Source organism: Netta rufina (assembly GCF_964035555.1).
Source record: "Netta rufina genome assembly, chromosome: 1".
NCBI classification, from domain to species: Eukaryota; Metazoa; Chordata; class Aves; order Anseriformes; family Anatidae; genus Netta; species Netta rufina.
Window position 1 is genome coordinate 89,940,773 of NC_140123.1, and position 54,762 is coordinate 89,995,534.

Below are 54,762 nucleotides of genomic sequence, written 5' to 3' on the forward strand. Positions count from 1 at the left end.
TAACCCAGAAAAGCCCTCAGCGTGCCACTTCTGGGGCCTTTCCCCTCCCCACGCCGCGGTCGGGGCGGGCGGGGCGGGCCCGCTGCGCCTCCATTAGGAGCTGCGCCACAGCGCCGGCTGAGGCGCACAAGATGGCGGCGGGCGCCGGCCGGGCCGCCCACGTGACTCGGGCTCCTGCTCCTTCTAGAGGCATCGCGGCGCGGGGCCGGCGGGCTGCTCTCGCGAGAGCACCGAACAAAGCGCTGGGTAAAGAATAGGGGGGGAGCGCTGTAATCTCGCGAGAACTCGAGGCCGCCAGGCTGGAGAGGAGAGCGGGCCGCCGGCGCGAAACCTCGCGGTGCTCGCCGGGCGCGCCAAGTCTCGCGATACTTCCGGAGCGCCCTTCATCATTGAGCTGCTATGCTGGTGGTGGGGCGGAAATCTCGCGAGATCTCCGCGCCGCGGTTCGGTTTCACTCGCGAGAGCTAAGCGGAGGAGGGGGAGAAAAGGAGGGGGGGGAGCGCAGCGTGCGTGCTGACGTCAGCGCGCGGCGGCGGGCGGGCGGGGACTATAAAAGGGCCGGGCCCGCGGCGGGGGGGGCTCAGTCAGGAAAGCGTGTGGTGGAGGGCGTGCGCGCGAGCCAGCAGCAGCGGCGGCGGCAGCGAAGCTCCTCGGCCCGGCGGATCTGTGTTTCTCGAGGCGGAGCGGGGCACCCCGAGGACGATCTCTCGTTATGAGTCATGTGGCGGTGGAAAATGCCCTCAGTCTAGACCAGCAGGTGGGGTGGGGGGGCACGGGGCCTGGAACGTGACGTGATGGGGGGGGAGGGGCGCTCCGTTAACCGGAGCCGGGCCTACTTATGGGGGGGGGGGGTGTCTGTGTGTGTGTGTGGGGTCCGCTTTTCCCCTCGCTCCCTCCATCCGCGCTGCTTGCGTCGTGATTTTATCCCTTCCTTTTCTTTACTTTTTATTTCTTTAAATCTGTTTTTGTCGTGGTTTTTATTCCCGGTAGGCCCAGCTTCGTCATATCTTTACCCCTCTCCCCCCCCCCCCCCCCCCCCCCCCCCCCCGCACCGGGTTTTGTGGCGCATTCGGTTGTTGCGCAGTTACCGGCGTGCGGCGCCTCCCCTCCTCCGTCCTGCCTCGGGGGGGGGCCGCCCCGGGGGCTGGGGGAGGGAAGGGAAAGGAAGGGGGGAGGGAAGGGAAAGGGAAAAAATAATAATAATAAAAAAGAAAAATTAAAAAAAAGGGGGAGGGGGGCGGCCCCGCCGGGCTCCACGAGTTGCCCCTTGCGGCCTCCTCCTCCTCCTTCTGCTGGCCACGCTCCGGGCCCGGCTTTTGTGTGGCGGGGGAAGCGACGATGGTAAAGTACAGGCTGGGCGCCGGGACCCCTGGCGGCGGCGGCGGGGAGCGGCCGGGAGTTTAACGCGGGGGGGGGGGAGGGAGGGAGGGAGAAGGGAGAGGAGGAGGAGGAGGGAGAGGGAGGGAGGAAGGCCCCGATAAATGGCGGCCATTGTGCGCCTGACGAGCGGAGGGGAGCGGGGCGGGGGGCGGGCGCCGCTGCTTTGTGTCGGCAGCCCCCCCCCCTTCCTCCCCCCTCCTTCTCCTCCTCCTCCCCCGAGCCGAGGGGCGGGGGCGCTGGCGGCCGCCTTTGTTCGCGCTGCGGCAGCGGCCGCCTCGCCGTGCCCGATTTTCTCCCCCCCCCCCCCACCAACCCCAACCACAACCCCACGGCCAGCTGGGCTCTGAGCAGCCCCTCGGTGTTGTTGTTCCCTCATCCCTTTTTTTTTTTTTTAATTATTTTTTTATCCCCACTTCTTCCTCCTCCCCTCCCCCCCCCCGCGGGGGCGGAGCTAGGAGCTCCAACGTGGGGGGGGCTGTTATCTAATCTCTTTCCTTTTTTTTTTTTTTTTTTTTTTTTAATTTGTGGGGGAGCGGCGGCCCGCAGGCTTCGTGCAGCCTTGGGCGAAGTAGGTCAGGGGGAGCCGGTGCCCTGCGTTCCCCCCCCAACCCCAAAATCTCATCGTGTGCCCCCCACCCCCCCCCACCCCGGCGGCACGTGACGGGTGCCGGCTGCAGGATTAGCTGGGCGGCTGCGGCTGCTCCCTGCTGCGCCCAAATCCCAGCCCGCAGTGCCGGCTGCTCCGCCGCACTGAGATGGCGGCTGAGCCGAGGCGCCATCTCCGACAGGAGCGCTTGGCGGCCCTCCTGGCCCTGCGGGGGGGGGGGGAGACACGGGCAGCATTTCTGTTCTCTGCCCAGGGACCTAACATCTGCCTCTGTTAACTCTCCAAACCCTTTTTTTTAACCTCTTTTTGATGCTCGGATGAGCTGAACAGATTGAGTTTTAACTACTACCTTTAAATTGGGTGACGCGAGTCCCCTATCAGGATTTTTCAGACGTCTTGAAGGAATAATGCATTGGGGTCTTTGGTTTGGATTGACTCAGGTCATGTTGGCAGATGCTCACTGCAATTGGCCTTGCATAAAATTCAGTTGCATGTAAACATGTTTTTGTTTTCATCCAAGTTGGTTTCTCATTGTGCTGTGTTGGTAAACAACTACACTAAGTCCATACCCAAGTTTTGTGAGTTGCCTACAGCTGTCTGCTTAAATGTGCCTGTATTGTGCTTGACCTAAAACATTTGTGTTACATACCAGGGCATGACTTTAAATACCTTTTGGTCAACTGAAGGTTGCACACAAAACTTTAGAAAAGCAAACCAAAAACAGTATTTGCTGGGGTGAATGTGGGAAGAAGTCATCTGATGTTTTGGGAACAGTAGCTGTCTCCAAACTGCAGATGCTGATCTCTAGGTGTTAATGCTGTCTAAAAAAGATTGTTGAGTCTCTGCCAATCAAGTAACTCCAATTAAGTGGAGCACCTGAGCTGCAGTCTGTATATTTGAAAAAATTGTTTAATGGATTTCAGAATGCATTTTAATGTACTGAAAGACAATTTTAGGTTGGTGCTTAGCCTAAATACAGTGCATAGAATAAAAGTCAGCAGTACTTGATTTGGCAGATGTAGGAGTCCTCTGGCCTTGAAGACAGCTGAAGATGTAGCCTTTGGTTTTACTGCTAATGTGGTATCAAAAGATAAAAAGTCTTGGTTCTTTGTCTTTACAGGAGATGCAATAGACATAAAGCAATTTCTCTGCAGCAATAACTTATCAGGAGTTCTGCTTGCCCTTGATCAGCAGAGCTTTGTTTTATCTTAGTAAAAATGCATGATACAACATGTGGATACTTAATGAACTATTTCATTCTTTCCAGTTTTCTGGTCTAGACTTGAATTCCTCAGACTCCCAGAGCGAAGGAAGCTCTACAAGCAGTAAGTATATACAAGTTCTCAAGTTTGCAATCACCTAGGCAGTTCTTAAAAACAAGTCAGGCTTTTGTAGCTGCAAAAGTAATTTCTGAAGCCAACACTCAGAGACTTACGGGAAAATCTAAGGCAATTGCTAAATACGCACCTGCTTCAAAATTACATACTTGAGGTAGGCACGCTTAATTTGCAGTGATTGTGTAAATTGAATGTTCTGGTAGTGCTTTTACTTAATTGTTATGCCAGTTTGAGAGAATCTGGTCTCCCAGGTTTTCTGTGGCCTCTGGTCAAACAACTGAGGCCAGTGTTTGTAGTAGTAATGTGATGACCTCTCTTCTCATAACATCCACCTGAAGTGGGAATGTTTGAAGGGAAAATGTTAATAGTTAACAGCAGTAGTCTTAGTATCTAACTGTATTAATCAAGATTCACTGAGCAGCAACTGTGTTCTGACATGCCAGGCTGAAGTATGTTAGAAGAGGGGATCTTCCAGGAATTCCCGTTCAGTTCGTGCCTGGTACATTCTGCTTTGTGTGCTGCTTAGCAGACAGATGCTTCTGGATTGTAACTGAAGCATGCTATTCAGAGGCAATTACATGTGGCTTCTGGTTAGATCTAAGCTGAACTGATTGGGATGATTACATTCAAGGGGAAGGAAAGATACTGGTAGTAATACCGTGAGTGCCAGTGTTGGAATGACATAGTGAAAATCTTAAGCTGCTCAAATAACCTGGCACCAGATTAAGTCTTAATCAGTTCCAGGAAGACAGGCTTTCATCACAGATACTGTAACATCCATAAAAGGCATGTGTGACTTGGTCAAAGAAATAGCACACACGAATGTCTTTTTTTAGAGGGCAGCTAAGCAAATGAATGCAAGAGCTTTGTGGTCACTGCTCCAGTCCTCTGTGAGATGTGTTAAATGTTGATGGATTTTTGTTCAAAGATGCTGTTAAAGGCCTCAAAACTTGTGGGGCAGACTTTTTCTATGCAAAAGGTGGTGTTGCAAAGGCTGGTGTCTGTGAAGGTGCCAGTGCCACAGTTTTGTAATGCTGTTTTTCTTTTGTCCTCTAGAAGGCAGATACATTCCTCCTCACTTACGGAACAGGGAAGCTTCAAAACAGGGTATGTATCAGAAATGGTGGCAAGGCATGTGACTGGTTTTTTGCCTGCTTCTGAACTGCCATGAGCAGGCTGTTAAAGGCTCCTTTGACACTGCTGTTAAAAGTGACTGTGCAGACTGCACAAAACATTGCAAATTCATCTGTTTTTAGCATGCTGTTGTTGGTTTCTTTTCCAGGTTAATTTAAGCTTGAATTCAGTATCTGATTGGCAAAGTGTCTTCCATATCTCACTAAGCAATTAACTAAGTAAAGCATGATGAAGTCTCCTTAATTTGCCTAGTTATGTAATCTTGTGTATCAGTTTGAACAGATTTTGGGAGTATCAGTTTTCCTGAGAATGACTGCAACATGGAAAGTGTAGGAACTAGCACAGTTTTGCTTTATGAACGTATGTTTTATGCAGACTTGCTCTCAACTGGGGAGCACGTCAACCAGAACAGTTACAGATGTTGCCTTCCCTGTACAAGCTGTCAGAAGCTAGGCAATCTACAGGAGTAATTGCAGAAGGCAAGATCTGATGCTGGAGCCTGAAACACAAACGTATGGCTGTACACTTGCATGGAGGGGTTGTACTGAGAAAAATCAGCTTTATATAATGTGCACTTCCTCTAGAACAAAAGATTAAAAAGTGCATGGAATGCTTCAGTGAAGTAAATGATGGTTTTTACTGCAACATCTGCTGCCTTTCAGAAATAGTTACCAGACATGATGACAACGCATTGTGTAGATAAAAGGGAAACATTTCAACTAACAGTTACTGAGCTGCTAGCACGGAAAACGAAAGGTTCAAGTTGTAGCATAGTGGTAAGGAATTAAAGCTTCATGGTATGGCATGACTCTTTTCTCATGCTTCTAAAGCAGTGCTCTGGACTTTGAAGGATTCTGTTTCAGATAGTGCAGGAGGACTCTTATTTCCATTAGCATGTATTTCGATACTCTCCTCCTATGTACACCTAATGTCTCATTTTTCTTCTGGAGCTACTTAATGACTAAAACAAGTGTTCCACTCCAGTTTTATGCCACTTGAAGAAACAGCTTAGTCTTGTCTTCACATGCTTCTGAGCCATTTTTTATATTTAACAAAGACGTGGCCTAAAGCACCAAATGAAGCCAAGCAACCTGAGACCTGAATCTACTGGGGAAAGTGCAAGGACTGTTTGGTAGCTGTGTGCTTTTCAAGTTTCCAGTAATTTTAACTTCAAAAATAAAGAGTCTTACAGGAAATCTCCTAGATAAACCCAGAAGGAATGTTTGTTTCTTAAAGCAGTGCAGGAAATCAGAATTAAAAGTTGGCTTGTAACTTGTACCACAATCCGATTTTTGGCTACAGTGGCATTTTAACCTTGCATTGAGTTTCATGCCCTGTGTATATAGGAATGTCACTCAAATTTAGCTTTGCACAGAATAGAAGAAACATTAAAATGTCTTTGTTTTAAATTGTTTTAAATGTTTTAAAACATTAAAATGTTTTTTCTGGGGACTTAAATGTTGGATGACTTCCAGCTGAAAAGTTGCCTGAGAGATGGTTTAAATGTCCATATTAAAGGCTGCCCTCCAGAAAACATACTGTTGTACTGGAGGCCATCTTGCCTTACTTGATACTTACTTGTGGTTTACCTTCAAAGTGCAAGTTACAGAGGTGTTTGAGGTGTTCCTTTGAAACACGAGGGGTGAATGTTGTCTTTTGTACTTGACCAACTTGGAGATAATACTAGGATCTACTCATGATGTCACTCAGGATTGTTCGTTTGACATTCTTTTACTAACTAATATTAGGTACTTAAATAACACCATGCAAAAAGGCAAACAAGTTATGTAATTTATTTGAACAGGCCATGTGCCAAATTTAGTTGGTTGTAGGCTGTCAGCTTCTGTTGGTTGGTACGCTTTATCACTGGATTCCTCCTGACTCCCTGTGATAAAAGTTCATGATAGCTACGTGGAGAAAGCCATCCAGTTCCGGGATGCACCCTGGATTCAAGGATTCACCTTGCAGCAAAGTGTGTATTATCATCAGCACAGTGATGTGAAATTGAGTTATTTTCTAGGATGATGTGAAGTATGTAACAGTTGTATACGTTCACAACTAAATAGTCAGTACCTTTTTGCTGGCTGCTCTGAAGCTGTTCTGTATATTGGCTGTACCTTGAAACCCTTGACAACAGATTTTTCAAGGTAAATGTGTTAGAAAGCAGCCAGCAAAATAGCCTTTGGATAGTAGTGGTTCTGTAATGGAACTCTTGAAGCAGCATTACAAGCCTAGTCACCTGATAAAATTAATGGATCTAGAAATGAAACCACATGATGACTGTATTTCAGTAATCCAGCAGGATTGTCTCACAAACTGTCCTCCTTGACTTCTGTGAATGTTAAGTATTGCTGCATTCAGATGGTAGAGGGACTTAAAAATAAACAACGTATTTCTTCTGTGTGTTGTTTCCTTAGACATACTCTGGAAACAACTAGTGTGTAGTTTCTAGCTTGGGGTTCTCAATTTCCTCTGTAGCTGATGATGGTTTAGTAACTCAGAGACGCTATTAAAGTTGCACAATGGACTTGTGGCTAAGAAATTACTTAAGGTGGTGAACTTAATCGTTTAAAAATGGTTATTTGTTTGCTGTTCTATATGAGGAGTTGAGTATCCTAATGATTACATAGGTATTGGCTGAGGAAGGGTAAAGGGTCTAGAATACTCATTTAAAACATCTAGAATATTTCTGTTTAAAAACCTTACAGTGCTTTTCTGATCCACTAGGTAAGCTTCAGCTTCTTCCATACACCTAGATATCTGCCTGTATCATAATACTAATGACAGTTTGTTACCTGGGAGCAGGACAACACAGCTGCAGGAAATAAAAATGTATTAAAAAAATCCTTTAAACTGCTGAAAAACAAAATGGCCATTAAGTAGTCCAAGCTACAGTACATGGAGCTCAGTATGCAAGGCTGCTTGCTCTGAAGTGTTTTTATTTCCCTGAGCTTCACTTGGTAATACTGAAGTGCCTTATCTTACTGCTTTCTCATTAGACTTCTGGAAGCTGCTCTCATATATTTAGTCTGAACTGATCTATAACGATCAAGCAGTAAATGTTAAGAGTTATTTTTTCTTTATTAAAACAATCTATTGCTTCTGCGTGTGCCAGCTTTTCAAGTAAGCTGACAGTGATTGGTGACAGATCATTATAAAGTGTGACCTAAGATGCTGATTGAATAGTGTGGCAACTACCACTTTGCATAGGTGCAAGAACTACGAAAATTGATTAGGAGTTCATTAACTTACTGAACTCCAAAATTACCTCCTTGGGAAGAAATATGAACAGAAAGGAATCTGTGCATGTCTTTGATAAAAATCAAACTATGCACAATGATCTGGAAGTGGAATACATGTTTCTAACTGTTAAAAATGGTACATATGTGTGTTCACAACTTGGGTCTAGACATGGCTGTGCTAACTTAAGGAAAACTATGGTGAGTTACCAGCTTACAGTGCTGCAGATTCAGAAAACTGACAAGGTAAATAAGCCTACTTGGTATGTATTTGGGAGTATAAAATGGACTCCTTTCTGAAACTTCAGACTTGGAAGGTCTCTGTATGTGCAGAGTCAGCCCAAATTTCTGGATCCAGGCACTAATGAAAAACATCTAGATCTTCCTGAAGATTGGTCTGTCAGTACCACTACTGTTAAGCTTGCTCAGCAGGAAGATACACTCCCAGATTTTAGTAAGTTTTGGAAGTAACTCATGCTAAAGCTTGCATTAATGAATGATTGTATTCCTTATCTTCGGTATCTCAGTGTGAAGTTAAGTTTTTTCTAGTCCTTAAAGGTAAACTCTTTGGAATAATTTTATGCTAGTTGCTTTTGTTTTGTCTGGCACAAAAATCTTCATTGGCTTTGTTTTGCAGAGCTTGCAGAAAGCATGCTTACTGATAAGTGATGATTACATTGAATTTCACTTATTCTCTCTGCGTCCCGCAGCTGAGACTTCAGGTCTTCTAAATTTGTGAGCATTGAACTGTTGATCAAAGTTTTGTAATGAGGTCCTTAGTCTAGTACCAAAATGTTTCTTAGTGTTCTACAGTTCCACTGATCTTGTTCCCCATGAATAAACTCCACCAGGGGCATGGTTAACTTAACAAAAAAAATGCTGTGGAGGATTTCTGTTGAAGTTGCAGATAAAATGCAGAGCTAAGGGTTCTGAATGCTTGGAAGTGTCATAACTTTTCTTGATATGCTTGAGGTCCTGGTCCTCTGTTATTTCAGTTATTGCTATCAGAGTACAGCCATGAATGTAATGGATTCAGTTTGTACCTATTTAATGTAAATAGGTAAATAGAAACATTAAATAATTAGAATGTGAAAGTGTGTGAGGCCTTACACAATTCAGAATCAATTCCCCAGCCATATTAGCAATTCGGCTAAATCAGTATGGGCAATGAGGAGTGTTTAGTGCCTAAGTTCTCTACTTCTACGTCTTCCTTTTTTAATCATATAGGTAAGTCCAGTGAAGACTTCTGGATGGACTGTTTTCTTGTAAAAGTCTGAACTGTGTAATACATCGCTAAAATATTTTTTTCCCCACTAGGTTTTGATAGTGGTGGCTGGAGTTCTAGCAGAGATAAGGATGCATACAGCAGCTTTGGTGTACGGTCTGATCGTGGAGCAAAATCAAGCTTCTTTGACCGTGGAAATGGATCAAGAGGAGGAAGGCAAGTGCTTATTTGTATGGGCTGTGCATTCTAAGGCTGTCTTGGTTCTAATAGCTCACCTGTGATCTTGCTGGAAAAAGCAAGTTCTAGCTGTCCTTCTAGGATAAGGTACAGGGAACCTGGGAGGGGGAGAGAGTGAGAGAACCTTGTTTAAAGCTGCAGGAATTCAAGGAGGGTGAGCTTGCATGTGTTGGAAGATGTGCCCTGTAGCTTACCACCAGCCACTTGCTGCAGCTGTAATGAGTGCTGACTTCCTATTTCCCCAAAAAGGGCTACATGGGTGGATACTATCAGGGAACAATTTAAGAGATGTTGGGAGCACGAGATACATCAGAACTGATATTTATTTCAATATTTTTTTTCCATGTTGAAAAGTGTAGTTAATAAAACTGGGTGAGACTCTTGCAGGTTCTCTGCCTTATTTGATCAGTCTTACACACATCATGCGTTGTATGCACAAGTGTGGTGAGTGACCTTTATCGACTAGTAAGGCTGATGCTAGTATCCAGACTTTTCTCAATCATGGTTTACCAGACCAAAAACTAAACAGTTGAGGTAAGGATGTTTTTCACCTTCTTTCCAAGCTAGTAATACAGGTGAGCTCCCTCATAAAAAATCTTCATAAAATCTGTAATGTGACTTGTAATTGTGGAATTTAGTTTGATCATGTATGTGGTGGGGGAGTAGAAGAACAAATTGAATCGCTTCAGGGTTTTGTCTGGACTTGGGAGGCAAATGTAATCTGAGGCACAGAGAAGGGGGGTGGTACCAAACAATATCTTACAAGAAGCTCCCTGCACAAAAAGACTCAAACGCCAATTGCAGCTTTATAGGCAGATAACTAATACTTTTAAATAAACAACAAAACAACCCTCAAGCCCTGGCTTCTTTTGATATGTTTCAGTGTGTTAAGCTGAAACCCAACTGCTAAACTGTAGTTGGAACAAACTTCCCTGTCTAATACAGAATGGATATGACCTAGCCTGACATTGATGCGTAGTCCTCATTTCAGTTCACAGGTCAATGTATGAGTACAGATAACTTGATTACTTAGATTGTGCTATGTCATGTATCTAATATACAGAGCATACTCCACTAGATTACAGTAGCTCTGACTCTGCTTGCATGTCAGAAAAATCCTGGTGTCCAGGAACAGTGGTCTAATACTCTTGCTGTACTTAGATATGAAGAGCGTGGAAGAGGCAGCGACTATGACAGGAGTGGCTTTGGTAGATTTGACCGTGGTGGAAACAGCCGCTGGTCTGACAAATCCGATGAAGATGACTGGTCAAAGCCTCTTCCCCCAAGTGAACGCCTGGAACAGTAAGTAGTGGGATGGTATAAATTCACGTGATAGGGGACTGGTTGATTTATCTAATAAATAAAATGCCATCTCTTCTGCTTTTAGGGAGCTCTTTTCAGGAAGCAATACTGGCATTAACTTTGAGAAGTATGATGACATTCCTGTTGAAGCAACAGGCAGCAACTGTCCTCCACATATTGAAAGTGTAAGTGTTTGTTTAATTTGATGTAATTAATCTGCACTGTTTCGAGTGTGAAACGTGTCATGCTGCGTTATGTTCAGGGAGCAAGAAAAACCTTGACTCTCTACAGCTAAGGTCTCTTGAGAATTTCAGGTTAGGTATAATGAACAAGACAAAGGAGAAGTTGTATAAGCTTGTTTGGTTAACGTGTGTAGTTCATTTAACTGTGATGTGTCTCTAAACAGTAAAGAAGGAAAAGTGCTTGGAGGTGGTAGGGTGTCGCAGCAATTTCTTAAGTGTGGGTGCTGTCATGTCTCAGGTATATAGGCTTGTGTTGCCTGTACTCAAGACTTGGCTTTTTAAGAATTACTTACATGATAACTGGACGAAGTACATAATTTGTCTGGTAACTTAACTCCTGAGTATTTGTGACCTGAAGTTCTGTAGTAAGAAATACAAACAAGCTACTTTATGGAAGACTGTGTGGATGGAATGATGACTTCATTCAGGGAAGGATCCCATACTTAAACCTTGCAAAATATCTTACAGTTCAGTGATGTTGACATGGGAGAAATTATTATGGGAAACATTGAGCTTACACGTTACACCCGTCCTACCCCAGTCCAGAAACATGCAATACCTATTATTAAAGAGAAGAGAGACTTGATGGCCTGTGCTCAGACAGGTAAGTTTGTAAATTCTTACTGCTCAGTCTCTATCAGGTTCTGTATTCCTTGAGCTGTCTGTGAGAGATCTGGTCTGTAAGGTAGTAAACTCCTTGTTCAGAATGAATGTACCTGTTGTATTGGAAACTATTAGCTTAGTCTTGCTCATGCATTAGATGTGACTTGACTGGTTTTACCTTTTATCCCTGGAGAGATGTTAATAGATTAAATCACATTCACTTCAGGGTGTTGCAATGCTGAACGAGTCTTGCAGATGTCTTCCTCTGGGTGAATAGTGCAATCCAGTAGCATGGGCAGAACATCTAATGTACTACATCTAATGCAGATATTGATGGGGATGTTAATGATGCAGGATTAGGCACAGTATATGGCAGTAGTTTTGAAAATAACTCATTAATAATACTAAATTGTATCTAATAGGGTCTGGGAAAACGGCTGCGTTTCTTCTACCAATATTGAGCCAGATCTATGCAGATGGACCTGGTGATGCTTTGAGAGCTATGAAGGCAAGTATTTTAGTAGTCCTGGAGAAGCTAAGACCAGTATAATTTTGTCATACACTGTCTTCTACACAGCAGCTAGGCTATCATCATTTTGGTTATATTAAGCAACTTTCAGTGTTCTCCTTCCCAAAGTATGGGCTGTGGGGCAACCTGTTTTTTTGCCCTACCTAAGGAGTTGATGCACATAATTGTGTAGGCAAAGTGGTTTACAAGATGCTTTGCTGCTTAAGCTTTTAGGAGCGCTTCCTTGCTGCAGATAACTGGTCATGTATCACATGTCTATGCTGTAGTGACTTCAGGATAGGAAGAAGTAGGCTTTTTGGTGTTCTGTGGCGAGGATTTCTCTTACATCAGTTATGGATGACAGTGCAGGTTGTAGAGGACAAGCTTTGGCAGCTGCGTTACTGTTAACATATTAACCAACAGTTTAATCTTGGACCCTGCAGCAGGGCAGAGTCTTGAGAAGCAGTGCTTTAAAACAGTTGACTCTCAGCCATGCACAATTCCTTGTTAAGAGAAGCTCAGTAACCTTAGGTAGCTATTACAAAAGCAGTGTTTTAATTCCACTTGTAGCTGGGGTACTAATTGCAGTTTGTTTCAGGAGAATGGAAGGTATGGACGCCGTAAACAATACCCAATCTCGCTGGTCTTGGCCCCAACTAGAGAACTGGCTGTGCAGATCTATGAGGAAGCCAGAAAGGTACGTCTAGGAGTTCAATATTAAAGAATAGCATGAAGTATAGTTTTCCTTGGAGCTAACTTACTTGTTTTTATAGTTTGCATACCGTTCCAGAGTTCGTCCCTGTGTTGTGTATGGTGGTGCAGACATCGGTCAGCAGATACGTGACTTAGAACGTGGATGTCACTTGCTTGTGGCAACTCCAGGACGACTGGTTGACATGATGGAGAGGGGAAAGATTGGACTGGATTTTTGCAAGTAAGTGAAGTGATTTTTGTCCATATCCTCATGGGTTGCTGGCAGGAAACTCTCCAAGTGAGATCTAGAGAAGATAACACTTGATACCTTGCTTTTGAACTGTAAATACCTAGTTGAGAAATACAGTCCCATGTCTATATTTGGTTATTGCTTAAAAATCACCTAAAAAAACCCCTTCTTATTCAGATACCTAGTGCTTGATGAAGCCGACAGAATGCTTGATATGGGTTTCGAACCTCAAATTCGTCGAATTGTTGAACAAGATACTATGCCACCGAAAGGGGTGCGTCATACCATGATGTTCAGTGCGACTTTCCCCAAGGAAATCCAGGTACTTCACAAGTTCAAATACCTTAATAGTTTAGACTTTTTTTCCCCTTCAAGAGGTGAAATTACATACTGATTTCTTTTTCCCTTTCTTTAGATGCTTGCTCGTGACTTCCTCGATGAATATATCTTTCTGGCTGTTGGCAGAGTAGGTTCTACATCTGAGAATATCACACAGAAAGTAGTGTGGGTGGAAGAGTCAGACAAACGATCATTTCTGCTTGACCTGCTAAATGCCACAGGTAAAGACTGGTTTCAAATAAGCAAATCCTGGAGTAGTAAGATAAGGCAAATCTGACAGTGCAAGTAATGAGAACTTAAATTGAGTAGGGGAAGGAAAAGACTACATTTATCTGTTTTTGTGCAAGGCACTCTTCTTATGTTGACTGAGTGGCAGTTAAGTAGATGCAAACTCTTTGGAAGATCTTAACTTCACATTACTGGTTTAGAACTAATGAGAGCAGATAAATGAAATTAGCTTTTTCTAGGTAGTGAAGCTAAGTATTTGTACTGCCTTTTTCTTGCTAACTTATGATTGTTTCCTTGTTAGGCAAGGATTCATTGACTCTGGTGTTCGTGGAAACTAAAAAGGGAGCTGATGCTCTTGAGGACTTCCTCTACCATGAAGGATATGCCTGTACAAGTATACATGGAGATCGCTCTCAAAGAGACCGAGAGGAAGCACTGCACCAGTTCCGTTCGGGCAAGAGCCCAATTCTTGTTGCCACAGCTGTAAGTGAAATCTCTGAAGCTTGAGCTAGTAGGCATATTGCATCACGTACAGAACTTTGATCAATTTGATTTAATCTTCTTAACCACTAGGTAGCGGCAAGAGGACTGGACATATCAAATGTAAAGCATGTCATAAACTTCGACTTGCCAAGTGACATTGAAGAATACGTACATCGTATTGGTCGTACAGGCCGTGTAGGAAATCTTGGTAAGTACAGACAGTATTTCATACCTAACGTGCTAGGTGTAGTACTACTGGCTGAGTGGCACACTCAAACTACAGAGTGCTTGAGAAAAGCCTTCTGTGACAAGGCAATATTGCTAGTAAACTGTACAGTGCTGCGCACAGCTTCCCTTCATAGGGAGTCTGGAGGTGTTTTGCTATTAAAGTGCTACTCAGATCTAATGTTTGTGAAGTGGTGACATCAGGAAGTAGTGTCTTGGTGTCGCTTGTATCTGTTAAATCAAGCAATGCTTCTACATTATGTGGATGGACTTGAACCATTGTCCAACCAGTGTGGAAAGTAACCAGTTCGTTCAGCTAGCGACTTTGCTATTCAGTAAAATTTTGGTGCCACATGTAAACTTGGTATCTTCTGTGTCCATAAGGAAGTAGTAAGGGCTTGTGTGAGTGTCTAGGGAGGAGAAATGGTGTTAAAACAGATTTTTCTTCAGATAATTCTCATGTTCTCAAGCTTGACTACGATGAGCATATTGTACATATTGTACAATTGCCACAGCAACAAGTGGGATATGAAATGGGATTAAGTGCTGTAATGTATTTGCTTCGTGTGGGTTAAAACTGAATATTTACTTTAGGTCTTGCCACCTCATTCTTCAATGAGAGAAACATAAACATCACCAAGGACTTACTTGATCTTCTTGTTGAGGCTAAGCAGGAAGTACCATCTTGGCTGGAAAACATGGCTTATGAACAGCATCACAAAGGGGGTGGCAGCCGCGGGCGATCTAAGAGGTAATGATCAGAACTGATTTGGCTAAAGGTATTCTTCCCCTGTTGTGAGAGGCAATTCTGGGACTTGTTTTCAAAGTAAAAATACAGTTAATGTCTGAGGAAAGACAAGCCAGTGCTGTGTAAATTGAAGTGAGGTGCCATCATCAGAAGGTGACAGCTTTAATATGTCTTAATTTAGCTAGTGTGATTTGACTTCATGGATTTTTGCTGTTTTTCTTCAGAAACGTGCTTTTAAGATGTTTTTTCTCCTTTTCAGTATTAGAAGGTGGTCATAAGTGCATCACTTGAACTAATTATAGGTGACCTAATTATAGGCTCAGGAAATCTGCAGAACAGAGGAGGTTGCATCAAACCTCATGAGGACCTGATAAAGTAATTCTTGTTGTGTAACATGTCAAGTTCAACGTGACCTTGTTTGAACAGTAAATTTCCCTTTGCTATTATTGAATGCCCTTTCCCAGATAGCGTTGGGATGCTTGTGAAGAAGTGCACTGAGCTCAGCAGTGGTTGGCCAGCTGTAACATGAATTAGAGAAATTGTGTACTTTGATCTTGATGTCTGCAGTGCTTAAAACCTGAAATTTTTACTGAAGTGTCTTTTTTTCCTTTTCCTCTATACAGCAGTAGATTCAGTGGAGGATTTGGTGCCAGAGATTATCGAACAAGTAGTGGTTCTGGTAGCAGTAGCTTTAGCAGCAGTCGATCAACCAGCAGCCGCAGTGGAGGAAGTGGCAGCAGAGGATTTGGAGGTAAGAAAAAGAACAGGGTAATCGTGGCTGGCAGCTATAAAAACAGATGTAAAATGCTTGATAGTAAAACGAGTGGAGGTAATAAAGTAAAAAAAAAAAAAAAAAAGTAGTAAATACTAGGTCACCTGGTGCTTGTTATGCAAAGCTTCAGTATCTGTTGGGTCTGTTAGCACAAGTTACCTGTATTTAATTAGTTTGACAGGACATCTTTTTCCTGTGGTTTGGTTTGCATTTGACAGTGCTTCTGGGTGGGTTTTCTTCTATAGGTCATAGATGTCTAACTTGTGCCCTGGGCTTTTTCTTTTGTGAAGGCTCAAGTCTTCAGCAGGTTAATTAAGCATCGCTTTCTCTTGCCTTTCATAGGTGGTGGTTATGGAGGCTTCTACAACAGTGATGGATATGGAGGCAACTATAACTCCCAGGGGGTTGACTGGTGGGGCAACTGAGTCTGCTTGCAGCAGATAACCTACCAAACAAGCTAATATGGAAACCACATGTAACTTAGCCAGACTATACCTTGTGTAGCTTCAAGAACTCGCAGTACATTACCAGCTGTGATTCTCCACTGAAATTTTTTTTAAGGGAGCTCAAGGTCACAAGATGGAAACAAAGGAACAAGTAGCCCTATCTTGAAGGTGGTTTTGAAGACTCTATTGCTGTAGTCAGGATTAACTCCCCTCCCACCCATCCCCACCCAGAAACTGCATTTATAATTTTGTGACTGAGGATCATTTGTTTGTTAATGTACTGTGCCTTTAACTTTAGACAACTTTTATTTTGATGTCCTGTTGGCTCAGTAATGCTCAAGATATCAATTGTTTTGACAAAATAAAAATTACTGAACTTGGGCTAAAATCAAACCTTGGCACACAGGTGTGATACAACTTAAACAGGAATCACTGATTCATCCATAATATTACAAAGAAAAACTTATGCGGTAGCCTGCATTAGGGCTTTTGGTATCTGCAGATTTGAAAAATAAAACATCTTGAAGCATATCAATGCAATTAGTTTCTAATGTGGCAAAACTGTACTAAGTTAAAGTTCTGATTTGCTCACTCTATCCTGGATAGGTACTTAGAACCTGATAGCCTTTAATAAAGCCATTCCAGTCATGATGAGATGATGTATGGATACATGCATACATTAAAAGCACTGTTTTTGAAGTTAATGCAAGTAAATACAGCAATTCCTTTTTCAATATTTAGGCAGATCATTAATGTGAGCTAGCCAAATGTGGGCAGAATATTACAGGGAACGTTTAAAGGTCTGATAACTTGAAATAGTTTTTAGGAGAATTCATCTATTTAGACTTTTTAAAAATGCCTGCCATATGAAATTGAAATGGTAGAATGGCTGACCATGGCAGTGATTGGTCCTCCTTAAGGGCCTGACTGAATTTTTGGTCTAATAACGCATGCTAGTGTTGATGTTTTTTGGTCAAGAGGGTATGAACAGGAAGAATTATGCAGCAGGCTTTATTTTAATGCAGATTCACATTACTCTGTTCAAGCTGCGTGGAGATGTTAAACTGGCTTACTGTAGACTTTGTAAAATGGCTCCAGAAGAGTAACAAACAAACCTGAGATCACAGAGGTTGGAAATGTACATAAACTGCACAAGGTTTCAATTCTGCTATTAAAGTGCAGTTTTAGTCAGTTTTAGTTGCATAGGTTTCCATTGTATTTATAGTCTGTTTATGCTAAATCTGGCCAAAGATAAGTATTGTCCACCAGAAAAATGCCTCTGCCACTTGGAATTTCTGTGCTGACTTTGTGGCCAGAGCAGTTAACAACTCTAATCTACAGTGGCGTAGGAAAATGGCAAAAATCTCCTAAAGTGCAATAGATTTTTTCAAGTGTATTGTGCCTTGTTCTAAAACTTTTATTAAGTAGGTGCACTTGACAGTATTGAGGTCATTTGTTATGGTGCTATTTCAAGTCTAGGTTTAGGCCCTTGTACATTTTGCCCATAACTTTTTACAAAATACTTCTTTTATTGCACATTCAGAGAATTTTATATATGTCTTGTGTGCGTGTCCTTAACTTCCAATCTTATTTTGTCTCTTGGAGATTGAACGCAGCTTGTTTAAGGAGAAGGAAATAGATTCTAAAACTTATTTGGGACCATGGGAATGATAGCTGGGAAGAAAACTATTTGCACACGACAGATTTCTAGATACTTTTTGCTGCTAGTTTTGTGTAATATTTATTGAACATTTTTGACAAATATTTATTTTTGTAAGCCTAAAAGTGATTCTTTGAAAGTTTAAAGAAACTTGACCAAAAGACAGTACAAAAACACTGGCACTTGAATGTTGAATGTCACCGTATGCGTGAAATTATATATTTCGGGGTAGTGTGAGCTTTTAATGTTTAAGTCATATTAAACTCTTAAGTCAAATTAAGCAGACCCGGCATTGGCAGTGTAGCCATAACTTTCTGATAGTAAAACAAAAATTGGCAACTTAAAATTAAACATGCCAAGGTTTTGATACACTTGTCTTAAGATATTAATGAAACACTTCTAAACACTGATGTGAAGTGTCCAGATTCTCAGATGTTTGTTGCGTGAGTTTTGTTTAGTTGTGTGTTTTTTTTTTTTCAGTGAATGTCTGGCACATTGCAATCCTCAAACATGTGGTTATCTTTGTTGTATTGGCATAATCAGTGACTTGTGCATTTTAGCAAGTTTTATCAGCCAGCAATATTTTCAGTTCAGATACAAGGATTCAAAACAATATGCAAGAATGGATTTAAACTTGCTGAATGTGAAAATTTGAATTTCAAGTCACTGTAGGTTTAGAATTGCTTATTGTATTAGTTTAGATGCTAGCACTGCATGTGCTGTGCATATTCTTGATTTTATTAAAATAAAAAAGTTGAACTGCACAGTCTACTCATTTGTGAAGCGTCACTCTTCTGGTTTATGAGATCTGTAGCCTGAGTAATCTCATTTGCAGGCAACTCTGGAAGCAGGTGAACATAGTGTGGTACACATCAGTGTGCTTAGGAAATGGCAGCTAATTAGCTATCTAGGTTACAGCTGTAGCAAGCACAGATTAGCTTCTGCCCACTGTGTAGGGTGCTTACAGTCTTCTAGAGAAGCTAAGACAGCAGGTAGAGGACAGATGGGGAAAATAGGCTTATACCCCAAAGGGGAAAAAAAAAAAAGGCCAATTGAAACTGATTGAACTCATGCTCAGACTTGGATTCCTTCAGGTACTCTAATATTACAGGTCTCATCTCACAGTTGTGCCTCAGTTCAGTGTAGACATCGAAAAGCCGTGTAGAGGGCATGCATCTTTCTTACTTGCTGGTGGTTGCTAGGTAGCCTTGTTGAAAATAAGTATGCATTTCTGGGGGAAAGCTGTGGTACACACAGTACGTACAGTTGGAGGGTGGTAGCTTTTCTGTTCTTCCCTCCATCACAAAATTCAGTCTGCCCTTAAAAGCTGGCAAATCTATACCAGTGGCTGTGGGTTTGAATGGGTTTTAGAAAATGGACCATGAGCTGTGACTAGTCTGGAATGAGCTTGAGTACTGGACTATCCGTTGGCAGCAGATTTAGGTGTTCCAAGTTTTTATTCGGAGGTGTGCAAAAGTGTCCCTAACCTCTTTAAAAGAAATGGGATTTAAAGTTTTCTACTGAAATCACTTGAAATGAGTCAGTTCTTCATAAGAGGAGAGAGAAAGTAATGCCTGTCCCTCACCTGGTGAAGGTGCAATGTGTTCTCACAGTCCTGCATCCATATAAAACCACATCTGCAAGTCTTCCCTAGTTGAGTTGGTTCCCCACTAGTCAGAAAGTAGCGCGTGTGTGCTTTCAAGTATCATGGAGAGGAGGAAATAGCTGTGCTTACCAGGATAACTTTCCGGAGGTTCACTCCGTTTTGAGCACACTGAGTGTGGACCACACTATAAATTTACCTGCTTTAGACTTGTGCTAATTACCAACCTCATCCTGCAGGGCTTTGTGTTGTCATGCTATGTCCCTGGATGTGCAGCATGCACTTAAATATCTTCCAGAAGCTCTAACGTGGCAGCTCTTTACCCTCTTGTTTATCAGGTAGCTTGAAGTCCTGGATATTCTGAACCACAGCTGGGAGGTAACCTGGTGAAACATTGTGCAGTGCAGAGGTGGCCCGTGGGACCCAGCAGTTGAGCCTCAAGCATAAGGATTTGTGTTTATTGCTTGAGAACGAGGCTTGTTCCTGGTGAAAGCCACTGCAGGCAGCACAGGTGTGGCAGAAGTCACAGGGCAGCTGAAGATACAGGAACAAGGAAGCAGCTCTAGGCCAGACCTGTAGGCAACACTCTGTACCAGGGAATGTACAGGTTCGTGGTAATAGCATAAAGGAGAGTGAACTCTGCTAGCTATGTGAAAATGGAAGGAGGAAGTTGCTATATTTTGGCAGAAATACTTGAGAGGAAAAGTACTATGAAACCTTGTTTGCTAGAACAATTTCCCTCTAGCGGTGTGAGGTTGAAACTAGGCCGTGGGGGAAGTGGCATGTAGTGTTAGGACACAGTAAAAGCAACTCGGAGCATCTTCTCACACAGGGGAAATCGTGCTTTATCAGTGCACTTTTGAAGCTTTTGCCTAAGAACTAGGAAAAGAGGGTGGGTGGGGAAATTGTGAGGTAAAAAGAAAAGCTAGGAAGTGGCAACAACTACCTCTTGGAGTATTGTTTCTGCCAGTGTGACTTCTGTGACCAGTGCATACAAGCCATGGTCTTGAAACCATCTATTTGACTGGGGATGGGATGGAGTTAGAGTAATGTGATGTGGATTTTGGTTTTGTCAGGTGCTAGCATGAGCTCTAGGCAGTGACCAAGTGCAAGAAAGGCTTGAGCAAGCAGTACGCAGCTGAGGCTCTCATCATGGCAATCAAGTTGCGCTGTATATCTCATTAAAAGTGTGTGTCTGTAGCCTGCTGAGTTTGTGAATCCTCCCATCAAGTGCAGTGTTCACTGTTGCTCATACCGATCAGTGTGTTCATGAAAATAACCTGTGGCTAGCTACTGCGCTCTATTAAACTACAAATCTCGAGTGTTAGCTTATTCTTCGGGAGGGGGAGCAAGTGAGAGGTCTGTAGTTTCACACGATGCTGTTCTGAGCTCATCCACTTCACTGAATCTGTTGTAGAATCACACAAGTCAACCTCACCAGACAGTGATTGATAACTGGGTAGCTGGAGTGAAATCTGGCTGGTGAATGGTCACTAGTGGTGTTCCCAGGGGTTGGTGTTGGGGACCATCCTCTTCAGTATCTTTATTGATGACTTGGATGAGGGAACTGAGTGTAACCTCAGTAAACTTGCAGATGACATCAAGTTGGGGGGAAGTGTTGATCTGCCAGAGGGTAGGAAGGCCCTGCAGAGGGACCTGGACAGGTTGGATCAACGGGCAGAGGCCAATGGGATGAGGCTCAACATGGCTCAGTGCTGGGTCCTGCATTATAGCCACAACAACCCCACACAGTGCTACAGGCTTGGGGAAAGAGTGGCTGGAAAGCTGTGCAGAAGGATCTGGGGCTGCTGGTTGATGCTTGCCTGAACATGAGCTGGCAGTGTGCCCAGGTGGCCAAGAAGACCAATGGCATCCTGGCTTGGATCAGGAATAGTGTAGCCAGCAGGAGCAGGGAGGTGATCGTCCCCCTGTACTCGGCTCTGGTGAGGCCATACCTTGAGTGCCACGTTCAGCTTTGGGCCCCTCGCTACAAGAAGGACATGGAGGCCCTGGAGTGCGCCCAGAGAAGGGCTAGGAAGCTGGTGAAAGGCCTGGAGCACAAGTCCTGTGAGGAGCAGCTGGGGGAACTGGGGGTGTTCAGTCTGGAGAAGAGGAGGCTCAGGGGAGACCTCATTGCTCTCTACAACTGCCTGAAAGGAAGCTGTGGAGAGCTGGGGATTGGCCTCTTCTCACAGGTAGCTGGTGATAGGACTAGAGGAAATGGCCTCAAGTTGTGCCAGGGGAGGTTCAGGTTGGAAATGAGGAGACATTTCTGCTCAGAAAGAGCAGTAAGGCACTGGGACAAATTGCCCAGGGAGATGGTGGAGCCCCCATCCCTGGGGGCGTTCAAGGAAAGGTTGGACACGGTGCTTAGGGACGTGGTTTAGTGGGTGACATTGGCAGTAAGGTGATGGTTGGACCAGATGATCTTGGAGGTCTCTTCTAACCTTAACGATCCTGTGATGATTCTACGATTATTGTTGAGGGAAAGATTGCTAGGGCTGTAGAGATGACAAAAATACTGCATGAAACTCAACATTTTTGTCAGGAAACATACCAGCTTGGATTATTCTTGTGGTCGTGCCAGCCTCCTAGTTGTTTGCTTGCTTTTGTTGAATTATTTGCCTCATAAGTTGCAGTGCTCATGTAAGTAGTCTCCAGAAAGTCATTACTATAACTATCCCCAGTTCACAGGAATATTACTCAGTAAGCTGGGGTAACTTGCAGATGATTAACAAAGCAGACCTGGACCAGAGCCAAGGCTAGGAAAAGTCTGAGTTGTGGCAGAGTCGTCCACTTGTTCATCTGCCAGAATCTGGTTCACTACTCATAGCCTTAGCCATTTCTTAGCATTATTTAGGGAAGATTGGGAAGATTTAAAAGATCCACAGCACTGACAGCCTCGGCTATCTGTTTGGGATAAGCTTGGAAGGAAACTATTGCATATTTAGTCATAAGGCATGCTGCATCGCTGCAAAGAGTGTTTGTAAGCAATTAAAATCCTGCTCTCAACCGCGTTTTGTCAAGAACAGATCCACTGTTAATCCTGCCATTTCGGGGGAGATTTACCATGTGTATCATCTGGGTTTGTTAGCGGAAAAATAATGCCGCCAAGTGAGTTGTGTTGCTCAAATAAATGTTCAAGCAGTATGTTCAGAGCACAGATTACGCTGTGCTGAATCTGGTTAATGATCTGTACAGGTTTCAGCACAGTGGCAGTGTCAACATATTTGATATGGTGGAAGCCTTGTTCTCGCTGGTTTGTACAAACTAAATTTTCCAGGGGAGGTGTTTTATCATTTCTTCGAGGGAGAAGCTCTGATAGCTGAGGAATGCAGACGTTGCAGGGAAGGCTTAGGTACAAGCTGGAGTAAATTGATAGAAAGCTTTTGGCATTATGCACCTAAAGACATTCAGTACAGAAACTGTTTGTGAGTACTAGCGATTTTTTCAGTAGCAAGGGAGCTGATCTCACCTCCTTCGGTAGATGTCTCGGTGGGGAAGACGTAGCCATAAGCTTGAGGAGGAAGCAGTGAGAATCAGGGTTAGGCAAAGACACGAAACAGCTGACATCTCTTCCGAGGCATATCTTGGGTCAGTTGCATCATCGTGCTGCAACTGTTCCTGTCTTGCTCGTCCTCACAGCATAAGATGTGAACTTTCTCAAGCACGGACTGTGGCACCCCATCCTATCTCATCTGTCATCTCAGCTGGGACTTCTAGTTTCTACTTGAAAAGCAATCTACGGGTGGATTCAGCTTGAAAAAAAATCTGCCTAGTAAGAGCATGGGACTTTTCAGCGTATTCCTTGAGACAGCATAACAAGACAAGTAAATGAGATTTCAGATAGCATTTTTTAAATAATTACTTCTTATTTCCAATTCAATTCCCATTGCATACTTTTTTTTTTTTTTTTTTTTGTCTCCTTCTTGTAAATTCTTCTTGCACTCTAAGCAAAAGCAGATATTGCTTCTGAGTGCTTGAGATCTCAGATGTTCATGTGGTTTGAGAGCATTTCTTTGAAGCAAGGGAAGCAGGCATTTAGAAAGGGCTATTTACAGAGAAGGAATGGCCAGAAACTAAGGGGACCAGGAGTTGTAATCAAAGTTGTTTACCACATTTGGGCTGAGCTTAGTCAGAGATAAGATTCAAGTTATGGGAAATGTTCTCAGAAGAAATGTAAAAGCACTTCCAAGCTGAGGACTAGCCCGTGGAAAGAGAGCACCTCGTTGTTGAGGTTTCCCAGCTCTCTTCTATTCATCTGTGTTTGGAGAAGGTAAGCTACGGATTCTCTGGGTGAAACAACTCCGTGTGTTTGTAGTTTTCAGTTGTGCAGGTCTAACAATAGAGTGGAATCATGTACTTGAAAGTTTCCTTGACTTTCCTAGCAGCCATTCCAAAGAAGGACACATCCTCTCCTCCCTGCTCCTTAAACTGCTGAGAAGTCTGATCATTAGACTTCTGTGGAATTGCAACATGCTTTAGGGACAAAATGGAGCAATTCCCAAGGGGACTCGAGTACATGCCTATTTTATAGAGATAAATTAGATGGTGGCCCCACCCCAACCACTGGAGCTTCTGCAGTGCTTCTCACAAGTCACAGCATGCTTTGAAAAAAAAAAAAAGCCAATGTTACCAGGGAATAAGCACAAAGCAGCCAAGCAAGAGGCCAGTGGTCGAGTTAGAAACAGAACCCAGAAGCCCGAAGTGTCAGTGCATTCTCTGTGAGTGACCCCGCGTTGCTCTTGTTGTGCAAACACCAATTTCCTTTCGCGATGACGTGGGGAGCTGGGAGCAGCGTGAGGCCCTCTGTCTTAGCCTGGGAGCCAACAGGCTGCAGCCATCCTTTGAAATGTGGTCAGTCCTGTAGCAGCAGCTCCCTGGGAATCAAAAGTTCCCCACGCAATATGAGCTTTGTGTGATCATCAAGGTGTTAGGAGGTGTTTTCTGTGACCGCTGGTCTGGTTTTCGGTGGTACGTCCTTGCTTGATAAGACATATCTCTTGCTGTAAAACTCTGGGCGATTTTGAAAGGAGTTAATCAAGATTTTGAGATATGCTTTGCCAAAACCACTCATGAAATGGAAGCAGGTTCACGCTGTATGCTGCAGTTTAGATAAAGACTTACTAAGAATTACACAGATATATTGTGCTTAGGGATAAGAGATGAGTTTCCAGGTGGATGATTCAATTAGAACTCCACATTTTTGTGTGGTACATAGTCTTCCAGCTTCCCTGGCTGTTGAGTGATTCTCTTTCTGCAATCACTAGATGCTCTGTGGTGAAGGATTAGTTCCGTGCTAGGTTTAGCCCCCCACCAGTGTGCCTTCCTTAGAGTCCCAAAGATCTGCCCTCATCCTTCTGAACCAGGGAAACCTTTTTTCCCCAAACTCTTCAGCCACCATTTGCAACCTCTGCTTGGTTTGGATATTTTTGTACATCCACCTGCTTTCTCTAAAGCCAGAAACTTCCTATCGTTTCTCTTGGTATAGCTGTGGTGCACTTGTGGGAGACAAATCCGTGCCTCCAGATGAGGGGTTTGCAAGGCTAAGGTAGGATCTCGTAAGTAATAGGTTCTGTCTGAGCTACAGGAGTATTGCTGTTCAAGGCTTTTTTCCTTACAGAATTACTACTTTAGGTTATTTAAACATAGCTCCTCCAGGTCGTTGAGCTCTTTTAACCCAGAGCAGTTATCTGGTGGAACTGTAATGGATATGGCTGTAAAAATTTGCACGTAGTCCTCCAAAATAGCTTTATGAGCTATTCAGCATCCGAATTCTTAGCAGTTCAGGAGAAGATATAGTTGTATGTTGAGAGATGCTTTTTTTAGTGCTTTTTTCAGTAGTATAAAAATACCAGAATGCAATGACTAAATAACCTCCGAAGTAAGGAAGAAGCTAGTTTTTATTTGCATGATATGTTTAATTTTCTTTACCAGAGCGTGCTGTATTTTTAAAATTAGACCTGGATGGGATGCATTTTCCCTTTTACATGGAATCTTTCAACTTTAATTTTTTTTTCCTCCATACCGATTCAAAACATAGGATCTAAATAGCAGCATATTTCACGTCATATTAAGTTTGGGTTGTTTGTTAACTTCAGGCTATTTTTTGTTCACTGTACATGTATTAGAAATCTCATTAACGTGCCTTTCTTTCTAAATCCAGTTCTCAAAATACACTATTTTTAAATGCCCAAGGTTGACATTTTGACATCTCTGAACCACTTCTTACAATTGCATCATCTTACACACCTTTTTTTTTTTTTTCTTTTTTTTTAAGAATCAGCATTTTCTTTCAGCCACGAAACAGTTCTGTTGAAGAATTCCTGACCAGCTCTATCATCATTTCATATTGATGTGCCACCCCATTTTCTTTGTCATATAACCGGAAATTTCAGTACGGGGGTGACATGGATTCGGACTCGGATGCTCTAACTTCAGAGCTCATGAGTGGGCGTTCTCTGACAACAAAAACATGGGGGTGAGCTGCTGAACTCCAGCAAGCAGCAGGTGCAGCTGGGCTGCCAGCAGTTTTATCTTGTTCATTGTATTATTTTCTATGTTCATTTTACAAAGTTAGCACCAATTTAGAAAATACAGCCTCAGCAGCCCCTGTATTCAGTGTATGGATTGTAGAGGATATTGAATTTATAGCCCTGACCTGCTCTCAGAAATATAGTTAGAATTTCTATTGGATTCTTGAAAACTGAAGTGGACTCTTCTACGTTGGACTTTTCTTTTGTGGTTTTGTGTACCATACAAAGCTGATTTTGCTGAGGCCTTTGCTAGAGTTAGAACATCTTGGTTAATGCTCTAGCAAAGCAATTTTCCAAGCATGGAGGAGATGCATGGAGGAAATTCATGCCTTGAAAAAAAAAAAAAAAGACAGCTCAACCTTCCTGCAGCAAGCTGTGGCATAGGCTTTGTTCCTTGACATCAATAGCAAAATGGGAATAAGATCAAAGCTGCGGCTCTGCCTGCTTGTAGGATGTGGGAAGAACATGACAGATCCCAGTGGCGTGTCCTGATCTGTGAGGATGTGAGTTGTGGTGGGTGAGGCAGGGAATGCTGGAGACACCGATTTGTGGGGGAGGTTGGAGGGGTGGCAGCTGCGTCCATTGGCACTGGTACAGGCTGGCTGCTGACACCCATGGGCTAGCGGGAGGATGTGCTCCAGCAGCTTTGTGGGTAGAGAAAATGTCCTGGATTAGTGCTGACAAGAGCCGGGGAGAGAAATACTGTGAGAAAGGAGTGATGGATGTGAGTCCCTCCTGGGCTTTCTGTGCAGAGTACCCCCTCCTCACGAGCAACATACCACGTTTTTACTTTAAATGTCCTTATGTATCACTTCCCACTTCAGACATCTCTTGGTTTGCTTCCCAGCATGAGGGTTATTTAAGCCATTTTGAGTCATTTGACTTGGGATAATTCAGTTTGCCTTGGACAAAGCTTTTGCACACTCAAATGCTTTCAAAACTTTCTTCTGTTCCAGTGTTCATGTTTTTATGTGGAGGCATGTGTCACATGTATTGCAGCTACTCATGTGCCTGTGTATTTTGGTGGAATGAAGCCAGGTCAGAGGAAACCTGAGGCCTCAGAGTGCACAGGGGTGTAAGTCACGGGACTGCACCTGTCCCAGCCTCCAAACTTCTTCCATCTGTTTCACCATCTCTCTCTCACCTTGTTCCCAGCTTTAACACCCACAGGGCTCCTGTCTAAACTCTTCCAGATTATCTTTTTATCCCTTGTCTAAGCTTGTCGCTTGTGGGATATACCTCCTTTTCATCACTGTATTGAGTTTATGTGGCAAGGTTTGGCAGTGGGGGGAGGTTGTATGGGAGGCCTCTGTGAGCAGAGCCCAGCAGCTGCCCCCTGTCAGAGCAGAGCCAACTCCATCCGGCTCCAAAAGGGGCCTGCTGCTGGCCAGAGCTGAGCCGGGGAGTGACACTGGGGATGGATGGACCCCGTGGGACGGAGCCATGTGGGAGCAGTGCTTGAAGAGCTGCTGCCTGTGGGCAGCCCCCACAGGGGAAGGACAGCATCCCGTGGGAGGGACCCCACAGGGAGCAGGGGCAGGGAGGGACCCTGAGGGAGCGTCAGAGACAAAATGCTAGAGACTGACCCCAGCCACCATTCCCCGTTCCCCTGTGCTGCTCAGGGGGGAGGAGGTAAAAGCATGCTGTGGTGCTCCACTTGCCTCCCATCTCCAGCAACGGAGTTGTGAGCCAGCAAGAAATCCATGTGGCGTGCAGGAAAACACTGTGGTCCTGCAGCCTCTTGTCCCGTGTTTGTATAGCATCCAGTGGAGTAGTCTCTTATCTGAAGTGCTATACATGTACAAATACATAGTATGGAGGATTAACTCTATAATTCATACAGATTGATGGTAATGAGAGAGCTTCTTAGGGAGGATGCTTCACAGCACTTTGTTAGGCCTGCTTTTCCTCTGATCTCCCTGAAGTGTATCACCTGTGGGCTTTGACAGTGTCATTTGCTTTAGGAAATTCCAGGACTATCTAAATCTGTGTTTTAAACCTCCTCCACACGCAGAATCCAGCTGTGACAAACTTGGGCTCTGTACCCTCTTGCTCCAAGCTGCTGTGCCAACATAGAAACAGGCTTTTTCCTGGACGGGCTTTGTCCTGAGGTGACCTCTCGGTTTGTGAATGTGTTCTGACTTGGCAAAAAAGCAGCCATTTGAAATATTCAGCATGACAGCTGGGAAACTGTGTGCACCGTGGTCTGGTGACTGACCGGAGGAGCAACAAGTGCCCGCTGCAGAATGACGCGGTCGGTGCCGGAGTCAGCCCAGGCAGGTTTGTGAGCACATCTCTGCTCTTCTTCTGTACCTCAGGCATGGAAACGCTGCTTTTGATGTGAGTTAGAGAAGCGGGAGATGTGAGATGAAAGGCAAAGGTCATAAAATCCATCACTGGCCCAGGGATGGACTGGTGTTTACATGGCGCCTTCTATTTATGTAGCCTCAGGCGTGCAAAGCTAAAAGAGGATTTGGCTGCATGTGGCTTTATAGGGGCAAAGTGCTCCAGTGACCTTCCTGGGCTGTAAACTTCATGCTTGATTCTTATCTATTTACAGATAAAGAAACAGGTATTTGAGCAGCAAAGGCGTGTTACCCATTTGCCACAAAACCCATTTGTATAAATCTCAATTAAGTCATTCTTGTTAGTGAAAAAGAAAAGCCAGCACTTACCACAAATCCCATGACAGTGCATTTATGACAGTTTAAGTCAGATGAATAAAGGTATTTGGAGGAAATTTCTGTTAGCTCCTTGGCAGTTACTGTAGTGAGTACTGTATTGGAGAAATATATATGTGATTTATCCCAGTTGGAGTTACTGCTGGGCCCCCAGTTTAAGCTCATATACAGCACTACAGACAATATGCTGGGATGGTTTGGTGTGAACAATGCCCTTCGCTTGTTTAGAGATGTTTGCTTATTCTTTCTCTTGGATTTTTCATGTCCCAGGTGAAAGCACTGAGTTTTCCAGGCTTATCAGTAGATTAAATTTGGTGAGAAAGCAGAAAACTCAGTCATTTCTTTTCAGCTAGTTTATGATATATAAGGGAACACTGAACACTGTGTTTCTTTTTCTCCCCAAATGAGGAATGTCAGGTAGACTATTTCCTGCCTTTTTCATCTCTCTTAAGAATACGGCATGGGAGGCCTCAGAAGTGTAAAACTGCTTTTCGTTAATCAAAAAGACAAGAGTCATGGAGCTTTAATAGAATTTTTTTTTTCAACAGTTCTCAAACATTTGTGCTACATTAATTTTGATGATACAGGTTTTTTAAAGGGGCTGAATTAATCACTTTATTTTTTTTTGTTAGTCAAGTGACACACAGGTGACGATGTATCCTCTGTCAGAAATCTGGTAGATCCTCCTGGAAAAAGACACAGCATTAAAACCAGACCGAATTGATGGTATTTAAAAACCAGAAGTGGAAAACATGCCTCAAGTCCCTGACTGTTACTGTCAAACAGAAAAATGTAAAATGTGCGTTTGGTCTCTTGTGTTCTTGGAGACCTCAGCTGCGTTCAGTAAATATATTCAGTTACTAGGGGTAACTTGGATGATGCTTAGGCGCAGGGAAGAGAGGGAAGGAGGGCTGCTCAGACAAAAAGCCGACACGTGGGTGCAGCTGGGTGAGCGTGCGTGTGCTGCCTGAAGCTGCAGCCTCGCAGGGAAGGGATGAGTTAAAGCGCTGGTGGCTCACGGCACAGCTCGTTCCTTCTGGAGTATGAATACCAAATGCAGAGCGTTTTTTCTTTGCTATGTTAATGGCTTCGGGAGCGCCTCCACGCCTGAACTGGGCACATGTGTTTTGTACAGGTGTTGGACAGTGACAACACGCAGGCAAATCGTGATCTTCATGCCCACTTGAAGAGCCTTGGCTTTGCAAAATGTAAAACCAGCGTACGCCACTCTGTCTCCCAAACCAGACCCTAAAGAGGTGCAGTTGTACCTAGTAAGGGCACAAACGGCTCATATTTGCTTTACATTTAGATAATTGAGGCGCATTACCATGAGAACATTACAACCTGTATTTCCAGCACAGTCACTCGGCTGTCACGAATAATGCTGTCAAGTCAGGGAGAAGGAAAATCGAGGACGCCCAAAATAAATCTAACAATGTGCTCGCACACACTGCAGCTGTATTGCATCTTGTTTATTATGCGCAGCTCTTCTTCCGCCGCTCCTCCCACCCTGTTAAGAAAATGTTCTGAAGGTTTCAACGTGGCAAGCTCCACGGTTGCTGATGCAAAATGACAGCAGTAAAGTGGTTGTGATTGGCACCACCTCCAGACCGGGTCTGAAGGCTTTGTTTACAAGCTGCAGGACTCTTTGCATGAGGCTGCGCTCAATATGGTGCGCAGGAAATCTGGTGGTGAAACAGTATATTTAGTTGTATTAGGAAATGGAAACACATCCTAAAGGCTAAGAGCACTAAGTGCTGCTTGTGTAATGCTGCGTTACGTTTACAAGATATCCGAGCCTGGCTCTGACTGGCTGCAAACAGACTTCTGGTGAAAAAATGAAATAAAAATGCAGACAGCCTGGGAGAACGTCTTCCAGATTCCTCGTAAAGACTTCATACCAATTAGCAAAGTTAATCCCAACGTGGGTGCAGCAGGCTTTGCATTAGGCCATGCAGATACTGGGGCAGGACTTTGGTGTTTACAGTACCAATACCAATATTTACACAGGCTATAGGCTCGAGTGATAGGCAACCAGACTTGCCACGAGAGCAAGGGAGGTGGTATTGCTTAGAAGGGGATGGTAAACAAAGTTATTAGTACCAAGAAAGTGGGAAGTCAGGGCTGTGTGGGCTGAATTTTGTCCTTATTTGGCTTGGGGGAATTATGTGATTTTATTCTATGACTCAGAGTTGTTTTTACAGCATTTGCGTCACCCAGCGAAGTTGAATCTGCATAAGGCCCAGCGTGTTCCAGGAGGGAATATTTTGTTCTGTAATGTGAACTCGCTAACACAGACTGGCAGCTTTCTTGTTTGGCTTTTTTTTTATTATCACCACCGCTCAGGCACAAACTGCAAAATTTCTCCAAGCCGTCAGGTTGTGTTACCACGGGCAAGCAAACGCAGCATCAGGGAAAATCCTGACACCACTCGGAGAGGCTTTTTATAATTCAGCAGGAGTGATTTTCACTTGCTGAGGGGGCTGTAAGCTTCTGGTTTGCCTCCTTCAGCCTCCGTTCGCGTGTGGAAAAACACAAGCCTGTGCGCTGGTTAGGTAATTTAACTGCTCTCCTCAGTTCCACCCGGATCTGGCCTTATTTCACTTTCAGAGCCTCTCCCATTACAAGTCATCCCATCAGAGGTGCCACAAGTTAGTCACTGCCCTGGAGTGCCTGGGTTTTTTCCATCCAGGAGGGTTGCTGCGGGCTTTGGCACGCGGCGGCGTAAGGGGATGTCGGAGCTGAAAGGTGAGCTCGGGCACCGGTTTGAAGATCCAGCAAATCCAAGCAGATCCAAATTTAGGGCTCTTCAGGCCAGATCGCGGGCGCCACAACCCCTGTGATGCAAAGTGCTGATCCAGTCCTGGCACACCCTGCCTGTTCGGACGTGTCCGCGTGTTTCTGAGAAGTTATTTTGGTGCTGGCAGGCTTCGCGGCAGGTCAGGCGGTGGCTGCCCGCGCAGCTCTGCGGGGCTGGATAGCATTTCTCTTCCTGCAGCTGGCACGGAGCTGTCAGAGGAGCATGACGCTGCCATAAACACCCCTCACTGGCTAATTGGACAGAAATGAGGGTGCCGTGCCCGCACCCGGCGGCACCGGGCAGGTGGGATTTTATTAGGGATTTTATCCCGAGACCGAGCGTAAGGTGCAGGCGTCCTGGCAGTGCTCGCTCCCCGGCTCCCTGCCTCCTGCGTCCAGAGGAGAAGGAAACAAAACGCAGCCGATGCGATTATCGGCTCATTAGCCGAATCCCATCAGGAGCGGCCACTCCGCACGTTCTTGGTGATTTAATTCCCCCGTTTAATTAATTTCTCCCCTAGACACGATTAGCTCACATTAGAGACTAATTACCTGTTAATTTTCAATTTGGCCCTGACTGAGCTTTCTTGCCTCGTGTCAGATTTGCTCCAAAACTGCCTCTTCATCTCTCGGTCGGGGTTTCTGTTGATCTTGCTGCCTCCCATGCCACCTGCACGATGGCAGCGGTGCTGGGGGGACTCCTGGAGATGCCGCCCCTTCCCCATCCTGCTGGGTCCTTCCCACCCACCTGGGAGCTGTCATAGGGATGTGAGTACCCAAACCAGAAATTATTTACAGCACAAAACTTTCACCTTTGCAGCTCCTGCTCCACTGGTGCCCACTGACTGTGGACCTTGAGGTTTTATTTGCTTATTTTTTTAAATCTGTTTGAGTGTCTGTCAAGCCAGGGGGAGGCTGGACCTGAGGGGGCTGCATGTGGCCAGGGCTGGCTGCAAGGGGAACTTTCGGTGCATGGTGCACGGGGAGCTTTTCCTGGGGTCTGCTCTCTGCTCCGGAGGGTGCTTCTGCATTTTATTCATAGGATGGTACAGTGCAAAATGCAGAAGCTGTCCAGGAAACAGAAGGCAACGCTTCCCCCACCGCCACACCCCCCCCGGACGTGTTTGCAAGAGCCCCGCTGCTATTTCGGTGCATTTCTGCCACGCAGAAACCTCCTGGCAGTATCTGTGAATCGTGCAGCACAGTGTCACGGTTTCGACAGGAGGGGGTGACAGTCCTCTTCTGATCCACGTCAGCCCACAGCTGCTTGCTGTTAGGGCACTTCTTCAGAGGATGGCGGGCTGTGGGTTTGCCTCTCCCTACACCACGGAAAGCAAAAACCTCGCCTCTGCTGCTGGCCAGTACAAAGCCCAGGGCTGCTTGGAGCATAGTTTTAAGTTTTTTAATTCATCAGTTCCACAACCTACTCGTTATTTTGCAACTTTCAGAATGCACCACTAAAAATCATAGTGGCAGTCCCAAGCAGCAAGATTTCCTATCTTTCCCAGCTCGCACCCATTGCTCTGACAGTGGAGAGTGTGGGTGGCTGCCACCAAATGCACCCAAACAGCTTCTGGCAGTGCTCAACAAGCACCAAGGAGGGTGAGGATGTTTTTTGGGTGTCCTGCGGGGTTCAGGGATGCGTGGCCAGGGCTGTGAGCTGAGCTGCTTCAGGAGCTTGGGACACGGCTGCTGCCTCAAACCCTGCAGTGGTGAGCTGCAAAAGTGTGCTGTCACCTGCCAAGGGAGCAAGGAGACAAATTATGAGTTCAGGAGATGTGTGGGAACGTCATGGGAGATTAAATGATCCTGGCTTTCCTCACGAGGTGACCCCAGGACAGGACCAGGCTCCCTGATCTCCTGGGTTTCCTCCACCCATCTGTGGCATAGGAGTGGGGACAGGAAAGGAGATGGCCTTTGATGGCCCTTGGTGGTCCTTCACTCTGCTGTCCTGCCCTGTGGGGCACTAGGATGCAGGTGGGTGCAGCCAAGCAGTGCCAGGCATGGTGCCACTTCCCCATCCCACACCTGCACCCGCACATGCTCCATGTGCGTCCCCGGCACAACTTCTCAGAGGAGAAGTGTGAAAGCTCTGCCGAAATCAAAAGGAACCAATAACCATAGTAAAAAATTCTGTGTAGAATCTTTTTTTTTTTTTTTTTTTTTTTTTTTTTTTTGTTGAGGGCTGCGGTGTCTTGCAGAGCCCTGGTGTGATTTATTTTTAATGCTGCACGTCTAGTGCTCCCTTCACCTTTCTCACGGCTCCGCTTGAGCGATGCGGTTCTGCAGCCTGTACGTTCCCCTGCCTCTTCCGCGTGGTGTTCACCTCCTCAGTGTCTGCTGTTTCCCACCGTCCTCGCGCAGCAGATGTTCTCTGTTACAACGCAGAGCGGGCACAGTAGCGCCAGCAACTTGTTGCAACACACTTGTTGCTAAAGCGCAGCTGGTGCTAGCACAGCTTTTCTGACAAGAGCAAGGAGAAGTTTGGGCTGCCCGACTTTCTCTGTCCCTCGCCCACGGGCCAGCCTTTCTCAGTGGTTCTGCACGCAGCTTACCTGCTCAGCACCCCTGCAGGAAGCTGTCACTGCTGCAGGCTTCCTCGTGCTAGTTCCTTGCCTAGGAGGGGGTGAAAGGTGTGTGCGTGGCTGAGGGAGGACTCGGCCACGATGAAAAGCTTTTAGTCAGTTCTCCTGCTGTGTTTTCAGCCAAGTTCTCGATCTGGGGCTCGATTATTCGGTGAATGCGTTTCCATTTTGATTATATGCTTGGGAAGGCATGGTAAGTTCATTTAACAAATCTTCCAGATCACCTGCAAGTGCAAACTGTGCTAACCGTCTGCTTAGTGTGCTGATGATTATGCTGTTGAAGTTCACTTCTGCATAGGTGATTGGCTTCTTTCCTATCTGCCGGCACCTAGGTTAGACAACAAAATTATCCTTGTGTATCAATTAACAGGTAACGATGAGTGCTTTGTGTGATGGGGTGCCCCAGGTTACCTGGGGCTCAGAAGCAGTAGTCTGGTGGGGAAGTAGGACAGCGAGCAGAGCACAAATTACCTTGCAGCATGGTGCCATGGCCCAGGAGAGCTTCTGCTTTGCTCCCACCAAGCACCTGAGCTGGCTGCAGAGCAGGCTCCTGATGTGGGGCCAGGTAAGTGGTGAACAAGCCCCAGATGTCTGTGCTGTACGAGGGGGAGGAGGCAGCACTGATCCTGCCACGTTGGTGGGAGATGTTAATCACCAGGAGGTAAATAACCTGCCTGCCGAGGCCTGGGGGGGCTGTTGGCTTCAATAACATATCGCACGCTGTGGGTTGGCTTTAGAGAGGCTATTCCAAAAGGTGTTTGCAGGGCTGTGGAAGCGGCTTTATGAAGATGAATGGACTTGCCAGCCGCGAGGGAATGGTGAAGCGTTTCCATCGGCTAACAAGGAACTGAAAGCTGCTGGCAGCCTGGGGAAAGCGCAGCCCAAGGAGCTGAGCAAGAGAAAAGCATCTCTGGGCTTGTCACACAGGATAGAAATGACCCTGCAGGGCTGGGGCAGGGCAGCCAGGACAAGCTGCTTGAGCCCAGGACCGCAGGCCCTGCATCCCTACGTGCCATCCCTACAGGAAATAGGGCAGGCTGGCTGGATCTGGCACTGCTGGCCATGCCATCTCCCTGTCTGCCTGTGGGACACGAGCAGCAGCTGCTCGAAGGCAGAAGCAGGGGAAGACAGCAGCAGCCCGGCCCCGGGTCAAGTTTTACCAGCAACCATTTGTCCCTGAAATTAAACATCTGAGCATGGCCAGCCGGCTTGAGGAAAAAGAAATGTAGTTGAGGCCAAGACTCGGAGTGGAGAGGTGGGAGATGCAGATTCAAGCCCTCAGCTTTGGTTAACAGAGAGCCAGATTCCCTCTCCCTCCCCAGGGCTGCTCTGGGTATGGGAGGGAGCGTCCCCATAACCCCAGCGATGTTCTCCCTGTGCTGCAGTACTGCGACAGGAGGTGGGAGCTTGCTTCGAGGGTGGCTGGGTACCTATGGCTGCTCCTGCCTTGTAGGAAGTGCCATGGTTGATGAGCACGAGCAGGACATGAAACCGGGTCAGACGGACGGGCTGGGAGAGACCCCATGAGCTGCTGTGGCCAGGATGCCATCAGCAAACCCTCGCACCAGGCAGTGTGGGGGTGTTGACCTTGATGGAGCCACGGTCTGTCCCCGGGGTAAGAAAAGCTCTTTGCTTTGTCTGCGGTCAGCCTGAGGTGTCACTGCGCTGTCGGCGGGGGTTTGGGCTGTCTGACAGTGCCCTAGCCTGTGGTTTGCGGTGCGCTGCGTTTGCTTCAAACTCCCTACTCTAGAGTGTGCTGTTCCCTTTCACAAGACGCTCGTGCTGCTGGCTCCAGGCTCCTGGGTCTCTGCTCCCACCACAGGGTATGGCTGTGGTGCAGCTCTGCCCATGTGGGGACGCAGGTTGGGGCTCACCATGGAAGCCCAGGCCAGCCCAGTGAAGGAGAAACCATACAGCGGGCTGTGCTTTGGCCTGTAATGCCTGCCCAGGGGGAAGATGAGGTCACTCAGCAGAGGCTGCTGGTGTGAACTGGGGGCTAAAAGCACCGAACTGGTCTTTGGGGTGAGGCGGGTTTATGGCTGAAATGGATGGAAGGTCTCCACGCAAGTCCCTCCGACCCCGCAGCGATGAGGAGGGTTGGTAGGGCTGCAGCAGCACGAACGGTTCCCCAAAGGGCCTCAAGAAGCACCAGCAGGGATTATACAATTTGGGATTTCTTCCTAAGGCTGTTGGGGTGTGCAGGACAGCTGCTGCCGTGGGAAGAGGGAAGCGGGCACCCAGCTGCGCAGGAAACCGAGGCCGGGGTCGGGTGAGGGGACACAGGGCCCTGGTGCCACCGGTGGTGACGCAGGGACCGCAGGTGGTGGCCAGCGGCCTGTGTAACCAGCAGCAGTGCTTGCTGGTGGGGAGCATGGCTAAACCCTTAACCCATGTGAAGTTTTCAAGCGAAACACGTGGAGGAGTGAGGGGGCTGGCCCTGCGAGGTGTGCCCACGGAGCTGAGCCAGGGCGGCCGGCCGGCATGTGCTGCCTGAGCAGGGTGGACTCCTCCGGGTCATGCCCCAAAGTCTTTTATTCTCCAGATTCTTTAATTCTTTCACCAGAAGATCAGATGAAGACATTATTTACTTCTTCTTTTTCTTCCCAGTGGCAGCACAGCTCATGAGGAGGAGCGCTTGGTGGCAAAGCATTGGCGGGGCAGAGGGGCAGCAGTGAGGGCTGCTCCCAGTCCCAAGCCCTCACCAACCAGCCCTGAGTCACGCTCTGACAAATGTCAAGGTGTGGTTTAAAGCCCGAGTTGTTTTCTTTTTTTTTTCTTTCTTTTTTTTTTTCAAACACAAACCTCTTTTATCTACCCCTCGGTAGACAAGCTTTTCTGCCTGAGCAGACTGGAAACTTCTCACCAGACCTCTTTCTCACGTTGCCATCTCATTTCGGCACCACGGGTGGTCAGAAGACGAAGCTGGAGCTGCAAGGGCTGGCAGAAGGCATTGTGGCGGTGAGCTTGACACTCCTCTGGGGCCCTGCTCACACAGCAATGCTTGCTGGCCAGCTGGCTGCCCACAGCCAGAGAGTTTCCCAGAAATGGAGACCTCAGTGCTCCCCACAGCAGCCTCCCCAACTGTGCTTGCGCCGAGGCGGTCGCATCTTCTCAGTGCTGTGGTCGAGAGGCATGCGTGGGCTCGTGAGGGTCGGTGACACATGGAAATGTGCTGCTGCCATCCTCGGAGCTGCTGCTATCAGCACGGGGCAGCACGTGGGCTGCTGCAGGTGCTGCTGCCTCCAGGTGCTTCTGCAGCATTGCTGCCGGGGCTGCTGATTTTGCAACATCCTGCCACTGTCACCCCCAGATGTGACTGCTGAGGTGCACGCAGCTCTCAGTTTAACAGCTCCCTCAAGCCCCTAGGACCTGCTAGTCCCCATTGCCTGTTGTGGAAGAAGAGCAGGGAGGCACAGGAGAGCGTGCACATCGCAGCAAAACTCTGCTTACCTGGTACAGAGCAGCCCCTCCTTGCTTGTGACAAGCAGATTTGCTGCTGTTTTGCAAACCAAACAGCAGGTCCAGCCCCTGGGGAGCTGCTGATGGCTCACACACCAGGTTGTCCCTGAGCCCAGCATACCCTCCTTGCTGACCCACTGCCTCCACTGCTTGTCCGCATTGTGGGGAAAAAGGAGACAGGACTAAAGCTTCCCCCCTCACAATCTGCTTTCTGCAAGCAGACAGGTTGTGATTTCCTGCTATTCTCACGAGAACCAGGACCTAAAGGGAATACACCAGCTGGTGAGTGCCCAGCCCGTGGCACTTTTGTCCCCACGAGGTCTCCAGCAGCTTCGTCTTAGTGGCGGTGACTGCAACGCACCCAGGTGGGCTTTGCAAATCTCTTTCCTCCGGAGTGCAGTCAGCGGGGTGCAGAGCAAGTGGGCAGGATGGGGGTGGACCTGCAGGTGGTGGGGAGAGGCACGCGAGCCCCAACTCAGCACCCCATAGGCATGCTTCCTTCGGATAAACTCAGTGCTGTGTGGGTCAGCCCCTTCCCTCCAGCCTGCCCCGCAGCACCAGCCTGTTCAGATGCTGGTTAGATGCAGGTCACTTTAGAGAGGTGCCAGCCAGATGCCTTAAGACTGAGGGAAAGCCAAGACAAAGCCAAAATAATGCAGCTGGCTGCTTTAATTTGCAGGAAGAGCCAGGCAGCAGCAGGCTGGTCCACAGGCGAATCTTTCCTGCTGTATCAAGCATAAATTAATCAGGTATTCCATTTCCTGAGGGGAAGGAAAAAAAAAAAAAGAAAGAAAAAAAAATAAGCAGAATAATTCACTTAGAAATAAAGACTAGAGCCATTTTTCCCTTTGACATGTTGAACGCAATTACCTGAGGCATGGGAGGCTGAGATAACTCACTCACTCAGCCCCCACTCTCCGCAGAGACTGTCATCATTCTGCCAGAAAAGGCTTTAAAAAACAATTCACCTCCTGAATGCTGAAACGCTGCCACGTACCAAACCTGTCCTGACGATTTCCACACACCAGCTGCAACTCCACAAGCAAAATGCTCCCTTCGATGGGGCAGTGTTATTCTCAGGGCCACATACACCATGCAAGCTCCCTGTGTTTGCTGTCCCTTTTCCCCTCCTTTAGGAGCAAAGCTCACCGACATCCTATTTGGAAAGCTCAATTAATTGCAACCGTAAGCCTGTGCTTGCCCCCAAATATAATCACATTTAGGCTGCACTCTCCACTCCCACCCCCTTGGCCATTATCTAATAGGCAGTGGAGTAATGGCTTTGGGTAATGCTGTTTGAATGGCAGGCATCCAGTTCTGGCCTGGTTTATTATTTTTTTTTATGGTGGGGGGAGTGTAGTTGGGCGGGGGGAGTTTGTCTGCAATCCCTGTTTTGCTTCTGGAGCTTTAGAGGACAGACATATTCTTCCATCTCCACTAATCCCCCTCTGATACTGAGGATTTTCCTGCCATTAAATGATAGCTTGCGAGAAAAAAAAATGCCAACTTTCCCGAGGCAGACCCGTGCAGCTAATGGCAGCCTTGTGAGCAGGAGGGAGGACACAGCCACAGCCTGGCCAGGTAAGTGAGGCATCTAGGTGCTTTCTGCTGGGAATTTTCGTTTGGGCTGCTCAGTGCTAGTCTGGCGATGCTCTGCGCCAGCACCTCTTGCCTGGGGAGGCAGCCAGTCCCTGACCATTGGCGATCTGTTCCCACCTCAGGTAGGAGCACACCCTTGGCACAGCTGGCGGGCAGGAGGTGGACCAGCTCGTGAAAAAGATCAGCAAAAAGCTGCAGGAATCACTCAGAAGCTCGGTGGTGGAAGGAAGGTGGGCGCGGATTGCTGGGGACTGCATCGGTTCAAAACCGTGTGTGAGAGGATCCTTTTTCTAAGCATAGACCTTGCCGTGGGACAATGATGCAGGCAAATGACAGAGGCTGAAACCTGCCTCAGCGCTTCCCGTGTACTTTTAGATCCCTCACGTTTGCCTGCCAGACCTGAAATGCCACTAGTGAATAATCAAGGTAATGTTTGCCATCATTCTAAATGGTGAGTAGTACTCTTATTCTGCATTACCCAGTAGCGGGTTAGACAGATTGTTCTGAAAGGTGCAGGTTAGATACTCAATTACTGCAATCATTGTCTCTTCATCCCTCTACAATCTCTGCAATTATATTTTTTTTTAGTCTCTCAGTCTTCCTTTCAAATACCGAATTAGTATATTATGTAAAAGAGCAAAAGAGATCATCCCTGGGTGGAATTTTGTTTATTCCTTAATCTCACCAATATTTTTTACCTTAATGCTATATTTCACCTTTTTTTTTTTTAAACACACATCTCATCTGCACACCTCTGTGCCAATGAATTGGAGGCACTGTCCAGCTGCTGCCCTGCCTGCCACGGTGTTAAAAGCGAAGAGCATCCTTTTGGGGGAAAGAATAAGAAAGGCAAGGCAGGAATGTTTCATGCTGTGTTGGTCAGAGGAGATCTGAACAACAGTGGAGACCTGGTCTCCTGTGCTCCAACCGGCAGCTTTGCCCAAGGGTTTGGTGGGGTTCAGACAGAGGATTTGGGTAGATTTCCTTTGCAAGAGAAAGAGGGAGAATGACACAAAAAGTCACTGCCAAGGGGCTCCTCTGAGCTCCTGTTGCAGGGGGGTGTTTTCTAGTTGGCTGGTCCTCGAGGGCTTGCTTTCTGTGCTCTGCACAGTGCGAAGAGTTATGTTTGTAGATAGACATCTTAAACCTGTGCTGTGAAATGCCACGAGAAGGCCTAGATTTAGCTCTAATATACCTCGTGCATAAAGAGAACAGGCTGGAAAGTGGCTTGGGTGCACACTTTTTCTTTATCAATCGATCAGAGAGCAAACAGGGAGTGGAAGAAGAGAATTTTGTTCACTTCTACACTGCACACAGTGCACATAGCTGCTGGGGGAGGTCTGCTCCAAAGGCCAGAGACATGACTGAGATTGGGGCAGATGTAGCTAAACATTGAGCTTGCCTGGGACAGCCTCACCTATAGGACAGCCTGTGCACATAAGCCCCGCTGGATGTCATCCTGAGCCTGTGAAAGGCTCTCGCTCCAGAAGCAGTACTTCCATCAGTTGTTTCCAGACAGCCACTTGCAGCCAAGTGTTTGTGAACAGGCAAATCCTTAATCTGTCTGGACCTCAGTTTATGTAACTGTGCATCAAAACCAACACATGCCCCTGTTTGCACGCAACAACATGGAATGGTGCAAAGGGCAGCCAAAGACAAGGCCCTTGTGCAAAGACAGAGCCATCTGAGGTTTGTTGTCCCCTCTTTTGGCCTTAGGATCTACATTTATTGCCTACCTAGGGCCCTGCACGAGGGGAACTTTCCTTTAGCTGCAGCTGAGGAATAAGTAGAATGGGTCAGGAGAAAGGAGAAGATCATATGAACAAGCAATCAAGCAATGACAACCTGCATAAAATCCTTTCCATCTCTCAAAGTCCTTCACTGTTGTCTATTCTCAAGATCAAGTTTTGCTAATTCTCCAGTCATGATAGCATCGCCAGGCTTGGTGAGACCCAAATTTCAACAGAGGTCAGAGCTAAAGGCCTTCTGGGTTGCTCCCTCCACATATTTAGATCTGCTTTCCATGCTCAGTGGCTGGGACAGTTCAAGCAGACCCAGGCTGGGACGCTGCTGAGTTGACATGCTGTCAGCGGGGACCTGCGAGGCGGCAGGTTTCACAGGTCTCATGCCTGAAGAAGCCACAGGCACTGCAAACTCACAAGCGCCATACCACACGTGTTGCTTTCAGAAAAGGTGGAGGAAGGGCAGAGCAAACACGGTTCAAAGTGTCATCTGGTCCGTGCACTAAAGCCCTAGGTGCTGCGAAAATAATAATAGATTAATGTTTGCTGAGCCTGCCTGGCACATCGCCTCACAGGTCTGGCTTAATAAGAATCCCCTCAGGAACACAGCTGTAGTGAGCAATCACTGTGCTGCACAGCAGTGGGGAGAGGTGGTCCTGCTGCCGGGAGCACCCCTCCAGACAGCAAGCCAGAGCGTGGGGGAAAGCCCCTTCCTTGCCCTTCGGCCCCTGGGGCTCACCAAGCACGTGGCAGAGCTCCTGTGGTCCCAGCAATGCTGTTAATAAAGCTGGCTGGTGGTAAAGATGGTAAAAAGTATGAAAGGGATGTGCCTGTGTGGGAGCCAGCGAACAGCAGCAGCAGCAAAATCATGCAGAAGCTGTACCACTGTTTCCTGCTAATGACTGCATGGAGAGGTTGCTGGTGTGACAGCGAGGAGCAGGTAGGATGTGCCTTTGAGAGCAGTTACAAAATGAGATCTGTTTTATGTTCCTGCTCTCTAACGAGTTTATTTCTTAGGCACCTGGTTGCCTAGGTATTTCCCCCTCCACCCCCCCCCCCAAAAAAAATGCCTGTCAAAGCAGGCTGATGTCTCCTATTCCTTTCGTTCTTCTCTGATTTGTCCCCAGGAGCTTTCACCTTCTCTTCCTTGTTGGACATCTGCCTGCTTGGGACTAACTTGAAAAGAAACCACAGCACCCACACACCTCCCAGGTGTCATGCTGATAAAATGATGAAGTGGCTGATCCCATCAAGCCTAAGACACTGTGGTGACTGTCTAGAGAATTGCCAGAACAGTAGAAACTGTGCTGGAGGGTGCAGAGCATCTCATTTGTGATGAGATCACTAAGAAAGCATCTGAATGATACTCCCGAATTTGTCTTTCCTCGTGTCTGTCTACTGAAACGTAGCAGGAATCTGTTTTTAAATGCTGTACAGCATCCTTAGCAGCTGACAGTTCCCCTTACAGTGCTGCACCAGCTCATGGTTTTGGTGGAAAAATGCTAGGTTTATTAACAAAGAAAAGAAAGAAGCAAAAAGCATGAATATTGACTTGCCCCAGGGAACTAACTGATCTCCCCTGCCCGCTGCTGGGACAAGCATGCACTGCCCTCCTCCCTTCCCCACACAGAAACACCACAACCCACACACAGCTGATGGCCTTCAAAGCATCTCGGCCAGCTCCCCTGGCCAAACCCTGTCCCATCAGCTTTTGGTGACCAGTCAGGGGGATGTGGTCACAGAATCACAGAGTGCCTGTGGTTGGAAAAGACCCTCAGAGGTCAGTGCTCCAAGCCCTGCTCAAGCAGGGCCACCCACAGCAGGCTGCCCATGCCACAGGACCATGTCCAAGTGGCTTTTGAAGATCTCCAAGGAGGAGACCCCACAACCTGTCTGGGCAGCCTGTTCCATCCAGTCTAGATGATTCCCCCCCTTAGGGAGAGAAACTCTTCAGAAAGGATGGTGTAGGGACCTGACCCTTTCTCAGAGGGTTTATAAACCACCAGCAGATGTCTAGGAATTGCTTACAAGGGCTTCTTGGTCAGCGTGGACACACGAGTGGCGGGTGACAATTAGCCTGGCTGGAAGGGAGGCAGGGACAGCACAGTCTTCTCTCACACCTAACACATTTACTAACGATGTTTCTCTCTCCCCTTTCTCTCCTCCCACACCTCCACGGGGTCGGCGTGCCCCTCTCTGGCAGTGATCCTCTGGGTGCCCCGTGCCCACGCGGTGTGGGCCTGCGTGCGGGCCTGCCCGGCCAGCTGTGTGTGCACCCAGGAGCGGAGCTGCTCCGTCCTCTGTGACCGTGCCGGGCTGGGGCAGATCCCCAGCGAGTTCCCTTGCGAAGCCTCCTCCATCAACCTGGATAAAAACAGCATCAAGTTCCTTGCCGAGAGGGCCTTCGGGACGTTGCCTTCCCTCAAGTCGCTGTCCCTCAACCACAACAACATCTCCTTCATCACCCCGGGGGCTTTCAAGGGGCTGCCCAGCCTGACGGAGCTGAAGATGGCCCACAACGAGTACATCCGCTACCTCCACACGCGGACTTTCACCGCCCTCAGGAGGCTGGTCAAGCTGGACCTGGCGGACTGCAACCTCTTCAACATCCCGGACAGGATCTTCATCGAGCTGCCCGCCCTGCAGGAGCTCCTCTGCTTCCAGAACAACTTCCGAAGGATCCCGGGTGCCATCAGGGGCATGGAGAACCTGACCCACGTCTACCTGGAGAGAAACAGGATCGAGGCGGTAGCCTACAACTCCCTGCAGGGCCTGATCAAGCTGAAATACCTGAACCTGCAGGACAACAGGATAAATGTCATCCATGAGCGAGCTTTTCAGGGCTGCCGGAAGATGGAGTACCTGTACCTGAACGACAATCTGATCAGTGAGCTTCCAGAAAACTCCTTTGACGGCCTGAGGTGCCTGAAAATGCTCAACCTGGGGGGCAATTTCCTCAGGAACGTTTCCAACACCTGGTTCCGGGACCTGGTGGAGCTGGAGGTCCTGTACCTGGACCGCAACAGGATCAACTACATCGAGGAGGGGGCTTTCGAGAACCTCACCAGCCTGGTCTCCTTGCACCTGAACAGCAACAACCTGACGACCCTGCCCTTTTCTGTCTTCCAGCCCGTGTACTTCTTGGGGCGGCTGTACCTCTTCCGCAACCCCTGGGAGTGTGACTGCCGCATCGAGTGGCTGAAGGAGTGGATGGAGAGCTATGGGCTCGTCAGGGACATCCCCTGTGCCTCCCCATCCTCGGTAGCTGGGATGGACCTGATGGACGTGCTCTATGACAGATCGCCAGAAGGGTACTGCCTCGACCCGGTGGAGCTAAACATCACCTCTGACAGCCCGACCCCAAGCGGAGAGCCTTTCTCCACCACGGAGAGCAAGTTCAACAGCCTTATCTCTAAACTCTTGCTCCAGATGGGCCTTCCTGAAGAGGTGTCAAACACCACCGAGGTCTTCAGTAACGCCACGCAGCTGGATGGGCTGGCTGATGGGGCTTCTGCTGGGGCAGGGGAAGGTGGCTGCAAAGCCGCCTCCTTCTCTTTTCAGCTCCCAGCACTTCTTACGGTTGTTGTTTTCCAGAGCAAGTAGTCCAAGGGCTGCCTGGAGCATGGGTCCTGCTTAAGCATTTAGTCCCTGTCCCTGCCTAGCCCTGGGCACCACCTGGGGCTGCTATGCCAGCTCTTGCAAAAAGGAGAACGGCACCTGGGGAGGGTCTGGGGTGAGGACAGCGTGTTGGCTGAGACCTCAGATGGGGTTTTTATCCTTTCTCCCCCTGCTACCCTGGCACATCTGCAGGAAAACCAGAGAGACACGTTTTCATCAAAAGTCTCAGAGGAAAAGCTATTTCAACACAGCGGCGTACTCATTAATGACTGTTTCAAATGTGTTCTTCTTTATCAACAAATTTATTGTGTCAAGGAGTATATTGTTTTTATTCATAGATTATTTCATGGCCTGGCAGCTGGAGCAGAATATGGTGAATGCAGCCAGGCTGTAGGAAATATTTTACATTTCTACTACCAATGTATATCACATGGCATGTCGTATTACACAATGCTAACCAACCATGCTGTCATTTTCTTTTATATGACATCTTATATGCTTTGTCATTGAAATCTTTAATGAAAGCTGCTACTCTGACCAGAAGGATTTATATTTTCTATATTAGAGCACATGAACAAAACAATTTGATATTTTTCTCTCAAAAATAAATTAGTTGCTCAAAAAGGTTTTATTCTGACATCCTTGAATTACTCCAGAATTCTGTTTGAAGGCTCAGTGGGTACACACAAATGCCCCTTTAATAGTCTAGAGCAAACGGCAAGGTGTTTATCGCAGCCCAAAGAACAGAAATGTTGACTTAGAAAGTGGCAGTGCTTACATCTGTGTTAAGTAGCAATGCTTTAAAAACAAAGAGACTATATAGAAATACACCTGTGTGATATTTTAATTAATTAAATCCTTATACGTAGCTTACCATACTGTGGTGTACACGTTCATATGAAATTATATGACATATACAATCCTTTATTATGGCTAAAATGTCATGAAATGAGAATAAAACCGGAAATGAATTAAAACAACCCTTTCAAAAATTTCCTTAACACCCCCCCACACACTTTTTTTCCCCCATCCTCACCTTTTCATGAACAATTCAACATGAACATGAGCTCCAGAGATGTTGAAAGCCCCCATGGTCTAGCAGTCCCAGGTGTCAGCCATTTCTGACTCACAGCAAGTTTTATTTGCCTGCTGAGAGCAAAAAGGGCCACAGCAAGCCCGTGAATGCTATTTAACCCAGCGTCTGTGGGTGAGAAGCTGGTGCATGGCAGGTCCAGCCTAGCCCCCCCCAGTCCCTGCCCCTTCACAAAATGACCACGCATTCCTAATCTGGTGGAGCAGCTGCTTCGTGAAACACGGAACCCTCCCTCCCCCCATCAAGCTGTGCCCGTGCATTTTGTCACCAAAAAGGCCGCATCTCCACTGGCTTCAGGACATGTTCGTGTGAGCAGCTGGGTTTGGTGGGCAGCACCCTGTCCAAAAAGATCTACTGCTTTATCATTAGCACCAGCAATTTCTAAGTATGGAGAAAAACACGTATTCCTTGTTGTGGTGGCTCCCCAAGCTATCTGTAGCTAGGCCACATTTTTTCCTCCAGTGAAGAAAGATGCCAGATGGTTTGATAAATGCCTATTTGACCTGTTCCGTGAACTAAATTCAATGAGTTTGGATTTCCAGGCTATTTATGAATCCATTAATCTTCTTAAATGCTAAATTCATCTGTGTATTATAAAAGGTTGTTTTTCAAACCCAGCGCAGCCAAATGCTGTAGAGGCGCATTATGTTAAGGATGCCTTTGCAGGAGCAGTATTTCATCCTGTCAGGAAAGGTTTATCAATAGGTTTGACACAGATGGTAGGGCACTGGGCACAAAAGGTCATATTTCACTTCCCATAGGATGGATGCCTAACGAGTTTTTATAACCCACGCTTTCATTCTCTGTGCTGAAATACATCAAAGCTGAAGATTGTTTTACTGAGTAATGGCTACAGCATGGCCTTCAAGTTAATTATTGCTTCAAAGATGCTGCTTCTTTATCCACAAGAATGGCAGATTAGATCTGAACGTGAAACATCTCAAAATGTGGGTTTTAGCAGAGGTTGCGCTGTGAGGTGAAGGACAGGGAGACTGTGTGTGATAATTTGCTTCACAACAACCAGGTCTAGAACTGTGCAGTTCTGGGACAACGGCCTTGGGCATTGATAACTTGAACATATCATGCAGTCAAACACCGAGTGCTTGCCCCCGAAAGCTTCTCTGTAATACAGCTGTGGCTGCTGAGGAACTGTGTGCTGCATGTAATGGGCCTTTCAGTTTCCCCCCAGCAATGGGGGCTCTGAAACCCTGTTCTTAGCCCTGAGCCCTTGGAAGATCAGCAGTCTGTGCTCCTAATAGTACGGAGCATTTGGCACGTGAGTGCAGAAGCATGTGCGTCTGTGCATAATGATGGCTTTCCTCCCCTCTCCTCCATCTCTCTTCTTCCTCATAGCTCCCTGTGCTCAGCTCAGGCATCATCTTTTGCCTGCGCTTACCCAGAGTGGACTCCTGGACAAGACAGCAAAGTATTGCTGCTCAAAACACTGAGAAGACTTCCAGCGCCATGAAAGCTTGGGTCAGACTGCCAGTGCCCACTTCATTCTTTCACGAGCCCAGTTTCACAGCTCAGGAAGTCCTCTCAGGTGCCCATATCCATATCCAGGAGCAAAAGGGAGAAATCAGAAGTGCAAGGAGTGCTTCATCCCTTCTCAGGATCACATCATTTGGCATAAACCCTGATGCTACTCCTAAAGAAGTGCATGAGCATAGAAGGGACATGACACGGTTGCCCTCACATCCTACTAATGGCCTGACAGCTATGGGGCAAGCATTTCATGATGGGACTCAGCAAATCAGTTGAGGGTTGGGCCTGGTTATCCTGCAATCTGCCTGAAATGAAGATGGACCTGTTGCAGACATCACCTGTTTGCCTTTTACTGTAACATTTGAGAAATTATCTTACGTATGAGACAACATGATTCTGTGTGAGTAAAGAAGGACACTGTTGAAGCTCTCACCCATGACATCCTTTCAGTAGGGTCCCAGTCTACAAAATCATTGGCCTGCACAGAACCTGCATTCCTGTCCCAGGCAGGAAGAGAAAGACTTCCTCTGGGCAGAAGCTCAGGAAGAATTGAAAGAACCAGAAGAATTTGAAGCTGTGGAAGCTTCAAAAATTTTTTGCTTGGTATTGGGATGCTCCTCTTGGCTGAGGCTTGTTCACAGAGCTCTCAGTCTAAAGTGTCTGGAAGAAGCAATTTGTTTTAAGGCACAGTACTTGTTAGTAAACACAGTGTTTATCACTGGTGCAACTGTTTTTATACGCTGCAGCCAGTTGCTATTAAATTAGAAGGGAGAAGTGGTCAAAGTAAACACACAAAAAAAGAAATGACCTGGTTTTGGGTATTATCTCTTGGTCTTGATATTCTGTAATTTCTACGTCTATGTTGCATTCCCTGGGACGAAGCTAGGTCTTTAACATTAACACTGGCTTTGTGTCATGAATTCATTACCTATTCTGCTTATCGTGTAGAGTCATACCATGCTTTCCTGCTTTGGAAATAGATATGAATTCCAAGACAAGAAGGATCACTGTAAATAAAGGTAACTGTTGCTAGAATGGCAGAAAATGCCATCCAGCTGAGACTGGAGCTTCATCGCCAATTCTGAAGTGGGTGTTTAGCTAATTAGGTATTTAATGAAGTGGGTATTTAGCTAATTTTTGTCTTCATGACATTTTGCTGTTAGCTCTTAAAAAATTAAATCCTGAAAGTGTTGAGTTTTCCTTTGATAGTTTTTGTGGTCACAGACTCAGGAGGAACCAAATCAACTGAGATAAAGCTTCTTATTCCAGAAAATTGCTGTTCCTCCTTTGCAGGATGTGAAGTCTTGCAAGAAAATAGCCTGTCACGATCACCACTGCCCTAGTGTGAACCTCATGTGACAGGGCTAGCTTGGGCAAGAAAAAAAAATACTTTCTAGTTGCATCAAGCACACCTTTCTAAGTGCCTGTTTTTTTTAGAGACAAGTTATGGGTTTATTGCGCTGACACAATATCAATTCCTCCTTTCTCCTTGCCTGCTGCCCAACTCTGATAGAGACCAAGGGAGGTCAAAGAGCATGCTGTAGTGAATGTAAACTCACAAACCTCCAAAAACAGTTTTAAAAGAGCTTTATATAAAATATTAACAAGGGAATAAAGACCATGAATTAAGAAAAACAAACAAACAGACCAAACAAACAAACAAAAAAAGCATAAGAAGTATTATTTTAAAGATATGCATGCTGTCAATTTTTAAGCATAACAAAACAATCTCAATATATAAAATAAGGAAGATCTAAAAGAAACTGTATCAAGGGACACTACTGAGTGGCTAGCTGTTGGAAGAAGTCTGGTGTTCACTTCAGATTTTACATTGCAAAGAAGCACCTGTGGGTGGGAACCTAAACACACACAAGACCAGCATCAGAAGTGCTTGTCTTGGGGCAAAGCTAGTCTTCTAAATTCTCATCTCTAATATAAAGAGCAACACAAATACGACAAATATTAGCTGTTTCTGGACAGAGTAGGTCTTGCCCAAAGCATGATTTTCTTGACCCCGTGGTTAGTTGAACCAGTCAGATCTTGTACTCTGTGGTTAGTTTTAGCCTTCACTGTGAAAAGTTCATTACTTCTGCAGTTTTTCTTACTTTTGACCTTCACCACATCCTTTATTTTTGTTATACTTCCCTCTTCATTTCTCTCTCTTTTAAAGACTGATATAAAGTCTTATTTTGTACAGTATAAAGCTTATATTCCCTACGAAGAAACCCAAGGCATTTTAAAAAGGCTTAAAACTTCCATCAGTTTTACTATACTTACCCATGGCACAGTTTACTTTGTCTGGACATCCCGTTTCTTTGCTTTTTGGATGAAGAGCTAATTTCATTTAGTGCTTGTTCTGAACTCCCTTCAGTGCAGGGACTTCACCTGCGCTGGGAGCCTTGTGATGTGGCTACAGGTTTGCACGGAGACTAGCTTAAGCTGCCCTTCTTCTGCCCCCCACAAGCCATCTCTCACTGCTGTTGCAAACTGCTTGTTCCTCTTCTCAGCCAAGACTTGCTGGTGCCTTTGTTGTGCTGCTGCAGTAGGGCTGTGCTTGAAGCTGGATCACTGCAATGTTGCACTTGAAAGCCACATCCGCCCCCTCACCCTTGTTTTGATGGCTAGGAGACCAGCTGTTTCCCCTAAACTTTTATGAGTCACCTTGGAAAGAAATGGGTTAAACTAAGGGTAATAATCAGAAAATTTAATTGTTGTAATTGTTGAATTTGAAAGGGCAGCAATCTAAATGGGAATTCAGATTTGAATCTGAATTGCTGGTTTACACCAGGTGATCTACTCAAGCCAGCATGGGTCTGGTGTAAAGGTGCAGGGAGAGATATTTTTTTCAGGACCCAAATGAATTAACAGTTGAATTTAAGTAGCACTTCAGCAAAACAGGCTCTATGCCCTAGTTTAAGACACCGTAAAAATGCTCTTATTCTCAGACTTTTATTATTAGCTCTGCTTACTGCAACCAGATTGTTGTGAAGATTACATTTTTACAGCTCTTCTACCTCCTCCTGCATCTTCCCTGCAACAGTGCGTTGGCAGTCTTTGGGTTGGTTAAAGCACTTACGTGTTCTCATTAAAATGATGAGCAAGAAGTAAACAGCTAACAGCTGACTACAGGGAGTTATCTGGCTTCAGCTGGAACAGGGTCAAGTTTTTAAACCATGCCCTGGTCTGATGAAAAGGGAGAGGGCACTTCTGAACAAGGACACAGAGACGTGGTCCTCTGGATCTTCAACCCAGTGCAGCCCTGACCTGCACTGCACCGAAGGATGTGGATGGCTCAGCAGGGGCTCTATTTGCCCTATTTGAGGGCTGCACCAGGGCTGTAAACCCCATGGTGAGGGGGAAGCTGTGAGCAGCCATGAAGGAAGCAAACCACAGGGCTGGCAGGAGCACCACCGGCTGTGCCAGGGCCAAGGCAGAGAGCAGCAGCAGCAGCAGCAACGAGGGCAGGGGATGGCTCCTGCAATGGCCCAAGAGCTGGCCTTGAATCCCCATAACTGTTGCTCCTCACAGCCTTACCTCTGCTTGTGAGACTGCGGGGGACTTGTTTGCCTCAGTCTATACTCCCTATAAGATGTCTTTCTCTGAAACCTACTTTATTACCTACAGAAAGGACACAGACTGTGGTCCTGCAGAAGCACTGATTTTTGTTACTGTGAGAACATCAGCTTGTAATTTATGAAGAGCCATTGGCTCTGCATGGTTTACGATATACTCTTACACCCAGGAGAGGAGGAAGCTAGGACCACACTTACCCCTCTTTTACATGCTGTTTCCTCTGGTGTGAGGGGCTTTCAGGCTGGCAAGAACATGAAAGAGATCTCAAGAAACTTCTGTTTACTGGTGACACTCCAGGGCCAGCAGTGGCTTTGTGTGCCACAGTGTCAGCCAGTGAAGTGTGCTTCTGAAAGGAGGCAAATAATAATGATGCCTGTTGGTACACACGGAAATGCCACTTGTACAGCAGCTGCCACAGTGATGAAGTGTCTGTTGTCTTCTGCATAGGTACGCTGCAAGCAAGGAAGCACTGAGTGCCTGGTGGGGTGAGGATCTGCTGAACTTTCAGAAAGCTATGTCATGCAGGCGGGTGTGAAAATACACATAGATAGCTCCCTGGGGTGCTAGTTCTGGACTTTTAATTATGAAAACAAAGCTGAGTGCACAGTGCCAGGAATAAACAAATGGGCAAATGTGATAAATAGGCGATAAAGGACAACTAGCTCTGTGCATATGAATTGAGATGAAGCTGGCTGCAGCATTTCCTCACTGTGCAGAATGACAATGCCTCAATGTGGTGTGCTGTGACGAGATATATATATCACACCCTATGTGGACAGGCGCTTTCTTGGTGTGAGGCTTGGCAGAGAGGCAGAAAGCAGAGTACAGATGCTTTAGATGCTAAACTTGCAATCAGATAAAGTTTGTTGCAAATTCCTGTGCCGAAGCAGGTGATAGACTATTTTGATAGGCAAAAAATAATGGTGAAATTTGCATTTGCAGAACTTTCTTAGGCCAGCAAAGCTTAAAGTAGGCTGTGATTAATTCCAAATTACTTGAAAGCCAGGTAATTTGGAACAATGTGATATGTAAAATAGATGTTGACATATGTAAGCCAATTCATATCAGAAGATACAACATACATTGCTTACAGGCATGGCTGTGTTGCTGAGGAAAGGAACCTCCTGTTTCTGTATTGCTGTAAATGGCTGGCATATCAACAGTCAAGAACCAAACAAAATGCTGTAACTGATAAGGTCTGGAAAAGGAAATATGACATATTATAATGCAATAACATTTACGCCTTTTAGTAAAATATCCTCATCTGGAGTGTGTCCAGCTTAGGTCTTAACTAAGAAAGACATAGCAGAAATAATGTTTGGAGACATAATAAAATGTCAAAGAACTAGCACTTCTCATTAGACTATATTGAAAAGACTGACTTAGTTTAGAAGGAGACACCTACAAGGTGGTAAGTAGCATTGACACTATGAAACTCACTTGAAAGTGGCTGTGAGCAAGCCAGTGCCCCACAGCTCATGGGTAGTGTGGGACACAAACGATTGTAAATACTGACTGGATTTAAGCTATGTTTTAGAGACCGAGACAGATCTCTGTGCCACTGCATGCAGGAGCAGGGGGTCTGGGGGGAGCTGCCGCCCAGCCGTGGGGGACCCGTGCTGGAGCAGTTTGCTCCTGGGGGATGGATGGATGGACCCCGTGGGACGGAGCCGTGTGGGAGCAGTGCTTGAAGAGCTGCTGCCTGTGGGCAGCCCCCCCAGGCTCAGTTGGGGAAGGACGGCATCCCTGTGAAGGAGCGGCGGAGAGAAAGCATTTGGGACTGATGCCCTGTTCTTCCCCTGAACAAGGCAAATAGGGGGGAAGGTGTTTTTGGTTTGCTTTTAGTTTCTCACTGCTCTAGTCTGTTAGTGATAGGCAATAAATTACATTAATCTCCTTATGTGAGTCTGTTTACCCATGATGGTAAGTGGTGAGCAATCTTCCTGTCTCTACCTCAACTCTTCAGTTCTTTTTTTCATATTTTCTCCCCTGTTCTGTTGAGGGGTTGCGGCAGGGAGGTGAGAACAGTACGGTGGTGCTCAGCGAGCCTCAGTGTGAAACCATCACAAACGGCTGGAAAAAAGGGCTGACAGGAACCTTTTGAAGTTGAACAAGGGGAAGTGCAAAGTCCTGCGGGGGGTGGAACAAACCCAGGTACCAACACCTGCTGGGGGCCACCCAGCTGGAAAGCAGCTCTGCAGAAAAGGCCCTGGGGGCTCAGGGGGACACCAAGCTAAACATGAGCCAGCAACGTGCCCCTGTGAAGGCTAATGGCATCCTGGGCCGTGTTAGTATTGCCAGCAGGTGGAGGGAGGTGATCCTTCCCCTCTGCTCAGCCCTGGTGAGACCACCCCTGGAGTGCTGGGTCCAGTCCTGGGCTCCCCAGTATGAGACAGCCATGGTCATACTGGAGAGAGTGCAGTGCAGGGCCACCACAAAGGTGATGGAGGGACTGGAGCACCTCTCCTGTGAGGAGAGGCTGAGAGAGCTGGGGTTTTTCAGCCTCGGGAAGAGGAGGCTCAGGGGGGGGTCTCATCAATGTCCATAAATACCTGAGGGGAGGGTGCATAGAGGACAGAACTAGGCTCTTTTCAGTGGTGCTGATTGCTCTGTGGATCTGAAAAGGTCTTCTCTGGGGTGAGGCCTAGTGTGCAAACCCCACACAGCACCTGAGCCTATGAAGCAACCAGCCTGTTGCAAAAATCGGATGGGGGGCAGGAATGAGAAAGCAGACAGCAACAACCTCAGCAATCTCCCACTTCTAAACTAATTAATGATGAAAACCAAGTAAATATGGTAAAAACATGTTAATGAAAACACAAGACTAGAACAAAAGTCAAAGCTTGGAATTACCGGGACTCCTTCCGTTGCCTTCAATGGATTACCATCCCACTGACAGAGTACTCTGAATTGCAGCCAGAGCCAAGCAACACTTACACAGGAGAAAGCTAAAGCTTTTTCTACTCTGCTTCTAGTCTTGCAGATTTAAAATCACGAAAAGATGACATGGGCAGAGTAGAATCCTTCAACTGCCAGCCCTGAAACCCTTCAGAAGGGTGCAGACAGGGGTAGTTCTTTGAACTGCTCAAAAAACCCAAGGTCTTTTCCTGGGAGCAGGATCTCTCTCCTTTTCCTCTTGTAACACACAGGAAATACTCTGACGGCTTTACTAAATGCTAATTTTGATAAGTGAAAAGAACAATATATTTTAAGACAGTCATCATGACCAGCTAAGTTGTGAACTTTTGAAACAAATCTGATTTTATGCATTACACAGTTTATATGCATGCATCTTTTTTTTTTTTCTAATGATAAATGAAAAAAGACAGTTTTGGAATTTTTCATATTCAACAGAAAACAATACTATGGGCTTTATCATCTTTTGCCCACTGGAAAATCTCAGAAATCTTTACTGATTTCTTAGATAATAATCTTTACTGAATTATACTTTTGATAGAGCTGTTGCTTTTGTTATGTCTACTCTAGTAAGCAGAAATGGGCATAAGGAGATGCTCAGACATCTAAGTCATTGAATTTAGTGAAAAATGACTGAGTTTAAAAACAAATTAAAAACAAAACAAAACAAAACCACTTCATTTTCTGCATAAGCCCAGGATGGATTCTCTACCATTTGTGTTATTATGTGCTGTAACATTGTTGTAACCTGTGGTAACTACAGTTGTTGAGATAAAGTATTCTACAAAACTGCTCTTCAAACTCTCCTCATCTTTCCCTGGCTAATTTGGAGATGAATCTTCAAAGATCTTTTATAGCAAGGATACTAAGTAATACAGAGGGGAAAGTTTGCTAACTGTTAGGAAAATGCACCCTAAAATCACGTTTCCGAGTGTGATGCCACCTGTTCCCCCTCCCCTCTCTCTCACACAGAGACAAACCCTAGCATATGACCCTTCTGCTATTTTGCATCGACTTGAATTTTCTCTGCACATCCAGTCGATTAGTGCAACAGCAGATCTGGGCACGGGTTGAGTTCTCCTTACTCTGGAGTCCTCCCTGCTCTGCTGTGTCTCTCTTTTAAAAGTCTGGTCATGCTTTTGACATATTCTCTGGTTTGTTAACTGTGACATTCAGCACAATCCACATGCTCTCCCTGCTATTTGCAAGACTTGCCCCACTACTCTGATCATTTTATGAAGAAGTGGAAGTGAAGTCTCCATCTGGATGGCTGGGAATGGGAAAAAAAATAGGCTCATATTTCAGCTTCAAGATGAGCTATACTTAAAAACCCAAGCAAATTCCTTCCTTCCCTAACACAGAAACAGGCTCAAGTTACATATTAATCACAAGAACATAGATGTTGTTACAGAACA

The 54,762-nt window shown here is 46.2% G+C and overlaps 2 protein-coding genes across 16 annotated transcripts; both read left to right on the forward strand.

Annotated features, from left to right (window-relative positions):
* The first annotated feature begins 589 nt into the window (after positions 1–589).
* On the forward strand, positions 590–18,422 carry DDX3X (DEAD-box helicase 3 X-linked). Its single transcript, XM_084299523.1, has 17 exons — positions 590–757; positions 3,255–3,312; positions 4,381–4,431; positions 9,015–9,138; positions 10,321–10,461; positions 10,547–10,646; positions 11,172–11,307; positions 11,729–11,814; positions 12,413–12,511; positions 12,588–12,748; positions 12,935–13,079; positions 13,173–13,317; positions 13,626–13,807; positions 13,898–14,015; positions 14,627–14,783; positions 15,404–15,531; positions 15,895–18,422. Exons 1-17 carry the CDS (start codon positions 713–715, stop codon positions 15,975–15,977), a joined length of 1,959 nt encoding a protein of 652 aa, XP_084155649.1. The 5' UTR covers positions 590–712; the 3' UTR covers positions 15,978–18,422.
* A 13,209-nt stretch (positions 18,423–31,631) lies between these two features.
* On the forward strand, positions 31,632–45,238 carry NYX (nyctalopin). 15 transcript variants are annotated; one of them, XM_084306095.1, is made up of 10 exons: positions 31,632–31,760; positions 31,879–32,045; positions 35,316–35,477; positions 36,470–36,600; positions 36,688–36,820; positions 37,543–37,686; positions 38,001–38,902; positions 39,043–39,346; positions 41,790–41,930; positions 42,866–45,238. In XM_084306095.1, the coding sequence occupies exons 8-10, from the start codon at positions 39,250–39,252 to the stop codon at positions 44,263–44,265; spliced, it is 1,638 nt and encodes a 545-aa protein (XP_084162221.1). In that variant the 5' UTR covers positions 31,632–31,760; positions 31,879–32,045; positions 35,316–35,477; positions 36,470–36,600; positions 36,688–36,820; positions 37,543–37,686; positions 38,001–38,902; positions 39,043–39,249; the 3' UTR covers positions 44,266–45,238. The 15 variants fall into 15 exon arrangements, with proteins under 15 accessions (XP_084162221.1, XP_084162214.1, XP_084162210.1 ...); XM_084306088.1 differs by having other exon boundaries at positions 38,805–38,902; positions 39,043–39,371; XM_084306084.1 differs by having other exon boundaries at positions 38,805–38,902.
* Positions 45,239–54,762: the final 9,524 nt, after the last annotated feature.

Excerpts from the sequence above, each read along its gene's own strand:
- DDX3X (XM_084299523.1), top strand. The coding sequence starts at position 713 with ATGAGTCATGTGGCGGTGGAAAATGCCCTCAGTCTAGACCAGCAG. Across the intron at positions 3,313-4,380 it reads CGAAGGAAGCTCTACAAGCA|AAGGCAGATACATTCCTCCT; the intron begins GTAAGTATATAC and ends TTTGTCCTCTAG. Across the intron at positions 11,815-12,412 it reads ATGCTTTGAGAGCTATGAAG|GAGAATGGAAGGTATGGACG; the intron begins GCAAGTATTTTA and ends AGTTTGTTTCAG.
- NYX (XM_084306095.1), top strand. The coding sequence starts at position 39,250 with ATGACAGAGGCTGAAACCTGCCTCAGCGCTTCCCGTGTACTTTTAGAT. Across the intron at positions 39,347-41,789 it reads GCCACTAGTGAATAATCAAG|GAGCTTTCACCTTCTCTTCC; the intron begins GTAATGTTTGCC and ends ATTTGTCCCCAG. Across the intron at positions 41,931-42,865 it reads ATCAAGCCTAAGACACTGTG|TGATCCTCTGGGTGCCCCGT; the intron begins GTGACTGTCTAG and ends CCTCTCTGGCAG.